Source organism: Salarias fasciatus, chromosome 17 (genome assembly GCF_902148845.1).
Source record: "Salarias fasciatus chromosome 17, fSalaFa1.1, whole genome shotgun sequence".
Taxonomy (NCBI): Eukaryota; Metazoa; Chordata; class Actinopteri; order Blenniiformes; family Blenniidae; genus Salarias; species Salarias fasciatus.
Window position 1 is genome coordinate 14,747,133 of NC_043761.1, and position 68,540 is coordinate 14,815,672.

Genomic DNA, 68,540 nt, shown 5'->3' on the forward strand with positions numbered 1-68,540 from the left:
GTATCTATAAATCCAGGTTCTGTGTTTTTTTTTTAATGCAGCATTCAATGTACTTCAGGTAAAGTGTGTGAGCTGAGGTTGAATGGTGCAGCGCTGCGCTGCTGGAGAGATCTGCGTTTTAAATGAAAAGTGCTTTATATTTGTACACATTTTAATTTGTGCCTTTTATATATCAGTGCGATGAGGTTTTCGCGTAGGCTGAATCAGAAACCCGTTTCTTTTGTAATTTATCCAGTTCTTCAGATTACATACTGGCTGGAAGGGCTGCAGCAGTGGAGCCACCATCCTGTAAATACATAGATTTGTAATATACACATGAGACACTGCTGTTTCAAATGAGCTGTAACATTCTGAAATTATGTATTTTACCTTGATAATGCATATTACGGATGGTACTGTTATACAATAAAACCAGCGAGACACACCGGCTGTACGTTTCTGCTTTGTCTGGATGAAATGGAATTAAACGATGCCCATTAATAATCAGTATTTATTTGGAAATCGCTGATCAGAACAGATCGAGCACGAATACATAAAAAGTTAATGTCAACATTTGTGCTGATGCAGAGCAGAGATCACTGAATACACGATGTTTTCAGTACCAAATGTTGATTTAAGTAACTCATACCAGAAGAGTGGGTGCATTCCAGTGTGATTTGGAATTTTTAAAACTCCAACAGGCCTCTCCACGGCTCCAAACAAGGAGCTCAATTAACTTTCAGACAGGTCCTTCGTGCTGGATTCCTTAAATCTCTGATTCAATAAATAGCGACAAAAAGGTGAAATACAGGCGCGCACACACACACACACACACACACACACACACCATCACAGCTGGAAACTGCTTCCAAAGTCCTGCAGGTCTTGATGAAGAGGTAAAGTCTGTCAGTGAGCAGCGTGTGGTGGTTTTTCTGCAGAGCGGAGGTTAAGATTCCTCCTGGGGGCCTTCAGCCGGTTTGAAGCTTTCTGTCTGCATCTTCTCCTTGAATTTCAGGAAGTCTCTCCTCTTGGTGAAGTATTTCACCTGGAAGTGAAGACAGAAACACATGTTCATTATATGATCCACAGCGCCCTTTAAACACAACTATCCATCCAATCAGAGCAGGTAGATAAAAGCAGATTTACCCACTGAGCTGGACACTTTGCCTCAAACTGGCTCTGCAGCTCCTGGCAGGATGAAACACTGTCGTTGTTGTCGTCTAAACATTTCCAGAGCAGATCCCTGGAGTCCCAGCAGGCCTTCCTCTCTTCTGAGTTTGGAGCGGTCATCTCTGCCTTCACGAAGGAAATGGAAGGATCTGTTAAAAGAGTGAAATGCCCGTCTATACAGGTGAACAAAATCGTTGAAAACAATGTCCAGCAGGAGTTATTAACAGAAATACATCCACGTGTTTTTCCACACTGTGGTCGTTTGTTTAAAACTCACCGAATAAGACTTTATTCCCTTCAGAGGACTCCTTCTCGCGGCTCCTGCTCGCTCCTCTCACTCCATAAATCCCGACAGAACAGCGCAGCGGAGTCACGGATCCACAAAATCCACGGAAACGCGAATTTTGTAACGTGTTTATAACACCGCCGGAGTGAAGGACGCGCAGAGGCGCTTCCGGGTGCGTACGTGATGACGACACAGACGCACGAGAGACGACGCACCGCGTGAGGGCGCACTCTGATCACGTAAAGACTCAAAGGCCTTTTTTTTTGGAAACATAAACCTTTTAAAACAAGCAGTTAAGATTAAACCTTTTTTATAATTAACTAGTTTTCGTTAAATACAACAAATTTACTGATTTCACCTTCTTTAGGAAATACACGAGGCAGATACAGTCACGATGTATTTATGTTTTGATTAAAAAAGTGTTCTTTCTTCCTTTCTTTCTTTCTTTCTTTCTTTCTTTCTTTCTTTCTTTCTTTCTTTCTTTGTTATGCGCCTTGCTTTTTAACTACAATTACGTTTAATCTGTAGTTAGTCTCTAGAATTTTATAAGGAAACACATTTGTAGATGGACTATTTTCATTACTATTTTAAATTCTGCAAAAGGCTCTGCAGAGTCGCAGGGAATGATTTCAGTTGTTTCAGTCTCTGGCACACACAGCATCCCATTTCTCCCTGACTGAGCTTCTGAGTGTGTTTCTGGATGAGCCCGATCCTCAGTGTGCTGAAGTGAAATCAGGTCAGAATGAAAATGAAGGTATGAATTTTAGACAGTGATGACTTTTCAAACTTTGTACGTGTTTATCCACACTTGTTCTGCAGATAACACTCTTGAACTGAGGAAGGTTCAAGATCTACACTATTTTTTGAGTGCTGCACTGAGGTGTTTTTTTTTTGTGAATAATGGAGAAAAAGCCTGAAAATGGTTGTTGATTTCACCTCAAGTGACCCTGTGTCTCTCGCCAGAGCCCAGTGCTCAGATTCGTGTATGTTTGGATGTACGAGCATTAATTTATTCATGTTTTTTTCCTCCCAACCCTGAAAGTCTAATCCCCAACACAACAAGGCTTTACATGAATGTACAATTAAGTTTGTGTGTGACTGAGTGTGTGTGTGTGTGACACAGAATGAAAATGTGTGTTGTTGATTAACTCTCTCTTTCTTTTTTCTATCTCCCTCGGTCCCTCTGGTTGCCATGGCGTCCTGCAGCAATCCATCTCAGATCGTGCACTTGAAAAGGAGGAGGAAAAAAAAAACCAACAAAAAAGAAGCAGAGCGGGGTGAGATGCTCACCCTCTTTGGAGGAAAGTAAGTGTTTGTTGCCCTGTGTGTGTGAGTCTCTCTCAGCTTTAGAGAAAGGACCTCATTCAGTATTTATGTGTCAAAGCATTTCGTGACCTCAGATCAAGTTTTGTTTCCGCTGCTGTCAATGAGTGCTTCCACTTTAGACATTTCAAAATTTTCATGTATTGTAAACAAATATGAAGTTCTAAAGACGCATTAATACTTTTTGTTGCAGCACAACAAAGACATAGCTTTAGAGTTGTAGTTTTATAATATAAGAATTTTCTGGCCTGGTCCACTGGAGATCTGGTGATCTGATCTAAGTGAAATTCTACAATTTCTGTGGTCTAATTCTGTGCATTTATTGTCGAATAAATTCTACATTTTAACAAAACTTAAAGAGAAGACGGAATCTGTTCCACCAGTGTTTCACCTATAGAGAGATTTAACCGGGTAGCTGAGACACCTCATGGTAAACATGCCCAGACTGAGAGGAGAGCTGCCAGCTTCTGCAGCCGCTGTGCACGAACTGTCGCTGAGCTTAAAAAATGCATTAAGCTCCGAGGCAGGCGGGAAAGTTTGGAAGTTGTGTTGTTAAATCTCTGGAGTGACGGAGCGAGGGAGCCGCCTCGGATGAGCCAGTCACGAATCGGCGGCCTGGTTTCGCCGAGCGGCGGCTGTCGTGGCTCTCATTCGGGCCGGACTGGAGCGGCAAATGTCTTTCGATCGGCCTCTCCGCGGGGACGGCGGGATAACTCCAACAGTCATGGTGACATCTGACTCCTGAAAGCAGCTGTTTCCTGAAAAGGCAGAAAGGAAGGCCTCTCTCCTCTCCTCTCGTCTCCTCTCCTCATTTTAAAGGTATCAGAGCAGAATTAGCATATGACCTTTCCAGACACCTGTCAGGCTGTAATGTACAGTACAGGATATTTAAAAGGGATTTTCTCTCACAAGCAGAGCTGGAAGCTTCGCTCTGATCAGTTTCCTGTGTTTCTGTTCGTTCTTGTTCTAAAGCTTCAGGATTTCCTTGACAGCAGCCTTTTTTTTTTTTTTTTTGTATTTGTACGCGTTCACAACGTAGAGAAGGTGTTATCGGTGGGATTAGACGCTTAATCCCCACCATGTTTGAGGATCGCTTATGTAACGCTCGCTCTGGCACATTTCTGATTTCCTCTCCATGTTTACACCTTCAAGGCTGGAGTTATGAGAAAATACATCAAGTGAAAACATGAAAGTCGTTTCAGAAAAGTTTCACGTATGCACGGTAACGTTTTAAAAACTCCGACACGGTTTTGGTGTTTTTCACTCGTTTTGTCACCGAATTGAAGCATCAGCACATGGAAGCAGGAGGAAGTGCTGCGTCTGCCTCCTCCTGCCTTGGTTTTCTGGTGACTCAGACGAGAAGCGGTCTTGAACGCACTTCCATGTGATTCACCGCAGAAAGGTTAAAGAAATGACTGAGGATGAGTGCCATTTGCATGCCCTACATATCTAAATTTATGTTCTCTCATCCCATTTGTCGCCACATGCGGGAGACGGCGGCGTCGTACAGTATTTATGAGTGGAGGACGGCATCGGCTCCCCAGAGAGAAATCAGAAACTAAGGAGGCGGTAATTAGAGGAATTTACAGTTGGAGTGTGAAGAAGGTAGCGGTTTAATTTTTAGTGGTGTGGAGAACATTTCCAATATGAGCCGTGGCTTAACAAACATCCAATTGCTGGGTTTTTATGCATGACGCAGGGAAAAAGTCCGATTGAACCGACTTCCATCTCTGCATCGTGTCCTCTTTGAACAAAAGGTGATTTTTCAGGTTGAGTGGACTCACAGGAACAAGAGTTTATCGATCAGGAAGCGCCGCAGATTCTCCCCGTTGGAACTTTTTCCAGCGTGCGCTCGTCGGTCAGCCAGCCTGTTAATGACGGCAAACACACCGAAGGCCCGACAGCGAGGCCGATTCTCCACTGAGCTGAAATCCAATTTGCCGTCGGACTCAGTGCAGCGAACCTCATGTCAGCAAACCCTCCTGGACTCAGGTTTCTGTCTTGATTTGCACACAAATGTGCAAAAGTATCGATTATTCAACCAAATACACGACACGCTGGACTAACAAGACACACACACACACACACACACACCCATGGCGAGCTTCGACCACCGTTGGCATCTCTCCCTCACGTGCGCGCTCGTATCGAGCCGTGTCTGTCAGCCCAGTGGTGTCCAGGATGCTGACCTCCAGTTGCCACCGCTGGAAGTCGATACCACTGTCAACTTGGAAACGGCCTCCACTGTCATGGCAACGGGGGCAGGGACACACACACACACACACACACACACACGCGCGACCAGTGTCACAATTTCAGGTGGTTGATGAGACCTAGTTGTTGGTGACTGACGTGTTGAATGATCATCGATGATTTTAAAGGGGATGATTTTTTTTTTTTACCTTTATTTTACCAGCTGGGTCAGTGGAGCCACAAAGAAAAACACAGAAACAAACTAATACATAAGTTACAATAACACAGTGTCACACAATCGGAAAAATAAGAGGGAAAGTAGTATTTACAGTGTTCACAGTGGGATATTTAAAAAACAAATCGATAAAAGCTTAAGCCAAGGGCAGTGATCCTTCATCAGTGGTTGGATGGTATTTGTGGAACAACTGCAGAAAGTTTGAAGGTCAATTGCAGATTATTGTACTTATTTGCACATAAAAATGAATTGAACAAGAGAAATCTGCCAGAACAGACTGGGATTTGTGTTGTGAATACTGAGAAGAGGCTGCAGATACTGAGGAGTTTTGAAAATGAAATGAAAACAGCGAGTTTGTCTGCGTGTCCAGTTTGTCAGGGAATCCAGACAGAAGGAGGATTTGCAACGATGTGACTGTCGTGAGCATTTCTGTGAGTTTCAGATGGAAGTTTTTGCTGGAAGACACTGAGATACTGACGTATTTCTGTTGAAAACCATACATTTTGGTTTTTATCTATTGAACCAAGTCACAGACTATTGAAGCTACACCAAACAGGAAGTGTAGGAAGAAAGAAAAAAAGAGATTAACAGTCAAGAAATAATCAAAGTAGGGCCAGCTGATGTGACCAGGAATCACTAATCAGGGGCTTTTAGCTTCAGAGTTCTTGTAAGTGCATGTCTTTTAAAAAAGAAAAAGGAATCTTTGATATTCGGAGGCCGCTGCATGCACGGCTGCAGGGAGCCTAAATGAGCCCCCGTCAGGTTATTGACCTTTTTCCGCTCGTGGTGTGAATGCACAGTCAGAGGGAGGAGAGAGAGAGGGAGGGAGAGAGAGAGAGAGAGCAAACACGTAATCCATAATCCATAGCTGCCTGTGTGCACTGAAAACCGAATCAGCTTTAGCAGAAACAGGAAGAGAGAAAAAAAAAAGCGGCGGATGTATTTCAGGAGGCGACTTTGTGCTGTGATCATTCAGCTGGGGTTTTGGCTTCTGTGCACGTGCACATGTACGTGCACTGTCCCTTCTTTTCAGCTTAAGCAATCCAGTGTTGAATAAAACCTACAGAAAAGAGCATTTCTTCCACTTTTTCGTCTTCGATTCCCTTTATTTTTCTGCCTGACTCTTATAATCAACACTCGATCTCCTCCCTTTCCCCTCACGACGTATGGACTCATGTCCCGGAAACACACAGCCGGAGATTATACTGTAACAACATCCAGCAGAAAATAAAAAGCTAATCCAACAAGTGGGACACAGCTCCCTCATGAGTTAAAGGGGGATTATCTCTCTTAATTTATGCTAATTCATGGACATCAAGTAACGAGAGCGCCACACATGCAAACATGTCATCCCGCCGCTGAAGCCTCGTGGGCCTCGTGGGAATCCTGCTGCACGGCCGTCCTGGGAAGTTTCAGGAGAGGAAAAACCGAAGAGTGATGCATGGATAAGAGCACAGATGTGTGCAAAACATGCTGAAAATAATCTACAAGTGATTCAAGTCTCTTTTCTGAGGGCAGTGTCCTGTGTGCCACCTGTGTTTAAGTTTTCCAGGATTGTGATTGGCTGGTAGGTCCAGCAGACCACAGCCAAGATCACACTCAGGTGCAAAACATCAGGGCAGCAAGGAAGGGAATTCAAGGAGCCTGGAACCAGAAACTGAGTCAGAATCTGAAAAAGAGCACAAGAAATGAAACCGTGACACATGCAGCTGCAAGCAGCAGATGCTCTAAGGTCATACTGAGGTTTAATGTTTACTGGATTCCACCTTTAAAGCTTAACTGAAACACTTTGTCTTCATTAAATGTATATTTCCTGCAGGGTGTGTGTGACAGAGCCCCGAAAGAGCCGCTGAACGGCAGCCGCGCGCCGCAAAGCGCAGACACGAGTGCATTATAGACGCCATACAGTGATTTTCATTAAGGGCAGTGGGCGGCGCGCTCCCGGCGCGTCTCCTCATTGCGCGTCCCTCATCATCCAGGCAGCCCGCGCGCTCCCTCACTCCAAAAAAATCCAAACCCGAGCCCGCAGCCCCGCCGTCCCGCTCCCCACACAGACAGCAGCGCGCGAGGCGGAATGAGGACCTCTTAGCGCGTCTTTTACGCACCGCCCGACACGCACGGCACGAGCCTCCATCCTCACACTTTGCGCTCGCTCCCCGACGCCCGAAGCCATGGACGCGGCCGCTCCGCGGACCGATGTGCTCGTCTCCCGGCTGCTCCTGCTCACACACATCGGTAAGAAACTGGGGAGTGTGTGTGTGTGTGTGTGTGTGTGTGTGTGCGTGTACGTGTGCGTGTGTGTGGATGAGAAGAAAAAAGATCATGCGATGCGGTGGGAATTTGCTCTTTGCGTCAGGTTGATTCAGCACACTTTACAGTCAAAAAAGGAAAAAAATAAATAAAACGTGCAGTCGGCGGAGAGAGATGACAGATTTCACGCGCAGATTGGCGAGAACGTGCACCTCTGATGTGGAAACGTTTCCCCCCGACGGTGCTGAGCATTTCGATTTCCGTCCCCGCTTTTTTTTTTTTTTTTTTTTTTTTTTAATAAGTTCCAGATTGATGAAACGCGATGCTGCGTGGCGCGCGCTGTTTACCGATTCAGCGCGTGATTGGACGTGGACACAAACTCAATGGGGAACTGCTCAACTTATCACCGCGCGGCGCGTTTTGTGTGGATCGGTCCTGATGGAAGACGCGGCTGCTTGCATTGAGATTTCACGCTCCGCTCATGGAACAAAGTGTGACAGCAGAACATGGCCCTTAAAGAAACCCGACATCCTGTCCTTTTTTTTTTTGTTGTTGCATTTGCATGGCTGTGAATGGTCAGGAGTCACCTGAGTGAGTTTCTGACAGGCGGTATTGTCCCCTCCGAGGTATGTGCCAGCATGAATCTGTAATGCTTTGTTAAAAAACACAGTCCTGGAGGAATCTGTCAGCAGAGCAGATGTCGGATCACACAGCCCCTCTGGTGAAGACATCCCACAGCCGGGGCTGCTTGTGGGTTTGAGTAACAGGTGGGGAAGTCAGCCTGGAAAGGAAAAGGAAAAAAAAGGAAAACATTTTGCACATCCCCATCTGTGACAATAAAAAAAGAGAGAGGACGGGAGCTGAGCTGTCCTCCAGATGGAAACAAGAAACAAGATGAGTCATCTCTGGGAGGCTGGTCACAGCCGAATGTGGAGCAGAGCGCCGGCGCTTTCAGGGCTTTAACAGAAGTCCTCAGATTCAAATCAGTGATGCTCAAACAGTGTTTCTCACAAAAAAAAAAAAGAAAAAAATGTGAAATAAAGTAGGAAACAGGCAGCAAAAAAATCCAATAGAGTTGAAAATAATAAATGTGATATCGGATCATTATCCTAAGTGTCCTTTCTGTCTGTATAAGTTAACAGATGTTAATGTTAAATGATGCATCAGCTCTTTGATCCGTCCTTTAAAGGTTAGTCTGGTTTTTTTTTTCCTCCCATTAAAGCTTTCTGAGCCGTCCGTCTTGATCCGCGTCAAGCTGCTCTGAATACTGAGATCAGAGCACAAGGCTTTCTGGGTAGTATCGCAAAATATCTGAAAAACCTTCCAGAAAGTATTGAGTCGTGGTGGATCTGCCTCTGTTCATCTTCACCAAGGCTTTGCTCAGCAGTTTCATGAATCCTTCAGAAATCCAGCAGCAGCAGCAGCAACCTGAGTGTTTTCAGAAAGTTCTGTTTTCACCTGTTTACACGAAGACACAGTGGATTTTCAAAAATCTCAGTGACTCTGACCATGGTTGCCGTGGAAACAGACACAATAAACACAATGAAAGTTTTTGCTTTACTTGACAACAGTGTCATGCGATCAGCGTCCATTGATGACGGACGGCGTTTGTCCGTCCTGCCGATCAAATCGCCCTCTTCCGGTTTGATTTCGTTGTGACTGACTCTCCCGCTCGAAGCTCAGATTTCCCACAAATTCCTCCGGCCTGTAACTCTTCCCCCACCTGCTGCCAGCGGGGCCCGAGTGCCGCTCCGTGATTAACTGGAGATCCTCAGAATCAAGCCACTCAGAAAAAAAACCAGACCGGCTTCATCTGAAGTCTGCAGTCCACTCAGATCTCTACAAGCTTGTTGATTCACTTTTTTTTTTTTTTTCTCATCCGACTTGATTCGTTTGATGTTTCTGTTTCTCCGACACGCAGCGAAAGCGAGATCACTTTGCTCTGGTGGAAAGAATGGCGGCGTCCTGAAGCCATCTGTCTCTCAATATGCCTGAACACAACTCCAAATCGCTTCAGCCTTTTTCTTCTCACACTCGTCCAAACACACACACACGCGCGCGCGCACACACACAGGATGGCTGTGATGTTGTGAGCGCTCTCATTCTGGTCCAGAGTCTCCTGCCAGTAAACATGGTCGTCTTCGCGCTGCCATATGCTTTTCGGCAGCATCTGCCCGACTCCAGAGCGCCTCCGGCACCTGCCGTCCGTCTTCTCTGAGCGCAGGATGGAGGGAACGCCAGCTCTCTGGTTCAGAACGTGTTAAAAAAAAAGAAAAAAAAAGAAAATCCCCGCAACTCTTTGAGTTTCAGCATCCTGTGATCCCGCTGGTTGGAGATTTGAAACCAATCTGATTTAGCGCAGCGTGGCGGTGGTGCGAGCGCTCCCCTCCTCCGGCGCTCATACCACTTCACAGCAGACCTGCGTTTCCACAAGCGGCATCTGGAATTGCTTGGGTTTTTTTTTTCTCTCTCTCCGTCGCTCGTGGCGACACATTCACACTCCCAACAGACGTTTGATGTTTTACTGTGTTTTCTTAGGGACGATGGCGAGCTTAACAACATCCCCTCACCGCAGAGTCTCGCCTAATTTAGTGATTTACTTGAGATTTTTACGACACGTGAAGAGATTGACAACGAAATCAGCAACAGCACCATGTAATGGTGCACATGTCTGCAGGATATATTACACTCCCGATCATAATATCCATGATTGCGCTATAAATATCCTAAAAGACTGACTGATTTGCAATAAATTATTTTCCTCTGGTCTTTGCATTCATGCTCTGCATGCCAAAGCCATAGAATTTAAAAATAATGCGATCTTCTAGTCCACTTTCATCAAAGTAATGGTTGCTGTAGCTCCAGCTGACTGTGGCGGTACATCGCTGCCCGTGCGCGGTCGGTGTCTCCTCAGCGATCGTATGTTCGGAGCTGAAACCATCTGGCCACGCTGCGCCCTCAGCGCCTCTGAACCGGAGGGGTTGCATCCGCCGCCGTAACGGGAGGCCTGATGGTGCGATCGTAATTGCCTGCAAAACACTGGCACATGCGCGCTGGCGCAACGACCGGGGCTGAGTGCATTAATGGCATCAATATTTGAGCTGCGCTGACCTTCTCGCTGTGCTGAAACGCACTGTTGATGCTCCCTGTTCCTTTTCACCTGCAGCCTTGTGTGGACGGTTGATTAGAGTTTTTACTTAAAAGTACAGATAAGTTAATTGTCTTGCACCACTTTGGCCACTTTCGCCCAAACATTGGAAGAAAAACAAACATATACTCCTGCAATATCTTGAAATCCTGGATTCAGAAGAGCGTTAAACCCATCCAGAGACATTAAAGCTGTACCTCAGACCCATAAGCAGACTAAGCATCATCCAGTTAAGATGATCTGGTGTTTCTTTAAGTCCTTCTATCCTGAGCTCTTCTCTTTTTTTCTCCTCTGGCCGAGGAAGAAAACCCCCGTACCTCTCTATCAAGCCTTAATTCCATGCTTAAGATGAGATTATGTGTACACTAATTTACAAGCACGCACACACACACACACACACGCACACACACGCACACGAACGAGGAATGAATCTTGTTAGACAGATTTTCCAAATCCTTCTTAATTGTCTGCTTTTTTGGGGGGGAAGTTGCATTTTCAGTGACTGAGCAGTTGTCATCTAAACAGATCTCTAAAATGAAACAGAAGTTTTCTGTTCCGACTCATTTTTTTTTTTTTGGCGGAACATTTTTGAAGATGTTGTTTTGTTTTGTTTTGTTTTTCAGTGTAAACTTTCGACACAGACAGAATGCAGCTCTGCTAAAAACCACAGATGTTACTTTGAATAATTGATCGCCCGCTTTTTTACTGCGATCATTTGTCTCGCTTCCCTCTGTATCCGCCCCGCTCCCACTCGTAGTTTTATTTATTTTTTATTTACATCTGGCCCCTCCATCTGAGGCATTATATTCATAAGTGCTCTTATTCCTTAATCCGCCAGCTCTTCCCCCGGCGGCGGCCGTCGCGGCTATTTTTCGAGCCGGTCTGTGCCGAGAGGACAGCCGGACGCCTTTGATGCTGAGCAGCCCGGACAGGAAGCTCCACTCTCTCAGGGAAACACTTGCATCAGTCGAAACTTTTGTCATGAGCTGCAGCGGCGGCAGCGGCGGCGGCGGCGCTTATCGAAGAACCGCCGGAATCAAATGGGTGAAATTCTCTTTTCGTTTTTGCTTAGAAGAGCTATTTATTACGGCCGTGGTCTTTAACGCTGCACAGGAATCAGCTGTGACTCCCATTTGAACGGAGGGAGAGGTGAGAGATGATGAGCGTGGCAGGATGACGGGGAACAAAAGGTGAAAAGGAGAGGAAGACTGAAAACTAAGTCGCCGAAACCAGTTCCGCTGATGTTCAGTCAGCGAATGCCAGCACTCTCTCTGCGGTCTCTCCAGTCCAGGACTTCTGTCTGAAGTTACAGCGGCTGACAATGGCCGTCTGTCTCCGTCTGCCCACGCACAAAAGCTACTGTTGTTTTTTTTTAAGAGGCTGGCACCGAGGACTGAGGCTACCGGAGAGCCTGCAGGTCCAGGACCGGCCAGCTGATGGGCAGATCAGACTTCCAAATGGACCGAAATGAAGACAGCCACGCTTCTCAGAGCAGTTCCTTTAGTTTGAATGAAGCCGGAGAAATACTCCGCTGAGCTTCAGCCTCTCAGTGAACGCTTCCTTTCATTTTTATTGTGCAGTATTATGATGCACAGCTTGATTGGTGCTGAGAAGTGGGCCCAGACCCTTTGGAGGTCTCCGCTGTGCGGTGGTATAGGAGGTGTTCATTGTCTTGCAAATGGTGCTAAGGTTCAGGAAGGAAGGCTTTGTGTGGCGTCTCTGGACTCGTATGGAGGTCAGGCAGGTTGCGACGGCCTTAAGGCCAATACACACCACAGGATTTCTTCAATCTTCCCCGATTCAGAGACCACACACTAGAAGACAGCAGAGGACAGATCGCACCAAATTTTCCTCTCCCGATCTTCTAGTGTTGGAACATTGGGATTATCGCAGTATTGAGGGGCGGAGATGCAGATGAATGAATCAGGTCGGAGTTTTGGTCTGAATGGAGGAAATACAGTTTGTCCAAGAGCGATACAGTTATCGGGGATTAATGCAGCTACATCAAGACCTTGGTGTGGCGGAGCTGTTCAGCCAATCAGGAAGGTTTATTCTGAGGGGATCGACAGGTCGGCTCCTCTCGGAGCGCACCGCACGCCACAGGATTTGCGATCGGAAATATTAAACATGTTCATTATCTGCGATCTCCCCTTCCGACGCGTCCCGAGAGGCTCCGACCGGAAAAAATCTCTGGGAACACACCGCACGCTACACGAAGATCGGACCCGAACTCATTTGCATACTCCCGACAATCGGACCTTGTCGGCTTCGATCGGGAGGAGAAGATCGGGGCAAACGTCGACCCGATTATCCTGTAGTGTGTGCTGGCCTTTAACGTTCACCCCAGTCCAGAATTTCTGTGGGTGTTGGACAATCAGGAACCATTAGCTTTTCTGTTGACGTTAGAGTTTCCTTTATCTTCCTGCGTGATTCCTCTGAACTGCTCGCACTGGAGACGTGTTCAATCATGACTTTAGTTTACAAAGTCAGGGTGAGAATTCAGAGTAAATTATCTAATCACTGATGAATGTTGAGCAGCATTCAGTCTTTCCCTTTGTGTGTTAACGCCACTCGTTTGCCACTTCTTTGTATTTGGATTTTACTTGTCAACAGAATGTTTATCCCTCGGTTGGAGATCCAGAGAGTCTCTCCTCTGACTCTCCACTGCATTCATGACTTTTACAACTGTTGTAAATAACAGTGAATTCAGGTTATCTCAGAGCTTTGAGCAGAAGGTGTAAAAGACTCGAGGTTCCTTGAGGTCGGAGTTCGAGCTGCTTTGACGGACCCATAGTGAGTCTTTAATAGAAGGAATTCCAAGGATAAACACTGTTTCATTGAATTTTCGTGGTGGTATTTTGCAGCATAGACCTCTCTCATAGTGCTCCCTCTGGTTATGAAGCTTCACATTTCTCTGCAATAAAATACAAAGGAAAGAACTGCTTTGTGAGATGCGTCCATAATGTTTTATAACTTTGATTCTCAGCCAGACTGGGTTTTTCCATAAGGTTGACACCATTTTCTCTGTCTTATTGCTTGAACCTGGCAGTAGATATCTTGAGTTATGAGGCTTTTTGTGAAACTAAATAGTGACTTTAGGTCAAAACAGAGTTTAAAATTGCAAATAAAAAGTTACTGCAGCTCAAAAGGCAAATTTAATGAGCTTTAAACAGTCGCTTCATGAATTTAAGAGTTCTTTATTTGAGAGGCGTCTTGTTGAAAACCGGCATGAATGCGTTAGCGAGGAGAAGGAGTCTTAAATTAGCAGGAAAAACTCAAGACCTCCCAGAGAAAAGCCATTAAAATTCTCTCCAGGAAAACGGCCACGGTTCTGTCGCCGGGTTTCTCAGGTCCCGCCCTGCTCACCGGTTTGTTATTCAGGCCGGCGCTGGAGCTCGGTGGGAACTGCGACCAATCGGTTTGATGAGAGTTAATGGAGGCTTGTCTATTGCTTTGTCAAGCGTGGAATTCGGAGACAAGCGGAGACCAAGTTAACTGGATCCCCGGCGCAGCAGAAACTTTCTTTTTTTTCCCAGGGAGAAGGTTCATTAAGGGGCTGCGGCTGTGACCAATCAGCGGTTTGAAAGTTGATTAACCCCCACCCCCACCAGCCGACCACCTCCTTGTAAGTTTGTGGATGCGTGCTTGCATTTCTGTGTGTGTGTGTGTGTGTGTGTGTGTGTGTGCGCCCGCGCTGCCAGACAAGTGAAGAATTGGGGGCGTGACCCCGCCGTGAAAAATGGAGAGGAGAGGCGATGCTTTTGTATCCATGGCGATGAAGCGGGTCGGAGCAGGAAGCCAACAGGAAGTCGGAGTGTTCCACACGCCGCCCGCGGGGGGGGGGGGGGGGGGGGGGGGGGGGGGGCTCCTCTGTTGTCATGACGCTGTGAGGCGTTGCCGCGGAGACGCTGGCGATTTGAGCTGAATGCCGCTGGGAAGCGCGCTGAAGGGATCCTCCGGTGGAAGCACGTCGTCCCAGCCTCGGACACTCGTTGGTGACGATGAGTTGACTCATTCTGGGGCCGAGCTGCGTGGAGTTTGCATGTTCTTCCCGTGCAAGTGTGGGTTTTATCCAGCTACTCTGGATTCAGATGCTGTCAAACTCATCAGCCGGGGTTTGAACTGTGTGTGTGTGGAGTTTGCATGTTCTCATTGCTTTAATCTTTGCTTTAATGACTCTCAACGATCTGAAATAAATGCCAGATCTCCCATCTTTCTTTGTTCATCTGCCCTCTTTAAGAAGTGATCCGAGCTCTCTGATCCCAGGGAATCTTTAAAAAAAAAAAATAGAAAAAAGGTCTGGTTTTCCCCCACCGGGAGCTTATGCTTCAGTTTGCAGCTTCGCTCTGCAGCCGGATTACTAATCACACACGTGCGCGCACACACTGCGCAGCAGTTCCTCAATTTGCGGCGGAGCAGATGGAAATGGTACATCTCGCTGCTCTAACTAGACAAGCAGATTAGTGAGACACGCGCGCGCGGGCGGGTGCGCGTGCACGCGCACACACGCGGAGGCAGCTCCCGTGCAGTCATACGTGCCCAGCGGATGAAACCGTGACTCTCTGCCTCCGTGCACGACCAATGGAAACGGAGGAACTGGGCTGAAACATGGAGCGCTCTTCTGGGACACACACACACACACACACACACACACACACACACACACACACACACAGGCCTGTGCCAACCGGATTGCTCTCTTCAGTCCCCTGTGTTTTCTCCCCGATTTATGCATGCGTGTGGCCTAAATGTCACCTCGCATCACACACACTCTCTCCCCACCGTTCACACATGTATCCCTGCTTTTTTCCAATAATTGTGTGTTGGGGTTCTGTGTGTGTGTGCGCACACGTCCCTGTGCATGCGTGTGCATTCGTTTCCCGTGTCCACACGCTGCATTTATTCATGGCCTCCAGAAAAGACGTGTCCCTCTCGCGCCCGGCTCGCTTTTTGCGGCTCGTAGCCATGATTTGAGGTCGGCCCCCCTTCAGGGCCCGTGCTGCTCACGGCTCATCCCAGATTCCCCGTTTTCAGAGGAAAAGCATGCCGACGCAGCCCCTCGACACCTGGCCGGGAGCCAAACCGGCCGTGTTTGGGGGGGCTACAAGAGGAGGACTGCGGCTTCAGGAGCTTGGAAACGTTACACTTAAGCAGGATGGGAAAGACGAGAGCCTCTTTAATTTAACGGACATGGGGAAAAAAAAATCCTAATTGCTTTTGCTTTCTGCATCAGGCTTTTGGATTTAAACTGAGATTGTTTGGTGTGAATGTGTGTTATCGGCAAGTCGAACTCGTGAAACGCGCCGCCGTCTTGCACAGATTCGCGCTGGCCTCGTCGTCAGCCACTCCTGTGAATCTGGTCAAAGTTGAGCAGAGTTTAAATAACAGAAGAGGCTTCATTAGGCTTTTCTCGAACCAAATGGCTGCGAAGGCATTCGAGATGCCCCCCCCCCCCCCCCCCCCCCCCCCCCCCCATCCAGAGCAGGATGTTACCTGACACTGTGTGTGTGTGTGTTTTAACCCTCCCCACTTCCCAGCTGTTCTTGCTGCATTACCACCTCCAACACGGCGCCCCACATTCTCACGGTCACCTCATAAGACACACACTCACAAGATCGAGTCTCTTGTTTGGCCAAATCGAGAGTGCAGGCGAGATGCTGCACAAGCGCTGTTGTGTACACACACACACACACACACACAGATTGTGGAGATAGTCCTGTCTAAGGTTTTATGTTGCAGCTTTAATGCGCTCCTGTCCCTGAGGAACAGCGCCGGACTTGTTTAGCACCCAGAAACAAAACCCTCCATTTAATGTGAAGCCTAATCTCACCAACTCATAACCTTTAGCTCTGCAGAGAAGTGCATATTCTACACTCTGTATCCTGTTTTCCTCGCCATGTAGAAGCTGATCTAACCTCCAACATCCTTGAAGGCTCCAGCATCTGACTGCTTCGTCTCCCTGCTGCGGACGTCGCCGCCGGATGGCGTACAGTGCGACTCGCCGTGCGATCGGGCGCGTCTCACCTCCGTTTGGTCTCTCTCTCTCTGCATGTGAACATCCTGCTCATGCTTTGAAACCGACAAGCTGAAGCAGACGGGCCGGATGGCGGAAGCGGTGAATTTGAGAGAAGCCGAGCGCGCTAATTCAACCAGCTGACACTCCAACACAGCTGAATGCTATATAAGCTATAGTGTGGCTCCCTGGAGCCCTGTGTGTGTGTGTGTGTGTGTGTGTGTGTGTGTGTGTGTGTGTGTGTGTGTGTGTGTGTGTGTGTGTGTGTGTGTGTGTGTGTGTGTGTGTGTGTGTGTGTGGGGTCAACAGGTGTCACGTTTTATGTGACGCGGATGTCATGTGTTCATCAGTGTTTTCACTCTGTCTGAGGCTTTGTTTATGGAGTGAAGAAAAGCTTCCTCCCATGCGACGACAGGACGACCATTTTTTATTTCCATACACTGAGGAGAAAGTAGTGTGTCAGTTATGTTGTAACGTCTTGTTTCATCCTGATGAGCTCTGATCATAGATTATTAACTGTTGCATGTTCTTTGTTCTGTATTTTAAAGTCCAGAGAGGATGAATCTCAGTGAATTTGAACTCCAGCAGACTTTCAGTCGACCACCATTGTGAGGCTGAAGTTAGTTTATTAATAGCTGTACTTACAGAGCGTTTACTGGACAATACTCACATTGGCATAATGGCGTCAGACATTTCTTAGAATTGCTTTTTTTTCCCCCTCATTATTTCAGAGCTGCTTCAGTGTTGTGTAGAATAGCTGCTAAAGCAGGCGTTACAGCTGCATGTGGTGTAAATGGTGCTCTGCTTGTTAGTAACAAACGGTGTAATCCTGCACAAGCCACAGTCGAGGAGCGGCAGCAGAGACGGAGTCCCAGTCTTTTAAAATGCCGCTGTGTTAAAAGCCCAACTTTTGAGCCGTCGCTGCGTGAATGAAGCCTTGGTTTGAGGCTGTCGTCTCGGAGCTGCACATGCTCAAACCGTTACGTATTTCACATTACTGTTATGAGAATACGAGGGAAATGTTCGGACTCATTCATCCCTGGACCCTCAGAGAAATCTCAATCTCTAATCTACACTCGATTCTCCACTTGGAACCAGCCTTGTGCATAAATTGCGTTCAGCTTCGCTTCTGTTGTTCATCTTAAAGAAATCTCCTCGCGGCTGCCGCTGCTGCCCTGCTGAGAGGCTGATGTCAAGCTTCAGGCATCCAGTGTTATGTGTCGGAGCGCTGTGATGGGTTCGAGTGCCTACGCTCTGGATCTGACACCCGATAGAGGCAAGATCCAGCTCTAAACATTTTATACAAGCTTCAATTCCTCAAAAATATTCCATCCTACCAACATTTGTGATCCCTAAACGTCTCATTAAATCTAAAAGTTAGAATATCCGAGATCTGAGCTCACCTCGCGACGCTGACTGCTTGTTAAATATAGAATAGGTTTTTCCACTTTTGCACCTTTATGAAGACTTTCTTTTAAAGGCGTCTGAGATTTGCCGCCCTGGAGTGTGTGCTCTGTCAGCCAGCAAAGTGTGTGAACGAGGCCCTGCTGGGTACCTGCAGGTGATGGAGCGTTCGCTGTTCTTTAAGATCTTAAGGTCAAAATTCATTTGTCCACAGTTACAAATGAATAACACTGACTTTACTCTGGATTGCTGGCTGCTTCCTGTACTTGCAAGTCTTGCAAACGAGGTCAACGTACCTGCGGATCATCAGCGCGCTTGTTAGTATGCAAATGTGAGCGCTTGGCACGAAGTGGCTGTGTACCTGAAGACTGCTCATTAAGGCGGCGGAATAAAAGCTTTAGAGCTTCGAATGACTGTTGGTCCACTTCCACAGCTTCCGCTGCAGCGAACCGCAGCTCCCTGGCACTCAGTCAGTCTGATCTGAATTTAGTTTTAACGAGATTGAAACGATAAGTGCCTTAAATTAGAGTTTAGACGCATCGACGCTCCAAAACCCCTCCAGAGGATTTAACTCCCGTTGTTTGAACACACGGGTTTTCTGCTGCTGAAACAACAGAGCTCCATTCGATATGAGAGCCGTAATAACACCTGCCGCTCAGGATCACTTTTTTTATTGGTGTGTAAAGCGAGCGGCGGCCGATTCCCCCGTCCCGGGGATTCAGGCTAAATCAGCCCCAGGAGTCTTGTAATCCAACACGGTGCTATTCATTAGTGTTCAGCTGGGACCGGCTCACTCATCCAGGGCCGAATATTCAACCCCCCGAAGCATTTCCACCCCCGCTTAAAAAAAAAAAAAAAAAAAAAAAACTACCCATCCGTAGTTGACGTCTCACTTCAATTTACAAGAAAGGCAGAATTTGGAATACCGATGCGCGCCACTCGAATTCCTTGCCTACACGCCTACGTTTGAGCGAAAGCAGAAAGTGTTTGCCCCCCTCTCAGGGGCCCGCCGGTAACTAAAGACGGCGGCGAGGAGGTCACGGCCTAGCGGTCGCACTGGAACGGCCGATCTCGGCACTTCATCACAAAATCGCCCGTGGAACGAAAAGCAACGTGACGGATCGAAGTCAGAAAGGTTTCATTTTCCTGACAGTTTTTATTGAGATCTACGGCCAGCCGGATTGTATTTCTCCATAACAGATTTTAACTGGTGTAGAAATTTACTACATACCATTAAACTATAGCTTTACGCTCACCTGCTGCTCCGTCAGGCACACCTGTCTCGGTACAAACACACAAATCACAGCGTTTTACAGCGAAAACACGGTGTGAGCAATACGAGTACCTGGGTTGGAGAAATGAGGCAGAACCGACGCCTCGGCCTGACAGCGACCCGACGGTCGGGCGCCCGGCGCTCGTCAAAACCGCTCATGCTAATCCGCGGGCCGCAGTTCAACAGATTACTGTAACAGATTCGGGGGGAGCGAATCCCATCGGAATATTTGGCTGCCACGGATTTCAACGCGACATAATTGTGTGAGTGTGGCAGCGGTGAAGCCGCGCAATTGTTGGAAACCCTTTGACCTTTACTTGGAGGAATAAAACGCCATCCGGAGGAAAACGTCTTGTTCCCGCTGCAGTCGCCTGGACCTTTAATGTCGGGTCCTGGGAAATCTGATGAAGCGCACGGAGTGCAGATGGGTGGAAAGAAAAAAAAAAAATCAGTGATTCAGCTGTGAGATTTATGCATGACCAGCCCGTAGCGATGAAGTCCCGCCACTATCTGCTGCGCTGCTTTTCTCTTTCACAGACCGGCTGAATCGCCTCGTCCTTCTCACTGCCTCGGATGACTGACAGCCTCACAAGTCTCACTTACCTGTACGACCCCGGAGCGTCCATCAGAAAGCTTTCTTTTTTCACTTCACTCGGTCGAATGAGGTTGAATTTCCCCCACAAAAAATTCAAAGGCTGGGCTGACAGCGCCGTGCGTGGGAGCGCGAGGTGTTTTGGTGCATTATCCCGTCACATTGTGATAACGCGTTCGCGTCCGCTCGCAGGAAGTCTTCCCGCGCCTCGAGCGGCGACGCCGCGCGGAGATAACGGGTGAAGTGAGAGACGTACCGACGCGAGGAGCGTCCCCAGCTGCGCTCAGCCGAGGATGTTATGGTTCACAGCCAGCGCCCTGGAAGCCGCGAGCGGCGCCCTCGCGGCTGCATCTCTGTTGCGTAACTGTCTGGCTGGAGCATCCTTAATAAAATTAGTGCTTTGCTTTATCATTGTCACGGCAGCTGGGCCGTGCATTGGCAAGAACGCAGCGATACTGTTAGTAAAGGGATTTATTTATTGCAATAGTGATGAATTTGTTGAACATATTATTTAGATCCATCATTTTAATCAAGACATCTCCCGTGTCTTCTTGGTTTTATATATAAAATGCATGTATTCTCTGTTGCTTTATGCACACTGGCAATTTTGAGCACTGCACCAAAAATGGAAAAAGTTACTGGACCACAGCTGTTGCATAAATCACGGGACACAACTTTCACATCACAACCGTGAGTCGGACTGAATGTAATGCAGCCCATGTGGGATTAAAGCGCTGGTGTTTCTTTTTTCGCAGCTGAGAGTTCAGCAAGAGTTTAAAAACTGTGTAAAAGAGAGAGAACAGCCTGCTGAGTGATACCTGCGTGGCGCTGATGCTGCGGTGGGACTTCAGCAGAGAATGAGAGCCATGTGTGGCGTTTCAGTGTCTCCACCCACACTTCAGCGCAGCTCAGGAACTCTGGTTCCAGCGAGTGCGACGTTTCAAAGGAACTCTTACTCAACGATCGAGCCGGGATGCATCAGCCGACTGACCTGAATGAAGGGACAGCTGATGTCCGACTGCGTCCGTCTGGCTCGCTGCTCACAGTTTTGTTCACCAGAAGCTGAGGCGGATGCTGTCTTTAATGAGCTCCCTTCAAAGCTTTAATTCAAATACATTTTATGAAAAACTGAATGCAATAATAATCTATTCCCAACAGAGCAAAAGAACAACTGAACAGAGAAAATGGAAAATAAATGGAAAAGTTGTTTCCACTGAATTTGATGGTACTAATATCTCAACAAAGTCAGTCAGCATAGTGTACGTCCACTTCCAGATCTCCCATCATGCACCACTCAGCAGTATCTACGAGGCAGACTGCTCTTTTTTTCCCTAGGATGATGAAGCGGTGACTCATCCCACCTCTAATCGACTAGTACTGTCTGCATTGGCTGGTTTGATCGGTTAATGTCTGAGTTTACCTCGCAGCATGAGGGCTGACGGGCCAATCAGAGGCAGAGGATGATGATTCCAAACGAGGCCAAAAGGGTCCTTAAAAAGTTGTTGATTTAAAACTATACCGTCTGATGACATCCAAGATAATTGAAATAATGTCTGTGTGTGTGTGTGTTTACGTGCGCACAGGGTTTCATGATTTGCACCAATTAGATTAAAATGCCTCACGTGGCGACGTTAATGAAAGCCATTATCGATTCGGCTGCCTCACAGTTGACTTGGCTCGTCTCCCCGCTCTTCGTTCGCCGCCCTCGTGTATCTTTCTCATTATTCTCTCGCCGTGTTGTCATTACATGGGAATTTACTGGGAGCAGTCAGAATGGAAATTGCTTTTTTTTTTGGGTAAAAGAGAAGTGTGTAACACTGTTTTTAATGGCGTTTTCTCTTCAGAACAGAGGACTCCGTCGAGCAAAAAAACACAGAAATCCCATTTCCCCCCCAACTTTTGACATTCCTCCATTGAACCCCAGACATATAGTGTATATAGGTGTGATTTCGCACTTGTTGGAGGTTCTGGATTCAGTCAGAAAAAGGAGTGATGACGTTGAAGTCTGCTCTCGTCCTTTGAGATCCATAAAAATATCAAAGAGGTTTAAAGGTTGAAAAGCATTGAAAGTCTTTCAAGGGATCGGTCAGTGAGTTCAATGATGTGCAGATAAAGAGGGAGAAACAATCAGAAAGAAGTTCATCTTGTTTCATGTTTATTCGTCGTTATTCGGACTCAGAACGGTTGTTTTTCTCGGTTGAATGAGTTCCAGAGTCTTTGATTCAGACCAGTGAAGACGCTTCAGAAGAAGACGTCGTACAGGCTGCCGAGCGCGGAGCGGGAAAGCGTCTCCAGCTCGGTGTGGTTCTGCAGCCGCGTCTCCGTCGGCCTGTTGAATATTCCTCACGAGGAAGGTTGCGCGGACGACACAGAGGACGGTTTGTTTTCGGCGCTGCGTTTATTCGCTCCCACATATGTGGCACTCGGAGTTATTTACCCCGCGTGCGTTCCCCCCACTGCGGGACGCGGTAAACAATGGGATTACTGGGGTTTCATGTGCGCCACGTGGACGGACTTAATGTTAAGATGGGAGTCATCTGTGACCTAAATCTGACTCGGCGGGGCTTTCATCTTCTTGGAGGGCAGGTTTTTTTGATATTTCGTAATGCATTTTCAGATCAAAGGCAAAGAAGATGTATTGTTTTAGTCCTCTTACGCTTTTATTTATTCATGTTGTTTTTGAGCCAATTCCCTTTGTTGGTGTGTGTTACGGCGTGGCCCCTGCTCCTCCTCCTCCCGATCACACAGACCAGCAGCAGGCTTGTCAGAGAGTCGTTTATTGTTTTCATTGGATAAAAAAAAGAAAGAATATAAGCTTTAAACCTATATTGGCCCACATACCATGTGCCAGGCTGCATTTATGGGCGTCATAAGTCACTCAGTAAACATCCATCCATCCCTCCGTCCGTCCTGTTATTGTGACTGTGCTACATTCCCACCATCAATACTCTCCTGATAACGTCGCCGTCGTTGCACCTCACACACCAGCTGCAGGTGAAATTGATTGCACTGTGTGTTTGTTAATGGACGGCGTCGTTACGGAGTGTGTCGTCTCCCAAACTCTATCAGCGGGAGGAGAAAATAGTTAGCACAAGAAAGAAGCGGGAGCTGTGCAGGGTTCTGTGTGTGTGTGTGTGTGTGTGTGTGTGTGTGTGTGTTTGCTGAGAAACGCCCTCGAGTGTCGCGAAGACGGAGGAGTTTGCCGCGGACGGACAAAAAGCCATTAGTGAGTGTGCAGCCGGTGAGCGATGGCGGGGATCCGATCGGCACGTAGCGCTCAGACAGATACAGACACCGACGCTGCCGCTGCATTCATCATTGTTCGCTCGGCTGTCGCTGAGTGAAAATTACTGCGGTGTAATGGATAGCTGCGTGTGTGTGTGTGTGTGTTTGCCCTGAGTTGACTCCCTTTGCAGAGTCCGAAACACACTTGTGGAGTCTGGTGGATGGAGGTGGATCAGAGCTCAGATCAGCAGAGTTTAAAGCCACATCAAGAAGGGTCACATTTACACCCTGGAAATAATGTAGTGAAACCTGAGCCTTCGTCCAGTTTGGTCTCGGTGGAACTGGAGCACATTAGAGGCAGTTCTTTCCTGAACCCGGTGATCTGCTGCGTCACTCGGGTAATTATCCCGGAGCGACCGGACGCTGCGTTCCCTTCCAGCCAGATCTGTTCAGCCCGATTCATTTCAGAGGCGAGTTTATCCAACGGCGGTTCAAAGAAATGAAAATGGGCAGACGACTCAGAGCAGACCTGCATGCTGTGAATACTGATGCTGTTGTAAAAGGTATAATTCTGTCTAATTTGACGGGGCTCGCAGAGAACAGATCGCTTCTTGTGCTTGGTAGTTAAAGGAAAAACAGAATATTAACAAATTAGGTTTGCGGTCTGATAATGAATGGAGCCGGTCTGTCTCCCGGGACGACCCCAGACCTTCTCTGATCATGTGATCATCTTATTAACCTGCCACTGCTTCCATTTCTGTGTTTTTTTTATGATTATTATTATTATTTTTAAATTCAAAGCCATGCTCATGATGTCCCTCTGTGTGTCTGACAGTTGTGGCAGCAGAGCCGCTGGTCCAGGGCCTGAGGAAACTCCCGGAAGACATCGACTGGTCGTACTCAGGTCTGTGTTCACGGTTTCACCCGCCGCCATGGTCAATTAGATTAGATATGAGCCGCTTTAACTTGGTAAAAACGCTCAGACTTCTTGAGTTTTTTTTAGAGAAACAGTGGAAGGCTTGGCGTAGACCAAGCGGAAGCTTTCAGAATCAGACGGCAACAACGCCGTCAGCTGAACAGTCCGAATATCGCCCGAACTGAAGGAATTATCCGCCGACATCTCCCCGGAGAGAGAGAGAGAGCGAGAGAGCGAGCCTCGATCTGCCTCGGACCATATGGCTCCGCGACACGGGCTAACTCAGCACCGAGCCCCCGCCGAGCTAATCCGCCGTCCGCCAGAGACGAGGGCCGGACGGAGACAGACAGCGACCGTCCCAGAGGGACAGATTAGCTTCTTACTGGGGGGGGGGGGGGGGGGCTGGACGGGCCATCAGCGATCCAAGTGCGGAGCTATTAGTCTTATTAACCTGCACCCCTAAAGAGCCGGCCGCCGATAATTGACCGGCGCTATTTGAAGCTCATAAGAGCTGGAAGAAGAGCAGACCCCGTCGGGGGGGGGGGGGGGGGGGGGGGGGGGGGGGACGCGCTTCTCACAGCCGTCAAGTATAAATCAGGCCGGTAATTGTCTCGTCATCCTGCTCCATCTGGTTTATTGATCTGACAAGCTGTAAATTGGTAAATTGAACTGGGTTTATTCTACGTGTTGAAGCCGGTACTAAAGACGGAGTTTAGCATAGTAAGCGGCCATTTTTTTTTTCCCCTCTTGGGAGAACGTTGCATGCTGGAGAAGGTCTTTGAAGCCGAACCTCTGAGCCGCTTGAAAAGGGAAGCTCACCGTTACAAAGACGAATTTTCCTCCCACAGTTAAAAAAAACAGTGGTTTGGATTTTATGAACAAGCCGGAACATTCAAATTCAATCCGAGCAGGCACAAATTAAAAAAAATAAATAAAAAAGCAATGCAGAATCAGAAAAAGCAGAGCTCAAGAGTTTCAGACAGAATCCTGAGTCATTAATGAGTAATCGCTGCTCTTTTTTTTTTTTGGTTAAGAAGAAAACCCTGAAGCAAAACAAAAACAAGGAATTGGTGAAACACAACACGGTACAAGCCATTCATGAGTGAAACAGGAAGTATCTTAATTAAAGGCAAAAAAAAAAAAAAAAAAAGCTCGCCAAGGAGAATCGACTCGGTGTAACAAAAAGCTATTATTACCTCAAATTTAATTACAGCGGCGGATTAATTGCTTTTCATGGGTCTGAACGTGCACTTCCATCAAGTTCGCATCCAGACTTTAATGTGAAGTCTGGTCATGAGCCAAGCTGTAATGGGTGCCCTAACGCGGTCACACACACACACACACACACACACACTGATACACACTAGACTGTAGTTGATCGCGCTTGTTCCCACTCATCTCTGCCCGTCTCCAATAAATGGATGCTCGTGTATTTTCTCCTCGCAGATTGTTTTCTTCCCTCCTGTCAGATCTTTACAATCAATTCCCCGGCGCAAACACGCTGTTCGTCAAAAAAATATAAAAAGGGAATAGTTTTCCCGTGTGCGGCGGCGCCGTATCGGCCATGAATGATGAAAAGCTGGAAGTGGAGTGGATACACCGTTTCCTCCTCCATTGTTCCTCCTACTTCACTTTTCTCCCCCCTTCTGCTGCAATTTGAAGTTCATCACCGACTCCGTGCCCCACCTCATTTGCATTTACTGTAACTGTAGCCCCGTGTGTGTGCCTGTGTGTGTGTGTGTGCGTGTGCCTTGTTTTTCCCGAGCGTCTCCGTTTCTCGCCCTGCGCTGCACGCTGAGCCGTGAGTAAAAGCATTAACATGTGAAAGGGACGCACTTCATTGTGAGGCACCGTGCACAGCGTTTTAGTTGGGTCAGAAGTGGGAGGGGGGACAAAAGGGAAGTGGAAGAAAAGAGAAAGGGGGGGGGGGGGTGCACAGCGGAGTGAGTGTCTGGGAGAAGGAGAAAGTTTGAAATTAGGCTACATCCGAATCACAATGCCGCTTTTCAAAGCGCCTGCGTAGAACAGACCGCGGCTGTTCGGTCAGATTTTCCACCACGGGTTTAAAATTTTAAGTGACTGAAGCGCACAGACATTGTTTTAATGAAACGATCATCAAGTTTATACAAATAATGCTCACATGCTTGAGTTCCGCGGAGAGTTTGCCTCATTAGTGTGCAGCCAGGCTTCAGGAAACACACTCTTTTCAATACTGTTGATGATTTTTTTTTTTTTTTTACCTGAAGCAACATTCAGTTTTTGGTTCTCAGGCCTCACAAACTACAAACTTTGTTTTCCACCTGCTTCGGTTTCCACCTGCCTACTCGGAGCATCTGTCTGTTGAAGTTCTAAAACTTTCCCAGGAGAGTCAAACTGTGACTCTGGTTTGGTTTAATTGGATTTTCTTTCCTTTTTTTTTTTTTTCTTCTATAAGATCCAGACTCGGGTTTTGCAGCAGACTGATGAGAGCAGTGTGGTTGAACAGTTTGTTGACTAGCTGTGATACGATCATTTAAAAAAAACCTGAATGCCTGGACTTCCTCCTCCTCCTCCTCCTCTTCCTCCTCTTCCTCCTCTTCCTCCTCCTCCTCTTCCTCCTCTTCCTCCTCTTCCTCCTCTTCCTCCTCCTCCTCCTCCTCCTCCTCCTCCTTCACTGTGTTGTCTTCATCATTCCTCTCTGCTTTGTCTCCAGGGGGTCCCTGGGAGGATTCTGCCTGGAAGACACCCCTTAGGCCCCCCATCTGCCCCACACACACACACACACACACACACACACACACACACACACAATCCCCTGGAGGGACATAAACTGTTCTGCTTGTATAAAGATTTCTTATTACTTCTCTGAGTTTCATTGAATATATTCCACTGGAACAGACTCGATCACGATGCTAAGTTGTTGTCGGTGCGCTGTATGAGGAGAATAAGATAACCCAGAATGCAAACGAGTCAGTAGTTCCTCAGAACTGACTCATTTCAGTGTTTTTTCTGCTTTCCTCTGCTCTCTGTGCCGGTCTCTCCACCTCCCCTCTCGTCCTGATCCAGCTAAACCATCGCCGGGGGCCATGCAGGCTTCAATACCACCCCAGCGCTTTGTCTGAGGAACACACACACACACACACACACACACACACACACACACACACACACACACACACACACACACGTACAGGTTGCTAATATGAATACTGCTTGGCTGCCTCAGCACGTCTATGAAATTCATGCCTGGGCTTCCACAGCGACGTGTCGGAGAGGAGAAGTGGCCTGTGACAGCCGCAAATGATTCCTGTTTCCGCATTCAGTGTCCGATCACACACTCCGCTTTCCGGGGGAGCATCCCGAGAGCGCCCGGCGTCGGCGCCGGCCGCCGCTCCTCCTGCGGCGGCGTCATTAGGACGGAGAGAGGCCGACTGATGGCTTCGTCTGGACTCGTCTCAGAGGAATTCCCAATGAGAGGAGTTCTGGTCGTCTCATATGCGACTCTATAAATTGCCCCAACACGAGAATGTTATTCTGTATTGATCAGCTGATTGGCCAGAGGATCGAGTGGAGAGCGATCCGTGTCACGCTCCGCCGCTCCCAAAAGAAATCAATTGGTTCTGCTTTAATGTCTGATTGGCCGTCCGTTCAGTCTGTGAATGGAAAAACTGTTTGCTTCCCTGATCACAGTTTGAATTAAAGTTTCAGCGTCTCGCCGGGCGGCGAGGACTTGAAGCCGAATGCGTGATTCCAGGGTCTCTCATCCAGCTCGCTGTGCCTTTCCACTTTCATCTCCTGCGTCTGTTGTGTTTTTTTTTTGTTGTTTTTTTTTTTGTCCTGCGCTCGCTCTTCATGTTCACCACCCACAATGTTCTCATCTGTTCTCTTAGTCACAAAATACTCTGGGCTGGCTTCTCTTCTGCTCCAGTTGCTGCTCAGTCTGTGTGTTTGCTCCATGTGGGAGACGCGAGGTAATGATGCAGAGGTGTGTGTGTGTGTGTGTGTGTGTGTGTGTGTGTGGTAGATTTCTTTATTCACAGACACTTCCCGCACTCGGTCTTCTCTCACTCGTTCATTGTCGCCGGGCTAATGAGTTCATCTGCTCTCCATCTGAACCCAAATGACTTTTACACACAAAAACTTACATTTTTTGACCCGGCGTGTTAATATTTTACAGCCTGGCTCTAATCTGCCTCTCACAGTCATGCGCTGGGCGACTGGACTCCAGACGTAGTAGAACGTAGAGTCGGTGTTTAACAGTTGAACATGCAGATACAGCAGATTGACTGACAGTTTGATCTGCGTTTATTCGCCTTTTGGGTTCCGTTCTGTTCCGTTTTCGTCGAAGCTTTACAAATATTTATGTCTTGAGACCAGTGCAGTTTAATTTTTCATCCTTGGGCGTTCAGGTTTGACTCTGAGTCATCCCGCTGCTTTTTATTATTTAACTGAGCTGCGATCCAGACACAGTCGTAGGTTTAAGTCGTGCAGATCACACTGATTCATTCTGCTCTTGAATAAAGCGGCAGGTCTGATTGTCGGATCGGGCGGCCGCCGACGGGTGTGACAGCTCGTCATTATAGCAGATCTGTGTGTGTGTGTGTGTGTGTGTGTGTGTGTGTGTGTGTGTCTGCTGTCATTCATTATACATTCACTGAGTGGTTTAGAGAGTCAGCTTCAGACTTTACTCTATACCAGCCAGTGTGTGTGTGTGTGTGTGTGTGTGTGTGTGTGTGTGTGTGTGTGTGTGTGTGTGTGTGTGTGTGTCTGAATACATTCACTGTCATTGATTCAGCTGAATAAAACCCTCTGAAGTCTCGTCTCACACAGACGTACGGCTCTTGTTCATCCTCTGCATTTTACAGCCGACTGAGATGAAACAAAACGCCGTGACTGCTCTTTATGGGTTAAATCTCATCTCTGATATTAAGCCTTCTCAGGGTACTCCACAAATAATCTATATACTCACTACACACACACACACACACACACACACACACACACACACACGGACACATATATCTCATTTAACACCTCAGTATTTACTGAGATCCTTCATAAATTGTGATGAGTTGCATAACATGAGTAGACGAGGGCTCTGCAGGCATCAGACCGCGTTAACATGACAACGGAATCGGTGCTTTAACCACTTTGCATAAACTCAAACCCAGACCTGATATTCCATATTCATGAAGGCAGATGTGCTATATGTTTGATTTCTGTTATTTCTCGAGTCACTCAGACGCAGTCCTCGCTGAGCCGGCTAGTAGATGGACTTCCACGTGCAACGCTGTGTTTGAAATCGTTCGGTCTTTCTTATCCCGCATTTCAGCCAACAGACAGCCGGGACTCAATACCTGAAATACCTTTTGAGTCCGACAGGGATCAGTTCTGTTCCCTTGTTGCTCTGAACATTCATGATTACGCTAAATCAGAGGGATCAGGTAAAAAATCAACAGGTCAAAGAGAAACGAATGCCGGAGGCTTGATTAAGAGACGCTGCTGCTTACGGAGTTTTTAATCAGCCGTTTTGTGTTGTGTGTGTGTGTGTGTGTGTGTGTGTCGTGCGGAGTCCTTCATCGCTAATTAGCCTCTCGCACACACACACACGGACTGGCAGAGCCTCTGAAAGGTGACCTACACATGCCTACACACACACACACACACACACACACACACACACACACGCCGCTGAAGGCCCTCCCTCTCGGTTGCTGCACTAATTTGACGGTTTGATGCTGAAATAATTGGTTGATTGAATAATTTATAATTAGATGAAGGTGCGCAGGGTCCATATGGCGGTGTCGGCGTTTCACTGGACGGAGAGGGAGAAACAACAACAGTCTGATTAAACGGGCCAAGGATGCTCCCAAATTAGACGATGAATAAACGATTTAACGGCTGGGTTTGGTTAAAATGTTGTTTCAGATCAAAGCGCTGACGATACTCCCATCAGTCTCCTGCCTCTCACACCCATGTGTGCAACTTATCATCGTCAATTAGCCTCAAACAGAACGAAACAACAATGGAGCTCAGAGATCCTGAAAACGCAACTTTTTGAAAATGCTCAGACTCCCATCGCCGCGGAAACGGTGGGAAAAGCAACTTTGCAATCCATCAATATGACCGTCGGAACAGGCGGAGGAACCTGCCAAAGCCTAATTGGTGCATCAGCTGTGTGTATCTGTGCGTGTGACACACACTCCTCCTGTCTTTTTGCTTTACTTCCCCCACTCCGTCCACTCCTCCCTCGCCTCCATCGTCTGCTGCCGTCTCTCTGTTCTTCCTCTCGTCTCACCTCTTCCCCCTTGAGAGGGCTCGATGGCGGCAGGTAGAGAGAGCGGCGGCGGCGGCGGCGGCGGCATCGGGTGCAAATGGCTTCTGTCTCGACCACTTTAACAGCTGACTGCCCCTCAGTATAAAGCCTCTTCTTCAATTTTGCTCTTTTTCTGCCGACTCGGCCAATTGGAGCCATAAATCTGTAACGTAATGCAAAGTAAGGACATTAAACTGATTCTTTAAACTCAAAATATTCTTTAATGGTTTGTTATTGCTTAACACGCATCAATTAACAAAGTGTAAAATGTAAGAAGTAGAGAAATATATGAAAATGGAGCAAATCTACCAGTTATTTTTCATAAAATTGCATAGAAAACGTTAATATTTTAACAGATTTCTTCAGAGTAGTGGACCCAACACAACTCTGAGATCAGCGATGCTGAAAAATAAAAAGTATTGATTCTGCTAAAGTATATTTAATTTAACCTAAATGCTTTGTTAGAAACTGTTTCGCTCCTGTAAGACCGTAAATCAAACAGCAATAATATGGATGCTGTGGCTTCACTTTGTTCTGCCTCCAGAGGAACTCACACACATGAAGCGTCATTTCCATATTTAATCTGAATTCTCCTGCTCGGCGGAGTGTGTGTGTGGGTTCCAGAGTGTTTATGGCTTTAAATGAAGACTCCTTTTTCATCTAAATCCAAGTGCCGCTTCAGGCAGGTTTTCTTTTTCTTCCCTTTCTCCAGACTGTCAGCGACTGGTTGCCATGGCAGCAGCGTTATGTCAGTAGACTAACTAGGTGTGTGTGCGCGCGCGCGCGTGTGTGTGTGTGTCTGTGTGTGTGTGTGTGTGTGCGTGCATGTGTGTGTTCTCCGAAAATGTCAAGGTGGCGTCGGTGTGTCAATACCCACATCTAACCCCTGCTGCTTCATCTGTCAGCATCATATTATACACACTGAAAACAACAAACACACACACACACACACACACACACACACACTGCTATTTTATGCAATTGGAGGGAAAAAAGTGAAGCCGATGAGATGCAGATGGAATCTGAATGTAAAACTCAGCCTTGCTGTCGCTTCTTCCGCTGACGTTTAATTGCATTTTTTTCTCAAATCAATAAAGTCAAATTGTAGCTTTTATTCCTTCATTTATTCCTCACTGTCTGGAATAAATCGTAATATTGCAGTCGTCGTATACTCATCCTTTATACTCCCTTCTCCATTCATGGTAACAGTTTAAGCTTTCTAAGACTGCACCCTGCTCTAAAAGCCCCCTTTCTATGCAACATCTTGTAATTTGACACCAGCCTCATTGTAGTTGATGTGATTATTGTACGTCTGACACAGCCGCCTCTCCTTCGCCCGTGTTGCATCGATGCTCGGCGGCGGCGGCGGCGGCGGCGGCGGCGGCGGCGGCGGCTCCTCGTCTGGCCGGGAGCCGGTTCCCGGTTTTACGAGGCGGCGCCGTTCGCAGCCGGTCGGCGCGCCGCTCTCTTTGGCTCCTGCTCTCTGTGACTAATGACTCTGTCACTCTGGAATAAACTGTGTCCGAAGCCTCTCTTTCCAGCTGCTGTTCGTGGACTGAAGGAGCAGCAGTGTCTCATCGCTTCATCACTTCACACTGTAAACTGTAAACCGTCTTCTCACAAATAAACTAATATGAAAATTCTCCCCTAAGCTTGAATAAATCCTGATGATGTGCAGATTTCACTGAAATTAAATTGTAGTTATATTATTATTATATCGTATTCCACACAAATTTAATTGACTTGTACAACGAGGCACAGCTTCTGGTTTTAAATCAGTGTTTTAATGAGTTATCAGACAAAAAAATCAATTTTTGGTTCGTCTCCAGGTTAAATAATGCGTTTTGGTCATTTCTGTTTGATCGTACGTGACGTGATTCATCTTCATCTGATAAAAACGCATCCAAAAGGCTTTTCTTTTTCATCTCTTTGATGATTTTAGATTTATTCTTCCCACATTTTATGAGGACTAATTATTTCCACCTCCTCGCTGCCCTTCCGGCCTTCACTTCTTTAAACGATAACTTCAAAATGAACAGAGAAAAAAAAGCGTTTGTTAAACCCTGAAGCTGAATTCATCCCCGAATCAGGTTTTGACAACTTATTAACAACTACGTCTTGATTCTTCCCCTCTGAGACGACGGACTGCGGCTCCTGCCGCGTCTGATCACTGCTGGCGGACGCCGTTCTGCTTGTATTGACACGCTGCGTGTTTGAACGTGTCTTCGCAGCTTTAATCAAGTGTGGCTCTCAAACGAGAGGAGTCTCAGGCAGCTGAACGTGCGTGAAACAAGGCAACACACACACACATACACACACACACACACACACACACACACACACACACACGCAATCAGGAATGTGAAGCCAATACCAGTTAAATCATGTGTGACTAGTTACAGTTAAACCATCTGCTCCGACCTCATTAGACTCTTTGTTGTTACTGTAAAACACACGTGCACTCATGTGCACGCACACACACACAGACACACACACACACACACACACACACACACACACACACACACACACACACACACACGTAAACTATTTATAAGTCTCTGCTCTTTACAGCTGTGGATGATAAAGCCTTTAAAATGCAGCGTTTGGTTCAGCAGGAGGATAAATCTTTGACGTTTTAGGTGAAACTCAGTCCCTGAATATTTAATTTAATACCAATCGTCTGACTCAGGAAATCTCTGAGCGCTGAGGAAGAGGAATTTATCTATTTTTCTGTTATTCCAATAAAATCAAACCTGACGCCGAGCAGAGCGCTGTAATCACATTACTCTTACTCCTGTTAGCTTACCTGTAAAATATACCTAATGAGTGTAATTAGCTGCAAGACGTGACTGAATGTTGCAGTGAATGAACTCACTCATCCATGCCGACGTGCAGAACTTGAGGATGAATATTTAAACCGCGGTGCAGCGTGCACGGGGTGCGTGCTAATGAATGTCAAGGTGTGCCACGGAAACCAACGCACGTCTGAGAGGCAGCGATCGCGTCGGCGGATGTGAATGTAGGTTACGAGACTTGCTGCCGTGCATGAATTCACACACACACACACACACACACACACGTGCATGTTTTAGTTTTACACGTGAGCTCCAAACTCTGACATGAATAAATAATTACCCGAGCTGATATTTAGCAGAAGATCCGTGGTGAGGGGAACGTCTCTCTTTAAAATAACGCCGCTGCTGGAGCCTGTTCGATTGGATTGTTGGTGTTTGTCCTGACGCTGTTTATCTTCTTCTGCATTATTCATGGGGAATAGTGCAGCCTTGTTAAAACACCCCGTGCACGCCCATGGAGTGCGAGCAGAGATGCATCCCGAGGACACGCACTCATGTTCGACCTCCTGTTTGACCATCTGCCTTGTTCGGTGGCATCGTGTGTTCACCGCAGAACGTCGCTGCGGCTGTAATCGGCTCGTTACGTCGGGATTAACTTTACAGGAACGCGGTGCTGTGTGTCGTCGCAGGCGCCCTGAACCAGCGGGGCTGGGGTCAGAGGTACCCGACGTGCAACAGCGCCCGGCAGTCCCCGGTGGATGTCGACGAGACCTTCACGCAGGTCAGGCTGCAGTACCAGAACCTGCAGCTAGAGGGCTGGGACAGGCCCACAGCGGAGTCCACCACCGTGCACAACGACGGGAAGACCGGTACGTGCACCGGCCTCTGCCCTCCGGAGGGTTTCTGTCTCTCACCTGCAACATTTCACAAAAAAATCATGAAGAAAAGATGAATTATTAAAACTAAATGTAATTAATTTAATTAATTCAGCATTATTGACGTTGATTTTTACTTTTTTTCCCCAATAGAACAATCCCTGCTCCTTTCTTTCCATAGAAACGTGAGGAATTCAATCAATCTGAAGCAGGTTCCATGCAGTTTTAATAAAATCTGAAAGAAACTGTTGCCTCAACTTGTCTAAAGAAGCCGTCTAAAAGAATCCGGTGTCGATTCAAGCCGCTAAAGTCACATTTGACCCATTCCACAAGATACGCTCCGTAAGCTGGGTCACTCATATTGAACTCTTCCATATTTCCTCTGTCGCAGACAAAAGAGTGTTCAGGCGAGAGGAAGACGAAGTGCGGCGCGGATAGAACATCCTGAGAGATCCTAACGTCATTCTGCAGCCGTAAAGCACAACATTTTAATCCCTATAGCTGTGAAAAGAAGCTTAACTTCCCCAGATGCAAGGAAAAAAAAAACCATTTCCCAACTCAGGGGTTAATGAAGGAGAGAGATTTAAAGAGGAAAGAGTCAAACGAAGAGAGGAGGCGAGAAAGAGAAGCAAACGGAGGAGCGGAGATCATGTGGAGGGAGAGAGAGAGATCAATGCCAAGAGGCCGAGATGAAACCGAGCGGGAGGAAAGATGCATAGAGAGAGAGGAGTGGACGAGCGAGGGGAGGGGGGAGATGTACAGCCTGATAAACAAATGAAAACTGTCGGAGCTATCAGCGCCATCTACCCAATACTGATGACGGTGTGTGTGTGTGTGGGTCAGAGAGGAAATTGTGATTTTAAAGCCTCGCATAATGAAACGCAGCCTGGTTTCACTAAATTCGATATTAAACTGTGAGACACGCTCCAGTAAACAAGCTGAGCTTTAGAAAAATGATGACGTGTGTCATAAGTTCCTCTGAGGAAGTAATGAAACCGGAATTGGATTATTTTATTCTTTAGTGCGTCAAGAAAAAAAGTACAAAACAGCATTTATCAGAGATCTGTCCATCTTTAGGTGAAGGCAAGAAAAACCCACAGCGAGGCTCGAACCAGGGATATTTCTCTGTGATTTAGGTGTACTGACCACTACACCACTGCACAGCACGCTGAAGATGTTCTACTAAAGGAACAGCTTGCTAGTGAATAATTTCAAGAGTTAAGAATCCCGAACTTTGATCAATTATTCAGAAACAAACAGGCTCAGATTCTCAAACTCAGTAAAATCAAGTGTGACGTGGCGGAAAGTCATAAATATATATATTTTTAAGTTAGATTTATTTTTCGCAGCCTGTTTTCACCAGAAGAATTCTTGTGCACATTACTGCCAGACTGTCTTGCTGTTGTGAAAAATGCAGACTATTATTAAAGAACTGGTATTTCTTTGACGGCTGCTTTCTTCTCCTGCTTCTATACGACAGATCCATCCAGCGAAACGTTTCGTTGGCTCAAAAGTAAAAAAATCCTGAACCTTTTAGAGAAATCAAACAGTCCATCATATTCAGTGTGTGTGTGTGTGTGTGTGTGTGTGTGTTCCAGTGGCCCTGGACGTGGACGGGGACTTCTTCGTGAGCGGAGGCGGCCTCAGCTCCAGGTTCCGGGTCGCCAGGATCACGTTCCACTGGGGGCGCTGCAACGCCACGTCGGACGGGTCGGAGCACAGCCTGAACGGGATGAAATACCCGCTGGAGGTAAAGCGCCGTGCCGCGCCGCCTCTGCTCTGTCTGCGCGAGCGTAACACACTTTGCGTATGTGTGTGTAGATGCAGATCTACTGCTACGATCCAGATGACTCCCAGAGTCTGGACGCCGCCGTCCGGGATGGGGGGCGGCTGGCCGCCTTGTCGGTGCTGTTCGAGGTCGGTTCACCCGACGCAGCGATGCCTTGCTCAAGGTGGAAGCCATTTGACCCGGTGACCTTAAAGTGTTGTTCTCCTGCAGGTCAGCCTGGACGAAAACGAGAACTTCACGCCCGTCATCGAGGCCGTCAACACCGTCAGCCGGTTTGGTAAGAAAGCGATCTGCTGTGGCGACCTCTGACCCCCACCAGGTGGCGCTCCGCCTGACGGTTCCTTTGTCTTCGCCAGGGAAGAGCGGCTCGGTGGAAGCCTTCGCCCTGCGCTCGCTGCTGCCCAACAACACCGACAAGTACTACATCTACAACGGCTCGCTGACGGCGCCGCCCTGCTGGGAGACGGTGGAGTGGATCGTCTTCAAGCACACCGTGGCCATATCGGAAACGCAGGTCGGTGCGCCCGAGCGTCCCAGACATGAGTTTGGAAAGCCAGTCCAGTCTCAGGCTGGTTGGGGGCTTCTTCCTGTAGTTTGCATGTTTCTTCTTTTTCTAAATTCAGATTTTCTCCTCTAAACTCGAAAAGACTGAACATATTGTCGAAGCTTAACCTCGCTGAAGCAGCATTCCTTCAGTAAAATGTGACTTGATGCAGTGAAACAGATTAGGTCAGAACTTAAGCTTGCGCTCTTTGGGTTGTGATCTGGTTTGGGACGGTAACGCGGCCCGACGCTGCAGCTTCAGAGCGTTTGGATGATTCACGACCCCCGAGGAGCCGCGACCGGGGATGAAATCATCTGTGTAACAATCATCAATTTTGCAGGAGCGTAATGGGAAGTGAATGAGAGCCTGCCTGTGTGTGTGTGTGTGTGTAAGTGTGTGTGTGTGTGTGTGTGTGTGTTTGCGTGATTGAAACGGGGTGGCAAGGCGTGACACGGGCAAATCCGCGCTCGCCAAAAATAGAGCGGCGCCGTCTCTCTGAGCCTCTGCAGCGCACACTCGCACGCCTCACTTTTCGGAGGCGAGGCGGACGTGTTTGTTTCCTCGGTCTGACTCGCTGGTCTCTCCCTCCGGGCGGCGCTCACCCCGGCGCCCTCGCCGTGCGCCCTCGCCGTCCGCCCGTCCCCAGCTGGAGGTGTTCTGCGAGGTGATGACCATGGAGCAGGCCGGGTACGTCATGCTGACCGACTACCTGCAGAGCAACTTCCGGGAGCAGCAGCAGCAGTTCATGGGCCAGGTGTACGCCTCCTACACCGGCGTGGAGGACGTGCTCACGCCAAGTAGGTCGTGACCCCTGACACATACACACACACACACACACACACACATACAGATCAGAGCCACAAAGTCACTAAGAGTTTGTTAAAATCCTCAGGAAAACCAGCGTGAATTTTTTATCATGTTCTAAGTTATTTAATTGGTGAGATCAGCGGCGTCGAGCGCTGTTTTACTTCATCGCCACAAACGGCCCAGCGTCATCTTTAGTGCTCCAGACTGGTGAAATAGTGCCATAATAACCTTTAAATTCAATCGTTTGCATTTAAACCAGAGTATATGTGATGAAAATATCTTTATTTTTTTGCAAAAATCCACTTGCAACAGTCTCAACACGAAGCCAATTTAAATAAAACACACAGTTCAACCGACTGATAGAAAGTTAACCACCGGGCTGAGTGATATATCTGAATTTATTGACATTTTCTTAACATTCAGTATTAAAAAATGCTATATAAATTATATTCAGTTGAGCTTTTTGCATTTAAACATTAGCTTTATGAGTTGCTATGTTTCCCGCTCCTTCCTGCGCACTGGCTCCAAACATATGGTCCGTGGGCCAAACCCGGGACACCAGACGACTGTGCATGTAGTTTAGTCATTGTTGTAATTTTAGTTGCAGCAGAGACATTTCACTGCATTTTACACTGGGAATCAACGTATAAAATTGGCATGATGTTTAAATCATACTTATTTTTAAGGATCAATCAATTATCGGCCGATATTGGGCATTTTTCTAATAATCGGCATCAGCCTTTTTTTTTCCCACCGATAGTCAATAAAATAAATTTATTTAAAAACCTGCTCTTTGGATCATATATACAGCCGTCTCTCTCTCTCTCTCTCTGCCTTAAGTCACTACTCTGGTCTGTATAACAAGGTCCCACTCACTGCTAAATTTTGATACCAAGATGTTCACTTTTACTGCAAATGAATATCGGTTCGACATATTGGTTATCGGTTTCCATAAGTACCATTAATCAGCATCAGCCCTAAAAAAGCCATATCGGTCGATCCTTACTTATTTTGAAGGTATTGCATTTTCATGCATTTATTCTATTTATTTGCACCGAAGCATTCAGATTGGCATAAACCCAACAAATGCTTTTTTAGTGCATGCCGCATTTTTTTTTGAAATACAGGCCCATAATTCATTTAGTCCTTCTTTATTACATTTACATTTTACATTTTGACCTGTAAGTTAGAGGAAATAATTCAAGCTGGGAACATGAACATCCAAACAGTTTAACCGTTTATTTTCCCACAGATTACACCCTGATTATTGGTACAGTTAAGATAATTTAATCAAAAGCGATTGAGGTATTGATCCGTGGCTCCTTGTGAGTAACCTGTGAAGTTAAAGCAGTGGGCAGCAGTGGCCTCCAGGTTAGAGACGTAGACTTCCTGCTCTGGTCTGTTGTTAACAGAGCCGCCGTCCTCTCATTGCTGATGCTGAGCTTCATCCCCACAAGGCCGTTTAACCAGCTTTGCAGGCGAGGAACAGCTTTTAGTCCACAACACCTGTACAGCATGAAAACATTCTAATTTCAGAGGTTTTTTTCTGTTATAGTCCTTGGATAAGAAATGCCAGGCAGCAGCGCTCCATCGCTGGCCAGTGAGAGCGCTTATTGATCAAACTGTGGAAAAATTAAAGCGTTTCACCCAGAATTCTTTAGATTTTGGGTGAGAGGATCGAACCGGAGATCAATATAGACTTTACATTATTAATCCCATGTTGGAAAACATGTGTTTTCAGTGGATTACAGCGGTAACTCTCAGCCCTCCGAGGTCGGCCTCGGCCTGATCATCAAAAGATATGATTCACAGCGAGTCCCCCGTTCTCAGAGTCGGCCCTGAGGTAAAGTGGCTGTTTTGGGTTGCCAGGCAGCTCCGCTTTGTAGTCCGGCCGCCCGGCTTCTCTCAGCACAGGCAATTTATTTTGCAGCTCTGTTTGAAATTGAAATAAAGTACTCAGAAATTCAGAAAAAAAAGGCTTTCTTCGCCCCGTATATATGCGCGCGCCGCCCACTCACTGCCGCTCGCTGCTTTCCGAAGTGGAATTGAGCGTCTGTCCCATTCCTGCAGTCGATTAACATCACGGTTCTTGGGTAACTCTCCTCCATTCCGCGGCCTCTCAGCCTGCAGCTCGGAGCCGGAGAACGTCCAGGCCGACGCGCAGAACGACACCACCATCGTGGTGATGTGGGAGCGGCCGCGCGCCGTCTACGACACCACCATCGACTGGTACACCGTCACCTACCAGAGGCTGCAGGGCCGCGGCCAGGCCAAGCGGGAGTACCGCACCGACGGGGACCAGGACGTGGTACGGAACGCGCTCCACAGCCTCCAAACAGACACCATTCGGATCCATCAGATTCTCCTTGCTGGCAGCCGCTCTTCTTAATGTTCTGGTTATCTTGTCTCGCTGTAATTATTCATATATTCCTCTGAATTTACTAAAAGAGCTTTTAATAAATTGACATTTTTTCTAAAGACGACCGCCTGCACTCAGGATAGAAGCTTTTTTTCTTCCTCTGGTGATTTTCCTCCCGACTTAAATACAATGAGTGAAAATGCTCTTCTGGAAGTGTAAAGCGTGAGCGGAATCATCGCGCTAATGGATCAGAAGAGAGCTCTTAGAAACAGGCGGCTGTAGTCCTCTCCAGATCCAAATGTAACATTTAGATGGTTTTTAAAGACTTCAGTTCAGTGAAGACGGCTTAACCTCCAGTGGTGCTGATTGGGTTTTAGAAGTTCTGGGCAACAATAGGAATAATTCACGCGTTTCATGAAATTTGAGAACTATTACAGATATAATTTATGGTTCTGTCCAGCTGTTGAGGGGAGATCTCTCAGACTTAGATCATGTTTTGTCTTTAGTTATGGTTGAAATGTTGGATCCGTGCAGCACGAGTCACAGTATCAGAGCAGAATCGACAAAATCCAACTGAGTTTTTCAAGTTATCAGGTAGAAATAGCTTTTTACTCCGTGAGGGGGAAAGTCTTCAGCCAGTGGGCGCAGCTGAGAAGCGAGACGCTCGATCCATTTGTTGTATCTTAAAAATAGCCGAGATTCTGACTGACTCAGGTGTGCGTTCGTGCACAAGTATGAACTAAAATTCATCTTTTCTGTCGGGTAGTTTCATGGCTTCGTGCCAAAAAACTCACTGCACAAAACACACCGACCGTTTTCTCTTCAATAATTTGAAAATAAAATCTCATCCTCTGTGTACCGAGATGTTCAAACAAGCTGAGAGGCTTCATCTTTATCCAGGCAAAAGCCTGAAACCCACTGAATATGACCTTCGACCCCCGTTCAGAGCCTCTGAGCGTTCCGAATGTTCCCCTGGAGCCACAGGTTGAGCCTCCTGCGTGTCGCCCCGCAGGGAGCCATCATCTCCAGCCTGCTGGCCAACAGCAGCTACGTGGTTCAGGTGGTGGCGTTTTGCACCAACGGGCTCCGGGGGCGGTGGAGCGACCAGATCATCGTGGACATGCCGTTAGAGGACCCCGGTAGAAAAACACACACACACACACACACACACACACACACACACACACACACACCGAACTGTAAAACACAGCATCATAACTGTCAGACTGACTGAGTCTTTACTCCTTCCTCGTTGTTTTAGAGAGTGAATCTGACCCTGATCCCGTCGCACAGGATTTCAACCCCAGTAAAGAGGTGAGAGAGAGTGTGTGTGTGTGTGTGTGTGTGTGTGTGTGTGTGTGTGTGTGTGTGTGTGTGTGTGTGTGTGTGTGGGTGCTAACATTTGGCCTGTACTCAATTACATCCAGCAGCCTCATTATTATGCAGATGAATGTAATTATGCTCACAGAGGCTTGTCAGAGGGAGTTTGGAGAGCAGAATGAAAGCCGTCCAGGGAGTTCAGAGGAAATGTGTTGATGTGAGATTAGAAGCTGCCGCGTCTCTCCACGCAGACGGTACGCTCTTCTTTTCAGGTTTCCTCTAAAACCAGACTGGAGAGGCCAGGTAAGAAGAGCCGGGTGGATCTGACCCCAGACGACCACAGCCCGGTGGAGGAGGTCCCGGCGGAGCAGACCAGGGTTTACCAGAACCAGCCCACCGTCCAGACCAGGGCCCCGGCGCCCGACTCCGCCGTCCTGCAGAAGACCCGACCCAACCCGAGGCAGAACCCCGACCGGAGCAGGGCGGGCCCGGAGGAGGCGGACCAGAACTGGATCGACTACGACGAGGCGGCGCAGACGGAGCGGCCCCTCACCAAGCCCAGCTTCGACGGCAACGGCGCCATCTGGATCTCCGAAGCGACGGAGCAGCCAGGCTTCCTGTTCCCGGTGGTCCGGGCCACCACCCTGCCGACGGTCCGCCGGCAGATCACGGAGGAGGCGTCGCTGTCGGTGATCCCGCAGCAGGTAGCCGATCGGGACGCCGCCGCTCCCAACAAACCCCTCCCCACGAGGAAAGCGTTCTTATTCCTCGTCTGTTTGATTCACAGCTTGAAGACGGCGATCCGCCGGATCCCACCGCTGAAAACGGCCTCCCCCCCTCCGCCTCTCCCACAGACGACATCCAGGTCACGGACGTCTTCTATGAAGACTCGGTGAACAGCGCTCCGGTGGAAACCCTCACCTCGCCTCCCACCGAGTCTGCCGCCGGGCTGCCAGGTCCAGTTCCACACAGAAACCCTCCTCTGGTTCTGACGCTAATGTGTTTCAGCCAAAACGTCTTGATGCTGCTGGAGGAATTTCATATTCTAAATGTTTAAATAGGTACTAGAGCAGCTCTGTGAAGGCAGGCAGTGCTTCAGCAGTAACCCTCACACTGGAAATATCTTCATTTCAGGAAAATCAAGTGATTTCTGTGAAAACTCTCTTCATTTCCTTGAGCGTTCACGTTTTCTGTTGCAGGTAAGGAGGAGGACAGAGGCTCGGCGTCCACCTCCGGACCCTCCACCTCCTCGCCGCTGTGGGTCACGGAGAGGGCGGGCACGGCCAGCAACACGCTCGCCGACTCCATCTACAAGTCGCTCACCACCTCGTCCCTCGTCCGGGTGCTGATACACACCACGCAGCCCATGTTCAACGGTAACACACGCTGTAAACCCACCGTCTTCTGGTGTGTAGACAGGATGATGATGATGATGATGATGATGATGATCAGAAGGAGCGAGGCGCTTGATTCTCCCCCCAAAATCTGTGGGCATGCCGGAGGGTCAGGTTTCCCCCGCCTCTCTGTCATCTCCCTGAATCCACTCAGGCTGCGGTGATTCGCTGCCTCTGGGACTCCCTCTCTGGATTCTGGCTCGTGTCTCGACGGCGCCCTCTGGTGGTTCTTCTTCTTCTCCTTCTTCTCCTCTGTTACTCCACGCCTCAGTCTTGGATTTCTTCCACGGGAGTCGTTGAGTTTCGCTTCTCTTTGAATTCTTCAGCTGTGCACGTCTTCTTCCGTGCACACATCTTTCCTCGTCTTCAGGAGAATCTCTCTTTCAGAAATATGTCATTGCTCTGACTTTTCTTGCAGTAAACGTGCCTGTTGAGGACTCTGCAGACTCCCATAGAGCTCTGAATGGAGAGATCATCACCGATGAGAGGGATTTAGTCACACCTGCATCAGCCTCACCTTCGGATAACAGCCGCCGCCGTCCTTCTGCGGCCCTCGGAAACAGGGAGAGCAGCTTTATCTTTCACCGAAGGTCGTCCGATGACTTGATCTCCTCATCGAAGGACCCTCAGGCTGCTTCAGGCTCTCGAGATCACTTCGTTTCCTCTCTTCTGAGAACCAGAGGAGATGGAAATGCCTCACCCGTCGAGGACGGCGAGTTTCTCTCCGCTGCGTCTTTCTCGGATCTGGATTCTTTAAGAACTCCTTGGGAAGGCAGCGGGTCGGGATTTGAAGGTGTTTGGGTGACGGCCACAGAGAGCGATTACGATCCAGAGTGGACGCGATGGGATCTGGAAGTAGAAAAGATTCAGCTAGAAGAGCACAGAGGGAGAGAAAACGGTCGGAATCAGAGAATAGAGAAGACGGACGAGACTGACGGAATATCCAGTGAGAGCGGCGGCGGGTCTGGAGAGCTGCATGTCGGGTCAGAGGTCACGAGCGTGGACGGATCGGTGTTCGATCCTCTGCTCAGACTCACAGGCACTAAAAACGACCAGGACGGGCAAGCGGAAGGTAAATGTTGCGCTGCTCTCGCTACGGTTTCCATCAGGAAGGTAAGAACCGGGAAAGCTTGAGGGAGTTTGTTCTCATTTCTGCAACACAAAGACCTAAAGATTGGAGCGTTCTTCTCATTTCGGTCTTCCTGCCTCCACAGTGGCCTCTCTTCTCACAACCCCCCCTCTCTCCCCCCCCAGGAGGGAGCAACAGCAGCCACGAGTCTCGGGTCGGGCTGGTGGAAGGCGCAGAGCGGGAGAAACGGACGGTGGTCCCGTTGGCGGTGGTCTCCACTCTGACCATCCTCTGCCTGCTGGTCCTGGTGGGCATACTCATCTACTGGAGGTACGCTCACACACACACACACACACACACCCTGTCCGTCACTGTGAATTTCAGCCGCTCATACACGTCTGTGTCGCAGAAACTGTTTCCAGGCCGCTAACTTCTACCCAGACGACACGGCGTCTCCTAAAGTCATCTCGGCGCCGTCGACCCCGCTGCTGCTGGCCACCGGTAACACGCCGCCCCCTGGAGGTCAAAGGGAAACGCCGTGAGGGTCTGTAGCGAGCTGATGGTTGCGTTCTGTGCCTCAGATGGTCACGAGCCGCTGACGGTGAAGCAGTTTGTGAAGCACGTCATGGAGCTGCACGCCACCAACACCTTCTCCAAGGAGTTCGAGGTGCGAGAGACTAAAATCTGTGAAGAGACAATTCTCTCTGTTTGGTGTAGAAAAGAAACGAGTTTTAATTCATGTGTGCCTCATTTGTCAAAGCTCCTTAATGCTCCTCCATGTCTCTATTAACATCATGGCACAGTGTCGATGTGTGGCGCTAAACGTATTCATACACACACCGATCCGAGGCGTTAGCCGCCTCTGCCTCCGAGCATGAACCTCTTTACACACACAGATTTACAGTCTGTTGAGTAGGAGTGACGCTTTGTGTTCGTCGTGGAGTTAAAGCGCTGGGCGAGCTGAAACCGCGGCTAAGATGGAAGGAATGGTCGTATTCCTGGCTTAGCGCCGCCGCTCTGTGTGTATCTGAACCCCAGGATTCCTGTGACCTGCACTGACTCCCTGTCTGTGTGTCTATCTGTCTGTCATCTCGTCCCCCCCGTCCCACTCTCCTCTTACCACCTCCACCACCATCGTCGTGCTTTCTGCATCCACACCACCCTCCATTAGATTGTCAAAGAGTCCTACGAGGTAAGACGCCTGCCATCCCCTTTATAACTCTCCCTGAGAAAAACACGTGACGTTTGTTCTGCCGTGTTTCACCCTCGAGGCCCAGTTTTACAAATCTCCATGTGAAGTTTTGACTGTTTCTCTCAGGATTTTGTTCCAGTGTGAGATTTCTTGTTGAGTTCTCGTCACTCTTCGATCCTTCAAATAACTCATGATTGTTGATTGATCAATTTAAAGATAGCAAAAAGTTTATTTTCTTTCTTTCTTTCTTTCTTTCTTTCTTTATGCACTGATTTTCAAATATAGTGTAATCTCCAGGCAAAAAACTGCTAAATAAAGTAAAACAGTACAGACAAATAGAGCAAAATAAATAAATAAATAAATAAATAAATAAATAAATAAAACTACTCTCCCAAAAAAGAAAGAATACAGGACAAAACAATCCCACTGAAATGATTAAATTTGTGTAGGTTTTTTTTTTTTTTTTGCATAAAGAAAAATAGGAAAGAGGAAAAAAATTGGAAAAAAATGCATAAAGAAAAACATATGGAAAAGGGAAAAACAAATACAAAGAAAAAAAAAGTCTAAGTTGGTAGTATAAGTAAAAGTGTTGCAACCATTAAGAAACCCACAGTTCCTATTAACAACTGGAGTGGATAAAACAGCCCAATGAAGGAGAAATCTTTAAAAACAGCTACAGAAGCTCAGAATATATTAAAGTATATCCAAACTGCAGTTATTACACCTCAGTAATGGAACCTGCAAATGTTTTTTTTCTTCTTTTCAGATCATTACTGTGTTTTGTGGCTCCAGGCAAATTTTGTATTGATGGAAAATCTGGAAAATGGTTGTTTTGGTCATGAAGGTTTCAAACCTCTAAACTACTCTGTTACTACGTTATAAAGAAAAAAAAAAAAACACAATAACCTCAAAGTGATGTTGTCATCATTGTTTCTCTCATGCTGTTTTCTGTGTTTTGGTGGTTTCTTAGTTCTTTGACAGTATCTGGACACACAGTAATGAAGAATCTTGGTTGATAGTTCCTGAATGAAGTGACTGTATCTGTTCTGCACGCTGTGTTTCAGGAGGTGCAGGCCTGCACGGTGGACATGGGAATCACCGCCGACAGCTCCAATCACCCCGAGAACAAAAGCAAGAACCGCTACATCAACATCCTGGCCTGTAGGGGGCGTTTTGACGTCAATCGTTTAATAAAAACAACTCGAGAACCCTCAGAAATGACCGTTCCTCCTCTCCCGTCAGACGACCACAGCAGAGTGAAGCTCTCCAACAGTCTGGACAGAGACGGGAAATGCGGCGACTACATCAACGCCAACTTTGTGGACGTGAGTGTTTCGGTTTCCGTTTCGCCGGGCGACCGGCCGAGCCGTGGGTGAAGAGCTGAAGAGCTGTTCGCTCCTCCGCAGGGCTACGAGCGGACCAGGGCGTACGTGGCGGCGCAGGGGCCGCTCCGCGCCGGCCGGGAGGACTTCTGGAGGATGATCTGGCAGCAGAACGTCGGCGTCATCGTCATGATCACCAACCTGAAGGAGAAAGGGCGGGTAGGGACCCCTCCTGAATCCACCGCCACGTCGAAGTATCCGCCCATCTACCAGGACCTTCCTCTCCCTCCAGACCAAGTGCGACCAGTACTGGCCGGACGAGAACCAGGAGGAGTACGGGCCGTACCAGGTGACCCTGAAGAGCGCCAAGACGCTGGCCTACTACACCATGAGGACGTTCACCGTCCGGGACACGGCCAATAAGGTACCGCCGGCCCCGGCGAGGGTCCCGATGAGTCCCGCCTTCAGGTAAAGTTTGAAGAAACCGTCCGGTCTGGTCCTCAGGCGCCTCAGAGGAGAGTCGAACACACGGTGCTCCACTTCCACTACACCCAGTGGCCCGACATGGGCGTCCCAGAATACACCCTGCCCGTCCTGGCCTTCATCCGGGCCTCGTCTCAGGCCCGCACGCAGGAGATGGGGCCCGTCCTGGTGCACTGCAGGTGTGTGTGTGTGTGAGTGTGTGAGTGGCAGAGTCCTCTAAAGAAACGAGGTTTGTTAAATGTGTGTGTGTGTGTGTGTGTGTGTGTGTGTGTGTGGCAGCGCCGGAGTGGGCAGGACGGGGACCTACATCGTGATCGACAGCATGCTGCAGCAGATCCAGGACCAGGGGACGGTCAACGTCCTCGGCTTCCTCAAACACGTGAGGACGCAGCGCAACTTCTTAGTCCAGACGGAGGTAAAGTCAGGATTTCAACGCTCCAACATTCTGGATTTTAGAACTCATTCCTCCCGACCATCGGCCCCTTTTCTTCCCGTTTCATCATATTTAGAGTTATTTTTGTTCTAAATAGTAGTGTTCAGTCTATTATTGAAGTCATGTTAAAACAAAAATATCAAATTTTGGTGAGTTTTCTTGTCATTTTCAGCAATTTAATGGTTTTTATCTAAATGTATCCTCTTTGAGAGACACAAAGGAGTGTTTATTGACAATTTAAAGTCTTCAAATATTCATTTTTAATGCATTTTTCTGATTTAAATGTTATTTAAATAATTATTTTGAATGTTTTTCTCCATTTGCACGAAAATGACAGGAAACTAAACCAAACTGTGCAGGAGAGGACCGAACCCCAGGGGGCTGATGTGTGATCCTCTTCATCAATAAACATGACTGTAATGAAAAATAGAAATGAAAATGGATGAGATTCAATCATTTAGCTGGAAATGTTTCATCATGAAGACTCGTTTCTTTCATGGATTTTTCTCACAAAGTAAAGACAATAAAAGCCGCCTGGCCCTCCTCAGGAGCAGTACGTGTTCATCCATGACGCCCTGGTCGAGGCCATCCTCAGCCGGGACACGCTGGTGACCTCTGACCTCCTGCACTCCTACGTGTCCGACCTGCTGATCCCGGGCGCCACGGGCAGGACGCGCATGGACAAACAGTTCAAGGTGCGACGCTTTCCAGATCCATCCCTCCCTTTAGTCTCACACACCTTCCTTTACCTCTGTGTGTGTGTGTCTCGTCGTGTTTCAGCTGATCAGTCAGCGCCAGGCGAAGCACGCCGACTACAGCACGGCGCTGAAAGACGGCAACGCCGAGAGGAACCGGGCGCGAGCGCTGATGCCTGGTAGGAGGCCGGGCGACTCTATTGAAAATTTCTGACGATCCTCCTGCTGAAGAAGAAAGAGAAATACTGAATCCTTTCATTCCGCAGTGGAGAGATCCAGAGTTTCTCTCTCCGTCTCGGAGACAAACGCCACGGGTTACATCAACGCCTCTTACGTGACGGTGAGCGAAGCCGTTTTCCCGGCCGCCGTGCGCCGCGGCGAGCCGAGTGTTTTACCGGGACTGCGCTCTGCCGGTTCTCGCAGGGACATCGCCACACCCGGGAGTTCATCGTCGGCCAGACGCCCATGAGCAGCACGGTGGCGGACTTCTGGAGGATGATCTGGGAGCACAACACGCACACCGTCGTCTGTCTGCCAGACTCACACAGCCAGGTACAACACACTTATTGTAAAAAATTTGCCCAGTTGTGGCCCACGGACCTCATGTTTGACACCCCTGACCTCTGCTCCCCCCCCCCCCCGTCCGCTCAGACCAGCGCTGTGGACGGCTGCGTCTTCTGGCCGCGGCGAGACGAGCCGCTGAGCGTGGACGGCCTCACCGTGTCGCTCCGCGGCGAGGAGCACGTGTCCGTGTCCAACGGCGAGCGGCTGCTGGTGCAGGACTTCGCCGTGGCGTCTCCTCAGGTCGGGCGTCTCACGCGCACGGGAAGGTCGCGGCGGCGCCGTCACGCGCTTCTTCAGCTTTTGCTTTGATTCGTGCAGAACGACTACGTGCTGGAGGTGCGTCAGTTCGGCGCCGCCTGCTGGCCGAACCCGGACAGCCCCATCAGGAACTGCTTCGACCTCGTCAACACGGTCAGGGAGCGCAGCCGGCGCGCGCACGGACCCACGGTCGTGCACGACCCGTGAGTACAAGAAGCGATGGGGGGAAACTGACCGCTCGGAAGGAACGTTTTTATTTTATTTTTATTTCATTTACACACTAGAGTCGTTTTCAAAATGACTTCATGTGTTGGAAAAAAAAGCTTCTTCTTTGTTGGAGGCGCAGTATATGAGAACAATTCTAAAATGCTTGAATTTCTAAAAAGTAAAATGGAAGGAAAAAAAAACTAGAAAGAAAAAAGGTAAAATGGTTAAAATGTTCCTGTAGCTGTAACACTTCTGTGTTCTGGTTTATTTCATCCTTGGTCACTATTAATCATTTTACATATTATTATTTAAAAATGACTTCTTTAATTTTCATCCTGTCTTAATTGATGTTCGACTTTCTTTCAGTTTATCCTGTGTGGGTCAGTGCTGAAAGGAATTTCTCTCTGGGATTAATTCTATTGTAAAATGTCAAAATTGTCACAAAAAATGCTGGAAAAGAAAGTCGAAAGTGCTAAAATCTGTTTGAAAAATTGCCGAAATTGACAGTTTTTGAAGCCTCAGGTGGTTTTTGCATCATTTTAAAGTTTAAACGTGTTTTACGGCTCCGGATTGATTTGATTTGTTGGAAAAAAAAATCAGAAAAATGTCTCTTTAGAATCAGGACAGGAAGCCGTCTTTCCAGAAATTCTTTAATAGGGAGTGTTTTCTGTTGGTGTGTGTGTGTGTGTGCAGTTTGGGAGGCGCCACGTCGGGCCTGTTCTGCGCCCTCACCACGCTGAGCGCCCAGCTGGAGGAGGAGGGCGCCGTGGACGTCTACCAGGTGGCCCGCATGACCAACCTGATGCGGCCCGGCGTCTTCAACGACGTGGTGAGGGAGCGCCGGCGCCGTCCGTCTGTAAAACCAATCGTCCTCATCTCCCTGACCGCCCCGCCTCATGCCCCCCCCCCAGGAGCAGCACCAGTACCTGTACCGCGCCGTGCTGAGCCTGGTGAGCAGCCAGGAGGACCAGCGGGCCCTGCAGAGCCCGGAGACCAACGGCTCGGTGCCGCTGGGGCAGACCAACGTGGCCGAGAGCCTGGAGTCGCTCATGTAGGGCGGCGGTGAAGCCCCAGAGGTCACCACACACACCCCTTTCTAATATCACACACACACACGCCGACATTTAAAGGAACAAATGGCTTTAATAATGGATTCCTGCACTAACGGCAGTTTGTCGGTCGCTTTAGAGGCTCCAGTTTACAGAAGCAGCCCTGACACACACACGTCACTGACCAGGTGAAGCTGCATTTTAGTCGTTTCTACACTTCGCCGGTGTTTTATTGGTAGTCTTGATATTCAAGTTTAGTTCACTGCTTGTTTCCTGAAGCACTAATTCTTATAAATACATTGAATTTCCAAGAAAACTGGGATCGGGAGCAAATGGACGCACTCACCTCTGACCCCTGTAAAGATTTATTCAACCGCTCATTAATAAAGCCATTTGTTACAGAGTTGGTACCAAAAAAAGACAAAGAGGAAGCTCCACTGCCTTTCCAACAGGAAACTACAAAGTTTGCTGAAGCAGCAAAAAACAGGGGGCCAATAATTTATAAAGTTTTTAATTTTTTTTTTTAAGAAAACAGACGTACAAATCCATTCTGCTACTCAAAAAGATCTTAGTTACTGAGGATAGGAGCGATTCCAGGTATAGACCAGCCTTTGATTTAAAAGACAAAAAAATTAACTTTTATTTTGTTTGTTTTTATGTTTTTTAATCATCTTATATGTTTGGGGTTCTTTTTTTTAATTGATTTTATGTAGTTCGCTTAAAACCTGTTTATTTTATAAGCAAGCAGAAGAGTTTTGAATTAACCGGCTGTTAGGAGAAGATGCTTCAGTGAAAATGTAAAGATTCAAACAAAACTGTTAGACGTTAACGGATCCAAAGGCAAGAAGTATATTCCATAATTTAGTTTTTAACATAACCCACAGTTTGGCCTTTTATTTGTTTCTTTTTATATATTTGATTCCGAGAAAACGCAGCTCCTGGAAATCCTGTTTCCATTTGTCTAAATTTCGATTCCAGTAAAGAAATAAATACTTAGACTTTACCAGTCGTGTCCAATAACATGAAGAATTTGACCATTTTACTTGTAATGAAGCCAATTTTACTGATTTTCGTTTTATTGGGGATTTATCGGCGACACCCTGAGGACCGGTGAAGCGGAGCCAGAGGGCCACATGTGGCCCCCGGGCCTTATGATGCCCACATCTGCTGTATTTTTATGAATCTCATCCCACACTTTGAAAACCAACCACTTCACTGTTTCAAAGAATATGCGAGACAAGCCTGTTTGAACTGTTTTCTTGTTTGGAATCACTTCTTTTGAAAGAGCCTCCGGAGAGACGTGGCTGCTGGTGCCCAGTGCCTTTCCCAGAATTCAGCCTGTTTTGATACGACAAATATGCCAAACTGCACCGAGGTGTGATTTTTACGTACTTTGGTAGACGTCATCCGGCTCTGATGTTTTGTAAAACGACACTCTTTTTTTTGTTTTCTTTCTTATTAACACGGGCAGAAATGTGAGTTTTTTGGTTGATCTGAGATCTGGGAGCGTCCCCCCCCCCCCCCCACACACATCTCTGTGCTACGACTGTTTCTGCCTCTACAGAGGAAACCCTGCAGCTGATCCGCCCTCACTGGAATAAAACCTGTAAATAACCCTGAAAGGCCAAATTACTGTATGTTTATACTGTACCTCGATATATTTTCTATTTTACTATAAGAAGAGGGGAAAAAAAAGGTGATTTTCTAGTTATTTACACGCATATATATATATATAAAACTGTGTGGGGATCTATTTGATAATTTTAGCCTGGAAATATTGATCATGTTTATAGATTTACTGGGATGTTCGCTGATTCCTGTAGCAGCTTCGTGTTCTACACCTGGATCTCCAGCCACGCTCTGGCGCAGTGTGTCATCAAGCAACAACATTAAAGATTTGTTCATGGCAGAAACACCAGGCCACTCCACGTTTCTCATGCGTTTTATTGGGTTTTTTTTTTTTAACTACAGTTACACTGGATTGCATTGATTGACAAGACAAATAATCCAAAAGCATGAAAACCAAAAAAAAAAAAAAAAGATATTTTCTATAGATTCTTAATAATCATGACACTGGAGCGAGATAAAGTGTATATAGTGCATTAAGGATAAAACCTCGTTAAGCAGTGAGATTATGAGGAGGGGATAAAAAAAACACATCTGCACACACCTGCTTCAACAGTTCCCACAGACACACACACACACACACACACACACTCTGAGGACGCTCCAGAATAAAAGTCCTGGGTTTGAAATCGCCTTGATCCCTCGCTCTGCTGCTGATGGGCAGGTTTAAAGAGCAGTGCTGCCCTCGATATACAAGAACTGCGCAGTTTCCTGAGTCTGCTCTGGATCCTACGATGCTTCCGTCATGTAACATGTTTCCGTCTTCACGTCCACGTTAAGCTCTGTTTATATCTTGGTGCTTTGATTCAATGGCACGAGCTGTAATCGAAGCTAAAATGCTAAATTCTAAATATGCTCTGTTTAGCTGATCGTACTTGATCAATACAAATAATAATTCAATCGATATATTTAACTCTAGCATGAAAAATTCACAGACCACCTTCGACCAGGTGAAGAAATTAAAGGAACTGGGAGAAATAAAGGCTGACGTGAGGAAAACCGCGGCCCCGAAGATTATTTACTAAACTACATTATACATAAAAAGCAAAGTTAAAATATATATCATCTTCTGTGCAATAACACTGAGTCCAAATACAAGTAATACAGGCAATAAAATAAGTTGTGTATTTCATATAGAATTTTGGGAAAATAGCTACATTTCCTACTTTGGCTAAAACGCTACAGCACCACGACGTCCGCCGGCGTCAAGCATCCGGGGAGAAACCGACGTCCGTCAGGATCTCCGTGTTTTGTGTCTGTATCGTCGCTCTGGAAGGTCGGGTCTGACGCCTCGTTAGAATTCCTGGTAGAAAAATACGGATTTTTGTAGCACTTAAAAAAAAAAAAAAACAAAACACCACGGAGCACCTTTTTGGAAAGCGCCGACGTGAATCGCGCACGTCTGGGACGACACATGAAGTCGCACTGAGGTGCGGTATTACAAGATGCATAGATTTTTGTGTGGCTTCGGCACGTGCGTGTGTGTGTAAGTGTGTGTTTGCACTCCTACAGGCGCAGTCAGTCGTCCTCTTTTCTTCTAATTTCCCTGGCAGCCCTGCAGAACAGAAACACACTCAGCCGAGTTGTACACGATGGAAACTTGATGGGATGCTTGCAGTTACATGTCAGCGTGTGTGTGTGTGTGTGTGTGTGTGTGTGTGTGTGTGTGTGTGTGTGTGTGTGTGTGTGTGTGTGTGTGTGCTTACAGAGTTGGTTCTCTTGCGTTTCCAGCAGTCGGGGTTGAGTCTCTTCTGCTCCTCTGCCAGCGCTTTGGCCTGTAGCGTGAAAGTGCGCCGCTCCTCGCTTCGCATTTTCTTCCACCGCTCACCGAGCAGGACGCTGATCGCTCTGAAACACACACACACACACACACACACACACACACCTCACATCAGAGCACGGCACGCAGCCTGCCGCCCCGACGCGCACGCCAACACCCACCTGTTGTCTTTCCCCGGGTACATCTGCGTGTACTCCACCCGGAACTTCTTGGCGAACAGCATGAAGGCGTTCATGGGCCTCTTGCACTTGGCGGGCGTGGCGCCGCTGGCCGCCTGGACGCCGGGCTGCGGGCTTTTGGTGGACTTGCTGGGAGAGGCGCGGGAATGGCTGGGACTGTGTGTGTCTGTGGAGCGGAGGAGCGTTACTTTACTGTACAGATCTCCTGCACGCTCGTGCACGGGTCACTTCCTGCACCTCGTAGCGTGTCTCTGTCTGGAGAGGCGGCTCCCCCGCTGGACTGGGACGCCCGCCGCCGTCTGGCCATGCTGCTCAGCACGTAAACCGCCGACGAGTCCAGAGGAGTGAAGTCGTAACTGAGGGGGAGTCGCAGAGTATTAGCAGAATTCAGCGCTCACTCTGTTATCAGTTTGTTTTATTTTTACCTCTTGAACGTGTCGAAGACCAGCGAGTCGTCCGTCTGCTTGGCATCTCTGTGTCCCGGAGGAAGGCACACGTCTCCCACTTCCATTTCGTAGCACGGTATCCCATAATGCACCACGGTCAAGCTGGGGTAGAAAGACGACCACCCTGAGGAGCAGACGGAGCGCGGGGTGAGCGGACGATCGGGGCTGCAGGCTGTCATTCCTCTGCGTTCAGTCCTCGCTCAAACCTTTGTTCCTGACGTAGAAGGGATGGTCGAGCTGGCAGCGGGCGGTCAGGAGGCTGCTGCCGAACGCCCCGGGGTCAAAGGTCAACTGGAGGGCGGCCTGACCGGACAGCACGATTTCCGCGTGCTCCAGCAGCTTCAGCCCTTCAGAGGCGTAACTCTGAAGCAAAACAGCAGCGATTTAGTACCGAGGTTTTTCGTTTTGTGTACTTCTGCATGAGAACCACCTGCCTTTAGAGGTCTGGACTGCTCTTCACCGCCAGAGTCTTCCTCAACAGATTCCACGTCCTGCCACTTGACGTTCGACCCGCTGTGGAAACGCAGGCGAGTTCCTGAAACCAAAGAGTCACGGGACGTTAAAGAGAGAGTCGGGATAAAGCTGGAACACATCGGCTCTGTTTAATGTGGGACGTCAGACGTCTGAGTCCCTCTGCGTCTGTCCACCTTTGAGAAAGCAGTGCCATGCGGTGGGAGGGCAGGAGAAGCTCCAGCCCATGTCTTCCTCATCAGACAGGGAGGATCTGACCGACACTGCCGAGCCACATTCACTGCTCCTCTGCGGGAATATCAAGGAGTGGAGTGGTCAGTCGGGCCAACAGACCCCATTATCAGCAGGTCTGGACTCGAACCGAGCTACGCTGTCAGCCGCTCTCTGATTACAAATGACAGCAAGCAGGTTCAGAAACAGGACTGATTATGAGCGCTACCCTGCTGCGCCGGCGCTCCCTGCCGTGACCTCTGGCTGACGACACACTGCTGCCGGGAAGAGGAGCAGCAGGAGGAGGAGGAGGAGGAGGAGGACGAGCGTAGGAATGTAGATCTCGACTGCTGTTCTGGATGCAGAATGAAGAGGAGCTGGAAAACAAAAAAAAAAGGAATCACACAGTTATTTTCCTGTCGTTTGTCCCTGAAGCCCCTCAAATCATGCACAGACACACTGACGTCTCTCTACCTGTGAGGAGACTCCTGCAGCAGCGGACTCTGAGGTCCGGTGGCGATGTGAGCCAGCTGAGTCAGCCAGTGCGTGTCCGGAGGCGGCGGGCTGCGAGCGCGTCGCTCCTGGTGGGACACGCCCACCTCCACCTGGTAGACGGCTACTCCCATCGACTCGGCTTCCTCCCGAACCTCCTGGAGATCCGGGAGGTCATCTGGGAGACGAGGACAAGCAGGGAAGTTCAGCTGACACATGCACAGCCTGCAGCTGGGTGTGTGTGTGTGTGTGTGTGTCCTTCGCACCATATTCCATGTAAGTGTCACTGGTGGGGAAGCCGGGCGAGGAGGGGAAGTGTTCGTCACAGCGGAGCGGGTCATGTGGTTGGTGTCCATCTGCATCCATCATCACTTCTGAAGGTGAGAAAGACGGCAGGAGATCACAAGGTGAGCAGCACGGGAGCACGACTCAATTTGATTTATAACGTTCTCAAATACAGAACATGTCTCATTTGTTTGTATTTTCTTTGAAGGCTGACAGTTTGCAATAATAAAACCAGGTTTGTGATTAAATTGTAAAGAAAGTTTCATACAAGAATTCAAACTTATCTAACTTTTAACCTTTTGACGCAGAACATGGGTCCAAAGTGACCCGACTGAGTTTATTGTGAATTTTCTATATTAAGAATTTCCAGATTTTCCTCTATTAACTTGTTTTATTCATATGTGCTCTTTTTAATTTGACACTGACAGTCTGGTTAAATGATCATGTTATCTATTATCAGTGGTAAGACATGATAAAAATACAAACATGATTCAACAGTTAAATCTATAGTTTTTAGGTTAAAAATACAGCTTAAGTAATTTTTTTGAAGCATTATTTTTATAGTTTGAATTAATTCAATTCTATATAACACATATAAAGTTTATAAAGTCAGTTAAATAGTTAAAAGTTTCACACAAGTTAAACTTGCATAACCTTTAAGGTGCTTTGTGGCTTCTGGAATGAACTATTTCTGCCTGACTCAGTATTATTACGGTGTGGTGATCACAGTTTCAACATGAACAACCACAAGCTGGAGGAGTGGTGTGTGAAGGCTACATTTTTCAGTGTGTGCTGCCAACCTGTCCCAGTCCTCATTCACCTGGAGACACAGCAGAGAATCAGAGGAGTGCTGGAGGTTACCTGTGTGATCAGACTGAGGCTCAGGCTCCTGCATGCTGACACCCTGAGGCTTGTTTGACTGCACAGGTGGAGTCACCACCTCCCACACCATGATGTCCAAGTCACTGGAACACACACACAGACAGGGGATTTGGACCAGATGTCGCCGTGTTTACCATTTTGTTTCCCTCAATAATTCAGAGTGCACGAGCCAGAGTGCTGCTAACCTGTGCATCTGCTCGTGTGGTGTCACCCACCCTCACCCTGACACACAGAAACTCAACCCTGCTGTCAGTCAGCTGTAATGTATAGGCTATAAATGGTCGGGGTGACATGGGGTAACGCAGGAGTTTACTCCATTACATCACAGCAGCACCAAGGTTAGTTTCCTCTGCCTCCCCTCAGCGTCTGACCATAAAATGTTGCTTTAACAAGGCGAAATGCTCCCGATCTGAATTGTTACACAATAAAAACGACACGTTTCACTCCGATCGGGTTCGTAATTATCTCGTCATGTGACTGCGTCTTGTTTATAAACTTTGGGATCCTGCGCGCATGCGCACTGAGGGCCCATTCATTCAACACAGAGAAGGGTAAATACTGTGGAAGTGAGCGATCAAAACGAGACGAATAAGACGCGGAATTGCCCGCAAATCACGAAGCCGAGTCCCGTCACGTCGCCGACACACGACAGCCGTCACCGACCCGAAGATTCCCACCGTCTGGACAACTTCAGACGAAGCGCTGTGAACAAAGTGTCGCCATAAACGTCGACAAAAACACAAATAAAATCGATTCTAAAGACACAACGCCGTCGCGGGTGAGATTTTGGGAGTGGAACTGTCATTATTTCGTTGAAAATAGTCGAGCAGTCCCATTGCGCAAAACGCTACAACAAAACAACAATGAAGCTTTACGCAGCGATCTGCCAGACGGCACACAAACCGCCCGAAATACACACTGACAGCTTATTCCTGTCACTCGTATCACTAACACAAGGGAAAACCAACAAATCTGTAAAGTCGTGAGTCAATTTCGACGCTTTTAAACGCTCGAACGAATTCAATGAACTTTTCGCAACTCACCAAAACAGTCGCCTTGTACGGAAAAGGGGGGAGGGATGAACAGAATTTCCCGAACGATGTGATTGGTCAAGGCTGACGTCAATCAAAGAATTCTCGTCTTTTCATTGGCCAGTTAAGAGCGAGTGCACTCCCTTCATTATCATCGCCACAACAATAAAACTCTGGGTGGGTTGACATGATAGAGAAACCATGAACAGGGCTCTGTGTGACTTCTCTGAATGCGTTTCTGTTTCTTTACGAAGGATAGGGAAGAAATCAAACGTTACTCAAGCCTTAATTCCCTTTTAATGAATACCAAACAATCTTGAGCAACATAAAACCTCTCAACTCAGTCACTGCATCAGTTTCGAGTAAATTATCTTTATAACATGTTAGTTTCTATTTTGCTCAAGCTTCAAATACAGTGTTTTGTGTAATCATTTAGCTATTAATCCTATATTCATAGAAGAGCAAGCTAAATGAAGCATTGGTGTCAAACACCAGGATCCGGAGATTGGTTTAAATAATTATTAAAATTAAAAAAAAATAATTAAACATTGATTGAGATTGATTGCGAGATTGATTACCTTTTTATTGGCAAAGTTATATTTGTCTTCAATACAAACTGTAGTCACTGAAGACTGAAGAAAACTGGCAGTATTTAAAACAAGCTGCTCTACTGACATCAGCTTGAAGTAGAGCTGGATTGAAGTACATTAAGAACATGAATTAAAAAAGGAAATTTATGATTCTTTGTATTTTGTTTTGAGTTTGAGTCTTTGTTTTTATCAACTAAGCAGGCTTAAGATTTGTAGTTGTCATTGCCATTGATCTTACTGGTCTGGCAGAGATTAAGAATTTCCCTTGCAGTTTTATAGAAGTAGTTCCATTCTATTCTATTCTATTCTATTCTATTCTATTCTATTCTATTCTATTCTATTCTATTCTATTCTATTGCTATCTATATGAAGTTTTAGTAATACAGTAAATGGCCACTAGAGGGCGGTAAATCATCAAGTTCAACATGATAATATAGTCTAACCGGAAGTGGTTGTTATATAATCACAATTAAGCTGTCATAAATAATAATTAAATACAGCTAACATGTTTGAAATTACTGGAATATTACTTTAAATTTATCAATGTAAGAAACTGTCTTTCTTCACAATTTTTAAAGTATCATATTTTCCATTCCAATGCCAAAGCGATATTTTACTTTGAAGGATACCGGAAGAGATTTCGTTGTTTTCAACAGGAAAAAGTTACTTTTAATTTGTGAAACTTTCAGACGAGAAACGCCGCATTTCCTTTCATCCAGGCTTTGTGTATAAGCTTCTGGACTATATTTTAACTCTTGTTTATCCTCGTAAACAAGCATAGATGCCTGAACTTTCGCCGCGGGCCGTCGGTTCTGTCGCCGTCCGCGTCCATTGGTGAGTCACCGACCAAACGTAAAGTTTTATTGAGCTGACGCCTCCAGTCAGGGTTTATTATTACGAGGGCGGCTGTACCGTTACTTTACAGGGGAACCCGGTTCGTCCGCGCTTGCTGTCTTAAAATATTATAACTGGGAGTTTCAGTAGTTGCATTTCAGAGTTAATTCAGAGCTAAATGTGTTGAAAAGGGCAGATTGTTTCTGCTTCCTGCTTTTCAAAGCTTCCTCTGCTGAAATAAGCAGAAGGGAAACCCCACACGTTTAATCCTGTGACTACAGAACACACTCGGATTCTTTGAAAAGTTATTGATCAGCGTTTTTTCGTTTGTTTTTGCACATAAAACACCCAAAAGGCAGCACATAGGAGGTGTTCAGGAAGTGTTCAGCGGATGGAGAGTTATAACCAATGTCTTATTGTTAAATTAATGATTTACTTTCCCCAAAAGTAATGTAGTTTTAATATTTTAATCTGTTAAAATAATCAGTGTGGGTTTGATCACATTGTTTGAACACTTAAAAGTGTTTTTTTTTTATTTGGAAGCAGCCTTGACAGATCACCAGTTTATCACACAACCACTACTGAAAATGACCACAGTCTTCACAGGAAGCCAATTTTCATGATCCTTTCTGGTGCGAAATACAGTAAAATGTCCAGAAAACTCCTTTAACTGTTGCATTCTGCATGTTTTTATAAAGTCAAACTTTGTAGTTTTGACAGTTTTTTTCCTCTTGATGTGAGGAATGTATTTTTGTCACACGTGCACTTCCTCTAGTTGTAAGTTTCCAGCGGGCAGACTGAGCCGAACACGCCGGCTTTTTGTTGACCCGCCGTTTCATTTGCATTCTGTCTCCTCCTGCGTAAGCTAGGCGATGGACAGGCAGCAGATGCAGGTGAGCGACGAAGAGCCAGAAGTCCTGCGACAAGAGAGCCGGAGGAGGAGGAGAAAGAAGGCCATCACCTCGTCGTCCTGCGCCTCCATGGATCAGATCACGGTGGAGTTCATCCTGCCCACCGCCACGCGGGGGGGAAACGCTCCTGACACCCTGCAGCTGGAAGTGGCCGGAAACTGGACCGTAGAACAGGTTTGTGGAAATGATTCCCGCGCTGGGTCTTTATTATTTCAGTGTGTGGATGAAACACTGTTTGTTCCTCAGGTGAAAGCTCAGGTGTGGCTGAAGGCGGTGACGCTGAACCTCTGTCCGGACTTCTACCAGAGGTTTTCCCCAGACCACTGCATGCTGCTGTACCAGAAGAAAGGAAACATTTGCGAGATCTACGACAAACACCAAGTCTTCCAGACGCTGGATTGCATTCGCTACTGGAAAGGTAGACCCACTGTCATTAATCAGACTTTACTGATGTTTTTTGATGGTGTAAAACATCCTCCGTGTTCTTAAAAAGCCCTGAAGAAAGATGTGGGGCGGATCCAGCTCGTACCCCGCCCGCAGCCGTCGGACGAGTCCGTGCACTACCAGCGCCACCTCAACTACTTGATCGGCTACGACGTGACGGACGTCAGCAACGTCCACGACGACGAGCTGGAGTTCACGCGCAGGAAGCTGCTGACGCCCCGGCGCATCGAGCTGCTGGACCGGGACCCCAAGCTGTACTCCATGGACCCCTGGGTGACCCGCAAGCCGGTGCCTGAGCACCTCCTGACCAAGGCATGTGTCTGGAAACGCTTATGTATAGTAGATCACGCTACACAAGTCGGCGCTTTAATTGGAAAATCAACAAAAAGTGAAATTGACAGTGTTTTTGTTTGTTTCTTTAGGTTAACAACGGTCACATTCTGCTTGTGATCCACGTCGGCACAGCCAGCCAGACCATCAAGGTCTCCATCGACGACACTCCGTCACAGGTACGCAGGTCAAAGGTTGTTCTTTTAATGGAAAATCAAGTCAGGGAATTTGGAAAATAAAGCAATGCCATCAAATGCTAAAGACGGCTAAAACCTAAGAATTAAAATGCAGAAAATGTTAAAGCGATCAAAACCTTTGCATCTCTTCTTTTTGCCTTTCAACCACTGCAACCTTTTCTCTCTCTTTTCCTCTTTTTTTCAGGTGTTGTCGAGCTTCTTCACCAAGATGACCAACAAAAGAGTGTTGCTGGGCATCGCTGAGGACCAGTGCGAGGCAGACTTTGTCCTGCGTGTGTGTGGCAGGTACGGCATCGATCACACCCACGCTGCTCGCACACTCGTAGGAAGTGAGATCCGGTTTACAGTCATGTCGGCGGTTTTCTTTGCTAATTTCACTTGGCTGAAGAAAGGGAAGCAGACCTTTTTCCTGTCATAGGATTTAAATGAAGACTCTATATTTGCTCCTCCTGTGCAGAGAGGAATACCTGTATGGAGAGAAACCTCTTCAGAACTTCAACTGGATCCGTCAGTGCCTAAAGAACGGGGAGGAGATCCACCTGGTTCTGGAGGCGCCTCCTGATCCCGACCTGGATCAAGTGCAGAAGGAGGACTGGGCCCAGGTCGATGACTGCACCGGAGTGGCAGGTATCCGTTTAACGCCCGAGTGCTGAGTGTAAACCGGAGAATATTCATTCAACCTTCCTAACTCTCCTCCCCGTCCTTCACAGGAACCCACGAGCAGCTGACCATCGACGAGAAGGACCACGAGCGAGTCTTCACCATCTCCATGTGGGACTGCAACAGGAGGTTCAGAGTCAAGGTGCTGGGCATCGACATCCCGTCTCTCCCCAAAGTGCCGGAGTTCATCGTCTACATAGAGGCCAGCATCTTCCACGGCCAGCAGCTTCTAGCGCAGGTGATGGTTACCATGACAACTCACGATGCTTTCTGTGCAGTTTGTAGAAAACAGGATGAAAATATAAAAACATTTTCTCTCAGGAGAGGACGACCTCCAAAACGTTCAACGAAGAAGTGTTGTGGAACTGCTGGTTGGAGTTCGGCATAAAGATCAAGGACCTGCCGAAAGGAGCTCGGCTCAACCTCCAGGTAAACGGTTTCGCTCGGAGCTGGAGGAGTTTTTATCTTTCTATTGAGTGGAAAACATCTCCAGTAATGTCTTGTTGTGGGAACGGCTCATTCAATAAACAACAGCTGATGGCCGGGCGCTGTGTTCCAGGTAATCTGTGGGAAGCAGCCCCAGACTCCAAACTCCAAATCGGGATCGTATCAGGACAGTCCTGCAGGAAGTGGAACCCTGGAAGGTAAAGTCCGGCCGGGCTCCACCAGCCGGTATTTCCAGCAGCTTCACTCCATGCGTGCACCTTTCAGGGAAGACCAAGAGCCGCCTCCTGTACTACGTCAACCTGCTGCTGGTGGACCACCGCTCGCTGCTCCGCCAGGGCGAGTACATCCTCCACATGTGGAAGATGCCCGAGAAGAGCGACGAGAGCAGCAGCAGCATCAACGCCGACAAGCTGACGTCGGCCACCAACCCGGACAAGGCGTCCTCCATGGCCGTCGCCATCCTGCTGGACAAGTACTGCTACCCGGTGGTGCTGCCCAAGAGCCGGGAGGGCGGGCGGGACGGCGGCGGCGGCGAGGAGGCGGAGGGAGGCGACAGAGGTCAGAGGGAGATGCCCAACCACCTGAAGAAGCAGTTCGAGGCCATCGTGAGGACCGACCCGCTGCACCCGCTCAGCCCCGAGGACAAGGAGCTGCTGTGGCACTTCAGGCACGAGTGCATGCGCGACCCCAGGTCAGCAGCGTCCTGAAAGCCAAACGGACACGATTATCGACTAACACTCTCTGCAGCTGCTGTTCTGATTGGTTATGTCTTGATTTTCTCGTCCCCAGAGCTTACCCGAAGCTGCTGGGCTCGGTGTGGTGGGGCAAGCAGGAGGACGTCCTCGCCACGCACCGCCTGCTGGACCGCAGCAGCGCCTGGGACACCAGGTAACAGCGGCCGCCACGCTCCCCCTGACCCCTCCAGAGACTCACAGCGGGGGGGCTAAACCGTGCCGTCTCCCCGTCCTCAGCGGTCTGGACGTGGGTCTGGCCATGCAGCTGCTGGACTGCCACTACTCCGACGCTCAGGTCCGCTCCATGGCCGTGAGGAAGCTGGAGACGCTGGAGGACGACGACGTGCTCCGATACCTGCTGCAGCTGGTCCAGGTGTGTCTGCAGCGCCCTTCACTGTCGGTTTATTTAATCTGATGCATTACATTCCACACATTTACACAGCAATAGAGAAGCTTTGAAATGTTTACCAGTTTTACTTATTGATGCATAAAACCCTCGAAAGCCTCTCAGTGAAAACAGCCATTGTGCATCATGAAAACTCCTGTTGGTGCTTATCGGAGGTCATATAAAGTGACTCCTTTCATCAGCGCTGTAACGCTCCCTGAGCTGACCGACAGACGCAGCCTGCGTGTTTACATAATGATGACTTTGCATCAGCGAAGCTAACAAAGGCCTCTTTGGTGGAACAGGAAGCGGAGCCGTTATCGAAGGCCGTAATTCCAGTTTCATTTGCATGTCATGCCTTCACACTGCTGCCTTTTAACTTCTGATCTTCACTGGAAGAGTTTGGATGACATCCCATTTTTCTGGGAATTGCTTGAGCCTCCACACACCTCCGACCGGTGCAGTCGCTTTCCGTGACCTCTGGCCTGCAGCCGTGCGCGAGCTGAATGAGCTCTGTGTTTTCACACATGGGCCTGGTCGACTCTCTTTACGTTCGCGTCATTTGACTTCGCCGCAGCCTCCAGTCTGTTCCAGTCAACCTGTGAGGTCTCGGGAAAAATCGAATATCAGCCATTTACGACCCGAGGGTCACAGACGGCGGAGCTAATCTCAGCTGACCTGTTTATTAGCTGACCCTGACCCTGTGGATGAGGGACAATGACAAACACAAACACTCCCATTCACAATTATCGGCAATTTAGAGTCAGCAGATGCCTGGTTTTGGGAGAAAACCAAGAAAAACTCAAACCCCCGGCCTTAAAGCGGGGATTTTCTTGCTGTGAGGTGATTTGTTTTAATCACTTTGCACTGTGTGTGTGTGTGTCTCTGTGTGTGTGTGTGTGTGTGTGTGTGTGTGTGTGTGTGTGTGTGTGTGTCTCGCAGGCAGTGAAGTTTGAGCCGTACCACGATAGCGCTCTCGTCAGGTTCCTGCTGAAAAGAGCTCTGAGGGTAAGAACAAGACAAGTGATGTGTGTGTGTGTGTGTGTGTGTGTGTGTGTGTGTGTGTGTTTCTACATGTTTGTTTTATCAGAGATGAAAAAATGAAATGGAACTGTAGTTTAAACATGATATCGAGGCTCCTTTATATTTATTAATTTTTGATATTTTTCCCAAATTAAAACCTTATTCTTACTTTTAGACTTTCATATCAGTTCATTAAAGCATGGCGGAGGAATCCTTATGACTTAAGGGCTGCATCGTTGATTCATAAAAGAGATAACCTCATTGTTTATCTGCTTTCTCCTTTAACCGTACGCATGTGGACGATCCCTGACGTCCAACCTGAATTAAAATCAGAAATGTCTTTCCTGTCGCGCAGAGCAAGCGAATCGGCCACTTCCTCTTCTGGTTCCTGCGCAGCGAGATCGCCCAGTCCATGCACTACCAGCAGCGGTACGCCGTCCTGCTGGAGGCCTACCTGCGCGGCTGCGGCGGCGCCATGCTGCTGGACTTCAGGAAGCAGGTCACAGTCACCGGCGAATACAAAAAACACCAACGATCAGTATCGGTTTAAGCCTTTTTATGATTTCCTGGATTTAAAAAGTGAACGGACGTTGATGCTGTCCAGGTGGAGATGACCGAGGCTCTGCAGAAAGTCACCCGCGAGGTCAAGACCATGTCCGCTGAGAAATACGACGTGACGGCGCAAGGTGAGGACGAGGATGGCGTCTGCTCCCGGGACGAGCCGCGTGGTGTGTGTTCAGTCAGAGCTGGGCTGAAGCGGCGTCTGTGTGTGTGTGTGTGTGTGTGTGTGTGTGTGTGTGTGTGTGTGTGTGTGTGTGTGTGTGTGTGTGTCAGTGGTGTTTCAGCTGCGCCAGAAGCTGGAGACGCTGCAGTTATCCGGCCTGCCGCAGAGCTTCAGAGTCCCTTATGATCCGGGCCTGAGAGCTGGAGCGCTGATGGTGAGGACACACACACACACACACACACACACACACACACACACACACACACACACACACACACACACACTGCAGGTGAACAAACTTTTGACCGACCTCCCCGCTGTGGCAGATCGAGCAGTGCAAGGTGATGGCGTCCAAAAAGAAGCCGCTGTGGCTGCAGTTCAAGCGGGCCGACGCCACCACGCTGTCCAAAGACCCCATCGGCATCATCTTCAAGGACGGAGACGACCTCCGGCAGGACATGCTCATCCTGCAGGTCAGCCGCCGCAGCAGCAACGGAGGAAAAAGCCCCCCCACCTTCCTCTCATCACTCATTGATGTATCTCCAGATCCTGCTGATCATGGAGTCGATCTGGGAGACGGAGTCGCTGGATCTCTGCCTGCTGCCGTACGGCTGCATCTCCACCGGCAACCGCATCGGTCAGTGGCCGTCCGGGACAGCCGGTCCTCCTGGTGATGTCCGAACCGACGCCCCCCCCGAGCTTCTGTCCTCCTTCCTTCTCTCTTTCCTCCGTCCAGGGATGATCGAGATCGTGAAGGACGCCACCACCATCGCCAACATCCAGCAGAGCGTGGTGGGAAGCACCGGAGCCTTTAAGGATGAAATCCTCTACCAGTGGCTGCGGGACAAGTGTGCCAGTGAGGACAAGGTATGACACACACACACACACACACACACACACACACACACACACACACACACACACACGACGTCACCGTTTTCATGTGAATTCGCTTGCAGCAGCTGTTTGTGTTTGTGACGTTAGAGGAAACAGCGAAGCGACAGACAGTGACAGGAAGGAAGCGACCGCAGGAAGGCTTCCCGTCACGACGGTCCTCGCAAACATTGCAGCTCACACACCTGCCCCTGCGTCTTCTCACACTCTTTCAGCCTTTTTTGTGTTTTAGAAAAATGCCCCACATTTGTCTCTTTACATGACTGAAGCTGGAGGGTTTCAGCTCATCTGGTTTAAAGAGAGCAGAGTGTTCAGATTTAAAGGCCGTCCGTCTCCTCCCGCCCAGTTCCAGCAGGCGGTGGAGCGCTTCCTGTACTCCTGCGGCGGTTACTGCGTGGCCACCTACGTCCTGGGCATCGGAGACCGCCACAACGACAACATCATGATCACCGAGTCCGGTAAGCGCCTCGGCGGGAGAGGCGGCGCCGCCGTGCGGAGGAAGCGCCTCCTGAACGCCCTCTCCCCCCCCCCGCTTCCTTCCCCCGACAGGGAACCTCTTCCACATCGACTTCGGCCACATCCTGGGAAATTACAAGAGCTTCATGGGAATCAGCAAGGAGTGGGTTCCCTTCGTGCTCACGCCGGACTTCCTGTACGTCATGGGAACGTCGGGGAAGAGAAGCAGCCCCCACTTCCAGAAGTTCCAGGTGCAGAAAGAGAGGATGGGGGAGGGGCTTTGATAAATCACACTGTAGTGACCGTGTGTGTGTGTGTGTAACATCCCTCCTCTGTGTCAGGACGTGTGTGTGAAGGCTTACCTCGCCCTGCGGCATCACACCAACCTGCTCATCATCCTCTTCTCCATGATGCTGATGACGGGTAACCCGACAGTCGCCGCTGCTTTTTCCCCCGAAACAGAGTGTTTTTTTTTTTTATTTTAAACGTTCCGTTCTCTCGACAGGCATGCCGCAGCTGACCAGCAAGGAGGACATCGAGTACATCCGCGAGGCGCTGACCGTGGGCCGCAGCGAGGACGAGGCGCAGCGCCACCTGCTGGACCAGATCGAGATCTGCAGGGAGAAAGGCTGGATGGTTCAGATCAACTGGTTCGTCCACCTGGTGCTGGGCATCAAGCAGGGCGTGGAGAAGCGCTCCACCTAGGACGGGTCAGGACTCACCCAGGCCCTCCTTACAAACATCTTTTCTGCATTTTTAGACTCCGCGTAAGCGGATGTTCAAAACTCAACAGTTTTCGTCTTAAACCTTATTTTAAGTTTTAACGGTCACGGCGACGAGCTCGGTGCAAGTTTCTCTTTCATACTTTCGGTCATTTTTCCAGTCCGTGCAATCAGAACGTTGCGCACTTTGTGAAATCCGGCTGCAGGGAGCTGTGAATCGTGGTCCGGCACATTTCAAACGACTGACCAAGTTAGATCCCGTCCTCAGCCAGAGCTTTTGTCTTCTCTTGATGTTTTATCGGTGCAATCTGCGTCTCAGCTCGTGGCTCAGCTGGATTTCAGGTTTCCAGAGGAACATTCTGTACCTGACTGAACTCCAGATTCACATTATTGAGCTGTCAAATAGTTTTATTCGTCAGTCCAGCTTCCGTCGTCACTACTGCTTGGCAGAGTCACTCTCCGAATGGAGACTCTTAATTTAAAAGCATAAAGCACTTAGAGTGGATGTGATTGGTTCAGTTCAAGTCATTGATCGTATCAGCGCAAACTCTTTGAGTCATGGACTGTCTGCCATTAAATTAACAAAAGGGAAGTTGTGCACACTTAAATATATTAGATCAGGGGCTCCAATGCAGCCTTTCAAAATACCAAACAAATGGTAAGAATTCCAAACTAAATAAATGATTTTTTTTTTTTTTTTGGACATTTCACTTTATTTTGTTTGGCTTTGTAAAAATAGAGTCATTTTCTTTTCGTATACTCGAAGACTTGAAGTACACGGATGAATTAAAACCCAGTGTGTGTAAATCCAACTTGCACTGTAAACCTTGTAGTTTTTACTCAGGAAACTGCCACAACTGGGACCCGATCTGGATTTATTAAATCTAAAGTGATTAACTTATATTCGATCATTTGCTTTAACTTTGGGCTCAGTTGCTGTTTTTATTAATGTGACCAAGTCGAACAGCCAGTCCAGACAATCATGGGGGTTTTATCATCGTTTAACAGGAGCAGGACCTTGTTTCTGTAGAGAACTGGATCTTTGTTTACATTTGTATTTAAAAAAAAAAGAGAGAAAGGAAAGGAGGTGGCTTCACGGCGAGGAAACGCTTCCCTCTTTACTTCATTTCCATTCGGTGGCTGAAAAATTGATCCTACTGTAAGAAGTCGAGCATATCTTCCAACGTGTTGTTATCCATCGTTGTATTTGCACTGATTTTATTTTATTTCTTAATGAATTCTGAATTTGTGAAACTACTGCGCGGCGAGCGACGTTTAGCCGCTCGTACGGGACGAGAGACGACATCCTGAAGTGCAACATCTCTCCACAGAAGCTTACTCAGAGTAATATATGAACCGATCTCGTGTTTGTTCGATCACTTCTCACTTCTCACCAATAAATCCTGTTTAACTGGAAAGTTTCTCTGTTTCCTTGCAGTACTGAAGCCTCACCACAAGAGGGAGCCGTTCTATAAGCTCAGCAGCCCTCATCCCTCTGCTTTCCTGACTTTTCCCATGTGTCTGCGCGCCGTGCCTCCCTCCTCTCTTCCTCAGAGTTTCTCAGTCTGCTTCCTCACCTGCATCCACATTGGAGCAGAGTGGGAGCGAGCTGGCCTCGGGAATAAGACTCTCTCTCTCTCTCGCTCATGTCAGGAAACATGTTCTGGTGCGAAGAGTCGAGGATGGAAATGGATTAGACAGATCAGCCTCGTCTTCCTCCTGCAGCCACAAGCTTTCCATTGTGTGTGTAAATCCTGTGGAGGCCCGATGGCTTCATTCAGCCGTTTGTTCCTCTTGTTTTCCGTTTGTCTCCTCCTCTCTGAGAGGATTCCTGATAATTCAATGTTCAAGCGACGCCTCGGGCGTCCTCGGCTCCTCTGAAAGGGGAAGAAAGCAGCTCCGCTCTCGGATTAGCCTCTGTTGACCTGTTTGACAGGCATGCTGGGAAATATGGGGGAAATATATTTGCTGGTAATTAATTTTAAGAGGATCGAGCCAATTATAACACAGTCACCTCAAAATGCTTTAGATTCAGTCGAAACCCGACAATCAGTGAGGAAGAACAAGAAAACTGTTCAGAAAAACACACTTCTTCACTTAAAACCTTTTGTCCTGAATTCTTTGTCGCTTTTAAATCCATTTACACGTTATTTTGTCTACATTTTACTCCGGTTTTTGAAATACAGTTGTGTGGAGTTAATGTAAATTTAACCGAGTACACATTTTCTTTACTTTCTCCACTTCCTTCAGACTTCTTTTATTTCAAACTTAATTTTTTATCATTTCTTTTCACAAACACCTAAAAGTTTAGTCTCGTACTGAAATCC

The 68,540-nt window shown here is 47.9% G+C and overlaps 4 protein-coding genes across 9 annotated transcripts; 2 read left to right on the top strand and 2 right to left on the bottom strand.

Moving 5' to 3' along the window:
• Window positions 1–472: 472 nt before the first annotated feature.
• Window positions 473–1,602, bottom strand: coa6 (cytochrome c oxidase assembly factor 6). Of its 3 annotated transcripts, none has more exons than XM_030112997.1 (3): window positions 1,427–1,602; window positions 1,126–1,322; window positions 473–1,024 (listed from the first exon to the last, which is right to left on the bottom strand). In XM_030112997.1, exons 2-3 carry the CDS (start codon window positions 1,267–1,269, stop codon window positions 926–928), a joined length of 243 nt encoding a protein of 80 aa, XP_029968857.1. In that variant the 5' UTR covers window positions 1,270–1,322; window positions 1,427–1,602; the 3' UTR covers window positions 473–925. The 3 variants fall into 3 exon arrangements, with proteins under 3 accessions (XP_029968857.1, XP_029968855.1, XP_029968854.1); XM_030112995.1 differs by having other exon boundaries at window positions 1,126–1,275; window positions 1,427–1,567; XM_030112994.1 differs by having other exon boundaries at window positions 1,126–1,298; window positions 1,427–1,562.
• A 5,744-nt stretch (window positions 1,603–7,346) lies between these two features.
• On the top strand, window positions 7,347–49,485 carry ptprz1b (protein tyrosine phosphatase receptor type Z1b). Its single transcript, XM_030114072.1, has 32 exons — window positions 7,347–7,421; window positions 23,927–23,995; window positions 33,790–33,969; window positions 35,574–35,725; window positions 35,797–35,892; window positions 35,975–36,041; window positions 36,121–36,278; window positions 36,955–37,105; window positions 39,239–39,423; window positions 40,487–40,633; window positions 40,768–40,788; window positions 41,067–41,498; window positions 41,582–41,750; window positions 41,994–42,170; window positions 43,443–43,587; window positions 43,667–43,758; window positions 43,839–43,924; window positions 44,429–44,449; window positions 45,514–45,610; window positions 45,692–45,774; window positions 45,856–45,990; window positions 46,064–46,195; window positions 46,276–46,433; window positions 46,534–46,669; window positions 47,236–47,382; window positions 47,468–47,561; window positions 47,649–47,722; window positions 47,806–47,934; window positions 48,034–48,186; window positions 48,265–48,407; window positions 49,105–49,240; window positions 49,323–49,485. Exons 1-32 carry the CDS (start codon window positions 7,358–7,360, stop codon window positions 49,464–49,466), a joined length of 4,173 nt encoding a protein of 1,390 aa, XP_029969932.1. The 5' UTR covers window positions 7,347–7,357; the 3' UTR covers window positions 49,467–49,485.
• A 1,901-nt stretch (window positions 49,486–51,386) lies between these two features.
• Window positions 51,387–56,894, bottom strand: LOC115403928 (HMG box-containing protein 1-like). Of its 3 annotated transcripts, none has more exons than XR_003933273.1 (14): window positions 56,017–56,673; window positions 55,811–55,914; window positions 54,931–55,038; window positions 54,647–54,842; window positions 54,402–54,549; window positions 54,139–54,250; window positions 53,926–54,026; window positions 53,698–53,854; window positions 53,471–53,615; window positions 53,283–53,401; window positions 53,028–53,211; window positions 52,793–52,934; window positions 52,455–52,641; window positions 51,387–52,389 (listed from the first exon to the last, which is right to left on the bottom strand). XR_003933273.1 is itself a non-coding variant. In XM_030112992.1 (14 exons), exons 1-13 carry the CDS (start codon window positions 56,022–56,024, stop codon window positions 52,624–52,626), a joined length of 1,542 nt encoding a protein of 513 aa, XP_029968852.1. In that variant the 5' UTR covers window positions 56,025–56,677; the 3' UTR covers window positions 51,387–52,389; window positions 52,597–52,623. The 3 variants fall into 3 exon arrangements, 2 of the variants coding, with proteins under 2 accessions (XP_029968852.1, XP_029968853.1); XM_030112992.1 differs by having other exon boundaries at window positions 52,597–52,641; window positions 56,017–56,677; XM_030112993.1 differs by lacking the exons at window positions 51,387–52,389; window positions 56,017–56,673 and adding an exon at window positions 56,875–56,894 and having other exon boundaries at window positions 52,421–52,641.
• Window positions 56,895–58,141: 1,247 nt separating this feature from the next.
• pik3cg (phosphatidylinositol-4,5-bisphosphate 3-kinase, catalytic subunit gamma) lies at window positions 58,142–67,352 on the top strand. 2 transcript variants are annotated; one of them, XM_030112990.1, is made up of 24 exons: window positions 58,142–58,286; window positions 59,152–59,371; window positions 59,444–59,615; window positions 59,691–59,953; window positions 60,064–60,150; window positions 60,353–60,453; window positions 60,626–60,795; window positions 60,879–61,066; window positions 61,150–61,257; window positions 61,388–61,472; window positions 61,540–61,966; window positions 62,065–62,163; window positions 62,247–62,382; window positions 63,337–63,402; window positions 63,773–63,916; window positions 64,022–64,103; window positions 64,252–64,355; window positions 64,468–64,614; window positions 64,688–64,778; window positions 64,878–65,008; window positions 65,382–65,493; window positions 65,585–65,742; window positions 65,833–65,914; window positions 65,997–67,352. In XM_030112990.1, exons 2-24 carry the CDS (start codon window positions 59,159–59,161, stop codon window positions 66,194–66,196), a joined length of 3,366 nt encoding a protein of 1,121 aa, XP_029968850.1. In that variant the 5' UTR covers window positions 58,142–58,286; window positions 59,152–59,158; the 3' UTR covers window positions 66,197–67,352. The 2 variants fall into 2 exon arrangements, with proteins under 2 accessions (XP_029968850.1, XP_029968851.1); XM_030112991.1 differs by having other exon boundaries at window positions 59,156–59,371.
• The last annotated feature ends 1,188 nt before the right edge of the window (window positions 67,353–68,540 follow it).

What these genes read in the sequence shown, in the direction of transcription:
- pik3cg (XM_030112990.1), top strand. Translation starts at nt 59,159, where the DNA reads ATGGACAGGCAGCAGATGCAGGTGAGCGACGAAGAGCCAGAAGTCCTG. An exon ending in TCGACGACACTCCGTCACAG is followed by an intron (nt 60,151 to 60,352) that starts GTACGCAGGTCA and finishes TCTTTTTTTCAG; the next exon opens with GTGTTGTCGAGCTTCTTCAC. An exon ending in TGACTGCACCGGAGTGGCAG is followed by an intron (nt 60,796 to 60,878) that starts GTATCCGTTTAA and finishes CGTCCTTCACAG; the next exon opens with GAACCCACGAGCAGCTGACC.
- coa6 (XM_030112997.1), bottom strand. Translation starts at nt 1,269, where the DNA reads ATGACCGCTCCAAACTCAGAAGAGAGGAAGGCCTGCTGGGACTCCAGG. An exon ending in CAAAGTGTCCAGCTCAGTGG is followed by an intron (nt 1,025 to 1,125) that starts GTAAATCTGCTT and finishes CTTCACTTCCAG; the next exon opens with GTGAAATACTTCACCAAGAG.
- ptprz1b (XM_030114072.1), top strand. Translation starts at nt 7,358, where the DNA reads ATGGACGCGGCCGCTCCGCGGACCGATGTGCTCGTCTCCCGGCTGCTC. An exon ending in CTACATCAACATCCTGGCCT is followed by an intron (nt 45,611 to 45,691) that starts GTAGGGGGCGTT and finishes CTCTCCCGTCAG; the next exon opens with ACGACCACAGCAGAGTGAAG. An exon ending in TGCCAGACTCACACAGCCAG is followed by an intron (nt 47,935 to 48,033) that starts GTACAACACACT and finishes CCGTCCGCTCAG; the next exon opens with ACCAGCGCTGTGGACGGCTG.
- LOC115403928 (XM_030112992.1), bottom strand. An exon ending in GTCTTCGACACGTTCAAGAG is followed by an intron (nt 53,402 to 53,470) that starts GTAAAAATAAAA and finishes ACTCCCCCTCAG; the next exon opens with TTACGACTTCACTCCTCTGG. An exon ending in TACCCGGGGAAAGACAACAG is followed by an intron (nt 52,935 to 53,027) that starts GTGGGTGTTGGC and finishes TGTGTGTTTCAG; the next exon opens with AGCGATCAGCGTCCTGCTCG.